At 36.0% G+C, this 72,089-nt stretch overlaps 3 protein-coding genes across 3 annotated transcripts; all 3 read left to right on the forward strand.

Moving 5' to 3' along the window:
• Nucleotides 1–602: 602 nt before the first annotated feature.
• LOC143557306 (uncharacterized) lies at nucleotides 603–1,061 on the forward strand. Its single transcript, XM_077046414.1, has one exon. The coding sequence runs from the start codon at nucleotides 603–605 to the stop codon at nucleotides 1,059–1,061; it is 459 nt and encodes a 152-aa protein (XP_076902529.1).
• Nucleotides 1,062–28,631: 27,570 nt separating this feature from the next.
• On the forward strand, nucleotides 28,632–40,561 carry LOC143557307 (uncharacterized). The gene is made up of 4 exons (XM_077046415.1): nucleotides 28,632–28,737; nucleotides 39,498–39,586; nucleotides 39,664–39,746; nucleotides 40,240–40,561. Exons 1-4 carry the CDS (start codon nucleotides 28,632–28,634, stop codon nucleotides 40,559–40,561), a joined length of 600 nt encoding a protein of 199 aa, XP_076902530.1.
• Nucleotides 40,562–41,594: 1,033 nt separating this feature from the next.
• Nucleotides 41,595–46,448, forward strand: LOC143557308 (flavonoid 3'-monooxygenase-like). Its single transcript, XM_077046416.1, has 3 exons — nucleotides 41,595–42,052; nucleotides 44,072–44,509; nucleotides 45,676–46,448. Exons 1-3 carry the CDS (start codon nucleotides 41,609–41,611, stop codon nucleotides 46,186–46,188), a joined length of 1,395 nt encoding a protein of 464 aa, XP_076902531.1. The 5' UTR covers nucleotides 41,595–41,608; the 3' UTR covers nucleotides 46,189–46,448.
• The last annotated feature ends 25,641 nt before the right edge of the window (nucleotides 46,449–72,089 follow it).

The raw sequence follows: 72,089 nt of genomic DNA on the forward strand, positions 1-72,089 counted from the left end.
GTACACTTCTATCGAGAAACTGGTGTTGTCCTTGGTCCACACAGCCAAAAAATTGAGGCGGTATTTCCAAGCCCATGAAATTCAGGTTTTTACTGACAAGCCCCTCCAACGGATACTGATGAAGCCGGAGACATTAGGACAGCTAGCTAAGTGTGACATAGAGCTGGGGGAATATTCCATCGAGTACAAGCCCCCGAACCGCCTTCAAGGGGCAAGTGATAGCGGATTTCCTCACAGAATCCCCCGCAGATGAAAAAGCCGAGCCTCTAGGGGAGCTCCCAGATAACCGAAAAGCTTCACCTCCGGGGAACGCCGGAGTTCAAGACACAGGGGAAGAGCCTGTTTGGAACCTATATACGGATGGGGCCTCCAATGAAGAGGGAAGCGGGGCAGGTCTCATCCTCATTAGTCCCGAGGGAATTGAACTAACCTACGCGGTACGATTGACCTTTCCCAGCACTAACAATGAAGCCTAGTACGAGGCCCTTTTATCTAGGTTACGAGTCGCCAAGAAAATTGCAGTAAAGCGTATCCAAGCCCACGTGGACTCTTTGTTAGTGGCAAATCAGGTCAGTGGGGACTATGAAGCCAAAGACTCCAAGATGATAGAATATTTGAAAACGACGAGAGAGTTACTGCAAAGCTTCCAAGAAGCGAAGGTAGTGCACGTCTCTCGTGGGCAGAACAAGAAAGCGGATGCCTTGAGTAAACTGGCCTCAGTTGCGTTCGATCACCTCGCAAAGGAGGTTAAGGTGGAAACGCTCAGGCATCCCTCAATTTCAACTAAAGTAGTGGTAGGCGTGGAGGTGCCTGAGTTTAATTGGATGACCCCCATCCTGCGGTATCTGCAAGAAGGAGTAGTGCCAGCGGATAGACAGGAGGCTCGTAGGCTCAAGATCAAAGCACTGCAGTACGAGATCATTAATGGAGCCCTGTATCGAAGGTCCTATCTGGGCCCCTCGCTGAAGTGCATTGACTACGAAGAGGCGGAGTATGTCATCCGGGAGATTCATGAAGGCAGATGCGGAATGCATATGGGAGCTAAGATGGTTGCAGCCTGAGCCATGAGAGCTGGGTACTATTGGCCAGCCATGTTCCTTAGCACCCTTCGAGAAATACGTAAATGTCACAGTTGTCAGATTTATGCCCCGGTGACCAGGAAACCCAAACTCAACCTAATCCCAGTCAGCTCTTCTTGGTCGTTCCAAAAGTGAGGCATCGATCTCGTAGGTCCTTTTCCCGAAGGATCAGGCAAGACCAAATTCTTAGTAGTGGCAATCGACTACTTCAACAAATGGGTGGAGGCTAAACCCCTCACCACGATCACCGGGCTACAAGTCAAGAAGTTTGTATGGGAAAACATAGTTTGCCGTTTCGGGATACCCCATACCATTATAAGTGATAATGGGAAGCAGTTTAAAGGGGGGGAGGGGGGTCTTCAGAGAATGGTGTGAGCAGTTGCATATAAAGCAGGTGTTCACATCAGTTGCACACCCCCAGGCCAATGGACAAGTGGAGAGGGTCAACCAAGGCATTGTCGAGGGCATTGCTAGCCGGTTAGGGAGAAGAAGAGATGCTTGGGTAGAAGAACTGCCCCACGTTCTATGGGCTCACCAGACGATGCCCAAAGCTAGTCACGGGGAAACACCCTTCAGTTTAACCTACGGCGCCGAGGCGATGATCCCGGTGGAAATCAGCATCCCCTCGGATAGGATGCAGTGGACTGAAAAGGAAAATGAGGGAGACCTTAGATTAAATCTGAATCTGGTCGAAGAAAGAAGGGAGGTGGCGGCAAGACGAGAGGTTGAGTACAAGAAGGCGATGGAGAAGTATTACAACGCAAGGGTGAGGGAAGTCAAATTCAGAATAGGAGATTTGGTGCTCCGGAAAACGAGGCTAGTAGACAGGAAAGTCAAGGAAAATTGGGACCTTGGTGGGAGGGACCCTATCAAGTCATTTGGGCTGGAGATAAGGGAGCCTACCCTACAAGTTAGCATACCATACGGGAGAGGAGGTACCCCGCACTTGGAATGCCATGCAACTAAGGAAGTACTATGCCTAAGGGCCCCGCGAGGGAAGGAGAGGGAAGGGAAACTGCGAAGAGCCCCCCGATGGCATTTTGTGATAACTGGCTGCACCCCCCCCCCCCCCCCTTTCATTTTTGTGACTATGTGCACACACCAATAACCCCCTCTCCAAGAGAAAATTCATGTAGTAGGTCCATTGATGGTTTACATTTTTGTAGCCAATTTGTGCAATGTGACTTAATGCCAAGGATATGAAATGAGAAATGCTAGGTGTTCGCCATAATTTCTCCGAAAAACTAAATCTTTTAATTAAAGGCATCTGTAACACCCCATAACCGCAGCGGAAACGTACACGGGATGCAACAGACACATCTGATATCAACAGCATTGCTTATAAAGAAAATATCACTACATTAATTTATAACATATTACATTGTTGCGAGTTTCATTACTGTCTAGGTGTTACACACATATTTTACCGATAAGACATTAATAAATTCATTACAAAACAAAGAGCAGCAAGCTTCCAACAGGTAGCACAGATAGTTAAGCAAACATCAATCAATCCAACTTGGGCATACCTAGAAAACATGTAAAGAAAACGGGTCAACTACGAATAGTTGGTGAGTTTCACTAATTTAAATAAACACTGACAAATCATTTTAATAATCATTTATTAACAATATAATCATGCTGGGAACTTTGTTACCCCAGAACATTTCCAATAACTTTCTGGGAACTATGTTACCCCAGAACAATAAATACCCCTGGGAACTATGTTACCCCAGAACAATAACAACCCCTGGGAACTACGTTACCCCAGAACAACAATAACCCCTGGGAACTATGTTACCCCAGAATAATAATAACCCCTGGGAACTATGTTACCCCAGAACAACAATAACCCCTGGGAACTATGTTACCCCAGAACAATAATAACCCCTGGGAACTATGTTACCCCAGAATAATAATAACCCCTGGGAACTATGTTACCCCAGAACAACAATAACCCCTGGGAACTATGTTACCCCAGAACAATAATAACCCCTGGGAACTATGTTACCCCAGAATAATAATAACCCCTGGGAACTATGTTACCCCAGAACAACAATAACCCCTGGGAACTATGTTACCCCAGAACAATATCACATTATAAACATTTTATATATTCTATGCATCAGCCCATATATATATAAATGTACAAGTATTTCCATACGATCGGTATGTACTTAAATAATTTAAATAAGACATGTTTTCCGCCCCGGGAAAATATAATTAAAACAATTCATTAAAAGGGGCTCGTGAAAACTCACCTTGTTGTGAGTTGGTGAGTAATATAAGGAACAGCTACGTGCCTGGATCTGTAATATAATATCTAGTCGTTACTATATAATTCCCATAACTTAAATACATATCAATCGGTACATCTGGGAACATTGTTAACCCAGTACTGTACTCGATTCGGGGACAATGTTAACCCCGTGACACTTCTAAGGACTCAGATTGACATTGCTTAGAGTTTGACAGTCAATTTAGTTAAGGTGATGAAATTATAGCTCGGTTTGACACCCCGTTTGGCCGTGGGGCCCATTTCCGGTATTTCGGTGCCGAAAACGGTAAAATCGGGTAAAATTACCCAAATCATCCGAATTATTTTCGGATGATTTATTTTTACTTAATTTACTTAGATTTATGAAATAGTCTATTTTTAGAGTTTTTATGTACCAGTCAGCTCGCTTATGCGAACTTTGCCGGTTTACACGTTTTAAGCTTTAAAAACTTGTTTTTATGTTCTTTTTAGCACAAATAATTACCCGATTAGTCTCGGGTCTTGAAATTTTGCACAAAACTTAATTTGACAGAAAGGAATTTTGTAAAAATTTTCCAGATTTATTTTCTTATATTTATATTTATTTATCTATTTTTAAATCTTATTAAAATACTAAATATATCAAAAATACCAAAACACTTTAGAAAAATCCCAAGTTTTTCTGGGATGATCTTTATCATCCTCATAACTTTCTGGAATTTTCCCAGATTTATTTTCCTACATTTACATTTATTTATCTATTTTTAAATCTTGTTAAAACACTAAATATATCAAAAATACCAAAACACTTTAGAAAAATCCCAAATTTTTCTGGGATGATCTTTATCATCCTCATAACTTTCTGGAATTTTCCCAGATTTATTTTCCTACATTTACATTTATTTATCTATTTTTAAATCTTGTTAAAACACTAAATATATCAAAAATACCAAAACACTTTAGAAAAATCCCAAATTTTTCTGGGATGATCTTTATCATCCTCATAACTTTCTGGAATTTTCCCAGATTTATTTTCCTACATTTACATTTATTTATCTATTTTTAAATCTTGTTAAAACACTAAATATATCAAAAATACCAAAACACTTTAGAAAAATCCCAAATTTTTCTGGGATGATCTTTATCATCCTAATAACTTTCTGGAATTTTCCCAGAATTTAAAACTTATTTTTCAAGCCATTTTCACCCAAAACCGAGCTAGAAAGCCCTAGAACTCGTTTCACCGAAAAGCCTACTTAGACTTTTCCAACTGAGCTCAAATTTTGTGGGTGACTTTTATATGTTATAAAAAGCTTATCTTAAATTTTCCGGAATTTTTCATCATGTTTTGCTATTTGTCACTATTTTTGGCCAAAACCGAGCATTAAATTCACCAAATATTCATCTTTTATCCAAAAATTACCAAAAATTCACAGATCTCATATTTTCATGTGTAGATCATCTCTGTGAAATTTCGTGACCCGACTCTAAGCACACGTAAATCTGTCCATTTTTTCATAACACACGAAAACCGAACTATCTTGTGTTTTCTAGCTTTAGATCGCAAAGATCTCGGTTTCTAGCCTTTGCTAGCCGCTAGATACAACACTTACAAGCACGTCAACACCACACCAAGCAAGTTATACCCACAATCAAGCCATTTCTTTCCTAGTGTCGGTTTTTAAGTAAAAACAAAGGTTTTAACCGTAGAAATCCATTCCCGACTCTTTTTACTCATTTCTTGGACCAAGATCCCTTGTATAACATGTATACATCTCTTGATCATGCAAGAGTCGGTTCCATCTCGGTTTTTCACCCATCTTTCACTTGGAAACTCATTTTAACAAGATTTTAACCGTAAAATTTTATTCTAAACACTTTTAACTCATTACTTGGATCAAGATCCTTTGTATAACTTGTATACATCCCTTGATCATACGAGAATCGGTTTTATCTCGGGTTTTCACCCGTCTTTCACATGGAAACCTCCTTTTCTCAATATTGTAGAATTAGAAACAAGATTTAAGCATAAAACCATGTTTATACCTTGAAGATCTTGGTGAAAAATGGATGATCTTGGTTGTGTTCTTGAAAGATATGAAGGGATTTTGGGAGAGTTTTTGATGGAAAAAGAAAAAATGAAAAGTATGTGTGCATAAACAAGGCCGATCGGCCTACATTATGTGTGGGGTGGGGCCCACACATCCATTCTAGGCCACACATTCAGATTTTTGTAATCCGGATGATGTTTTGGATAATCTGGTTCAGTTCGTTTCTCGTTTAAACTCGTAATTCGGCTTGAAACGAAATTAAAATGGTCGTTTTTCGGGTCAAAATAAAATTTACATAAAACCGACTTAAAAACTTTAAAAACTTAAACCATGACATTAAAACATCATATTATTAATAATTACGCATCTTTTTCGGCTTGATTGATCGTCTCTTGCTTGATTTGGTGTTAAAGGTTTCGTTTAGCGTACCGACGTACCATTAAATCGAAATCCTTTTTCTGTGCTATAATTCACCTATCCCGAAGCATTCATACCTCGTAAACATCACTAAACATTATATACTTCGTCTATAATGTAATTCCCGATTCATTCGGGTTTCAATAATCGTTCATTGGTTAATTGTAATTCCAATACGATTCACTATATAATTGAGTATGATTCATACTGTGAACCATATATATTCGTATCAATGTGCTATAACTCATATAATCAATATTAAATAACACGTAAATAGTATATTCCGGCTACGGTATACCTGGATTTGTCGGAATCGTTACATTCTCCCCCCGTTATAAAAATTTCGTCCTCGAAATTTTATGCGTCAACTACTTCCTTTTGAGGAAATAGGTGGGGGTATTTCTTCCGAAATTCATCCTTTCGTTCCCAAGTAAATTCTGGGCCTCGTTGCGAATTCCATCTAACTTTGACCAACGAGATCTTATTGTGTCTAAGTTGCTTGATCTTACCGTCCACTATTTCAATGGGCTCCTCTACGAAGTTGAGCCTATCACTTATTTGAACACCCTCTAAGGGTAACACCGATGTCTCATCCGCCAGACATCTTTTCAAATTCGACACATGAAACACATTATGAACTGCACTTAGTTCCTCAGGCAGTTCTAGTCGGTAAGCTACCGGACCGATCTTTGCAGTAATAATGAATGGTCCAATATATCTAGGGGCCAACTTCCCCGCCTTTCCAAACCTGACCACTCCTTTCCAGGGTGATACTTTCAAGTATACCTTTTCACCCTTCTCAAATGACAACGGTTTTCGACGGGTATCAGCATAACTTCTTCTGCCGATCCCGCGCGGCTTTCAGGTTGTTCTTAATCTCAAGAATCTTGCTGGTCGTCTCCTGGACCAGATCCGATCTAATGACCTGCGGGTCACCCACTTCAGACCAGCAAAGTGGTGATCGGCACTTCCGCCCATACAATGCTTCATAAGGTGCTGCCTTTATACTGCTGTGATAACTGTTATTATAGGAAAATTCAACGAGCGGGAGATGTTGATCCCAATTTCCCTTAAAGTCCAGTACGCAGGCACGAAGCAAATCCTCCAAAGTTTGAATAGTCCTCTCAGACTGACCATCGGTCTGAGGGTGGTAAGCTGTGCTTAGGTCAATACGTGTTCCCAATGCTTCTTGGACAGCTTGCCAAAGTTTGGAGGTGAAATGGCTATCCCTATCGGAGATGATCGAGATGGGGATGCCATGACGAGACACTATTTCATTTATATAAATTTGCGCAAGTCTCTCAGTGTTATAATTATTCCTAATTGGAATAAAATGTGCCGATTTGGTTAATCGATCCACGATTACCCAAATCGCATCATGACCTCGGGGTGTCTTGGGGAGATGTGTCACAAAATCCATTGTGATCTGCTCCCACTTCCATTCGGGAATTTCCGGCTGTTGCAACATTCCCGAAGGTTTCTGGTGCTCCGCCTTAACTCTCGCACACATCGTACACTTGCCGACGTATGTGGCTATATCATTTTTCATCCCTGGCCACCAGTAAAATTCTTTCACATCCTTGTACATTTTATCTGATCCCGGATGTATGGAATATTTCGATTTATGAGCTTCGTCCATGATTAAATCACGAAGGTCATGGAGGGTCGGGATCCAAATCCGATTTTTGAAATAAAGAATTTCGTCCACACGCTGTTCGAAATTCTTCTCATTCCCGTAAAGTCCTTCTTTAACCAATTGGCCCTCTTTCAACGCCTCGCGTTGAGCGACTCGAATTAAATCTGAAAGGTTCGACTGGACTATCATCCCCAACGCTCGCACACGTAGTGGCTTGACTCGATCCTTTCTACTCAAGGCATCGGCTACAACGTTAGCCTTGCTGGGGTGATATCGTATGTCACAGTCATAGTCACTCAGCAACTCGACCCATCTTCGTTGCCTCATATTCAGTTCTTTCTGATCGAATATGTGTTGCAAACTTTTATGATCAGTGAATATGGTGCACTTTGTACCGTAGATATAGTGTCTCCAGATTTTAAGTGCAAAGATGACTGCTCCCAGTTCCAAGTCATGAGTAGTGTAGTTTTTCTCATGAACTTTTAACTGTCGAGACGCATAGGCTATGACCTTTTTATTTTGCATTAACACGCACCCTAACCCTTTACGGGATGCGTCACAATATACAACAAATCCATCGTCTCCGTCGGGGAGACTTAAGATTGGCGCTTGGCACAATCTTTGTTTTAGCGTTTGAAACGCCGTTTCCTGCTCTTCACCCCATTCATATTTCCGATCCTTTTGAGTCAGGAGGGTTAAAGGTTGGGCGATGCTGGAAAAGTTCTCTATAAATCGACGATAGTATCCAGCTAAGCCTAAGAATTGGCGGATTTCTTTCGGAGATTTAGGCGCTTGCCAATTCTTAATAGCTTCAACCTTACTCGGATCAACGTGTATTCCTTTGTGGTTTATAACATGACCGAGGAATTGCACCTCTTGTAACCAGAAGTTACACTTGGAGAATTTTGCATATAACTTCTCCTGATCCAGGAGCTCTAAAACTAACTTTAAGTGTTGCTCGTGCTCCTCTTTACTCTTCGAGTATATCAAAATATCGTCAATAAATACAATGACGAACTTGTCAAGATAGGGTTTACAGACTCGGTTCATGAGATCCATGAACACTGCTGGCGCATTTGTTAGCCCAAAAGGCATAACTAAAAATTCGTAGTGGCCGTAGCGAGTCCGAAACGCGGTTTTTGGGATATCCTCCTCTTGAATTCTAACTTGGTGGTATCCCGATCTAAGATCAATTTTTGAGAAATAGCTCGCACCTTGCAGTTGGTCGAACAAATCATCGATTCGGGGAAGAGGATATCTATTTTTGATGGTTAATTTGTTCAATTCCCTGTAGTCAATGCACATTCGAAGGCTTCCGTCCTTCTTTTTCACAAATAGTACAGGTGCACCCCACGGGGAATAACTGGGACGTATAAATCCCTTATCCAACAATTCCTGCAACTGGTTGGATAGTTCTTGCATCTCGGACGGTGCAAGTCTGTAAGGGGCCTTAGCAACAGGGCCGGCTTGAGGTAATAAGTCGATTCTGAATTCGACTTGTCGGGTTGGCGGTAATCCAGGAAGTTCCTCTGGAAAAACTTGTGGAAATTCGCGTACCACGGGAATATCGTCCACCCGTTTTTCCTCAGAATCAGCGGCCGTCAGGCTCGCTAGATACGCCACACATCCCTGACGTATATATTTCAACACCTTGAGGTGGGATATAAATGGTATCATGGTGCCGGATTTTTCTCCCTGCACTAATACCTCCTCGTCATCCGACACCCGGATCTTGACGGTTTTCTTTTCACAGTTTATTTCTACCCTATTACGAGCCAACCAATCCATTCCCACTATCACGTCAAAACTACCCAATTCTACCGGTAGTAAGTCAATCAGGAAGGATTGTTCGCTTAGAATAAAAGGGCAATTCCGAACAATCCGATTAACTATCATGGTTTTACCGTTAGCGACCTCTACGGTGTAGGGTTCTATGGTTTCACCAGTAGGAAGGTTTGCTATCGAAAGGAATCTAACGGAGACAAAACTTCTATCGGCGCCTGTATCAAATAATACAGAAGCGTAATGATCAGAGACGAGGAAGGTACCTGTCACTACGCTGGGGTCCTGGCGCGCCTCGTTCGCTCCCATCACAAATGCCCGGCCTCGCGCCGGATTGGACGACGATGGCTGACCCGCGAGTTGTCTCCCGTTTCCTCCCTGATTCAGTTTCGGGCAGTTCCTTTTGAAGTGATCCGTGCTGCCGCATTCGTAGCAAGCACGGCTAGTGGTCACCATCTGGTTTCCTTGTGGGTTCTGCTGTCGGGCTGGTTGAGTTCTAAATGGTTGCGCCCGAATAGGTTGTGGTTGACGGTTCAGGTTGTTCAGATTTGTCTTACAATTTGGTGCGTAGTGTCCAACCCTGCCACACCGGTGGCACACCACCTCCTTGCACACACCACTATGGTGGTAACCACATTTCCCGCATTTAGGAAACGTTCCCCTCTGCGGTTCTTGCCTTCCGCCCGAACTAGTTATGGCATAGCTCTGGGCAGCGGGCCTAGCTCGTTTGTTTTGCTGCTTCTCTCGGATCCTATTGTCATACGTACCTCGCTTTCCCCCAGCCGACTCTCCCGTCGCCTTTATCGATCCGCTCCTCAAGAAATCATACGTGACAATACCAGCCTGTGTCACTGCACCCTCATACGTCTGGTGCCCTCCCGCGTTAACTATGCTCCTCACTACTGGAGTAAGTCCCCAAATATAACGTTCCACCCTTTTTGACTCTGGGGTGACCAACCACGGCACTAATCGTGACAGTTCATTAAACCGGTTGGTATATCCCAAGTGGTCCGCCCCATGCATCTCTAGGTTCCACAACTCATGTTCCAGTTTCTGCAATTCATTCTTTGGGCAGAAATGTTTCAAAACAAGATCCTTAAGCTCTGCCCAGGTCATGCGGTTTGTCGCCGCCTGACCTCGAGTCTGTACTATGGTGTTCCACCATGTCAAGGCATGGTCTGTGAACGTACAGGTGGCGTACTTAACGACACAATCCTCGGGACAGTTGCTGATATTTACCACTGATTCTATTTTCTCTAACCATTTCACTAACCCATTCGGTCCTTCCGACCCGTTAAATTCTAAAGGCTTGCATAACATGAAATCCTTGATTGAACAACCCCTGGATGGTCCAGTGCGGTTGGTCTCTACAGTAGGGATAGGGCCATTACTGTCGGTAGCGACCACCGTAGGCGGTGCGTCAGTACTCGGCATAGTGTTATCGGTAGGTGGAGGATTAGCATTATGTTCCCCGCCATTATTTATGGGCGTTTGATTGCTCGGAGGGGTTGGATTAGACGAATTATTAATGCTGGCGGCGATGCGCGATACTATATCCGGTATCGCCGCCTCCAACTGTTGAGCAATCAAACGGCTCACATCTACTTCCGATACTTTCGTTGATCGTTTCGGTGCCATTCTACACAATCATCAAAGAAATATATATAAACAATACCATCTCAAAATATAAAACACAATACATACTTCATTCATTAGTAAACATTGATTCATATTACACAAACATCAATTTACATACTTCCAGTCAACATTACATAACTACGTTTTAATACAAAGGGCCTATGTTGGTATCATCCTCGACATAACCCGCAATGGGTCAGTGCTTGAATGATACCCAAAAGTATCGATAATGATATGCCCTACAAGAGACCCCCTATGGGCCAGTGGTTGTACTATAACTAAACAAGATTCACTCCGTGTTAGTATCACCACTAACTACTTACACGGAGTATCAAAAAGCGGTTCAAGATTCTACCATCCAACACGTCTACACATGGTGGTAAACCAACCCCACCAACACCGCCACCAGCACCACCAGCACCGCCATCATAACCCGCATTCGGGTTTCCATCTGGTCGATCAACCAGTGGGAGTAGGAGCACTCCCTTTTTAACTGGTTAATAGCATACTGGTGGTCCAGTATGCTGTCCCCGAGGTACGCCCGCCTCTGTACCCCCACGACCAGGGCGGCAGAGTGCTCGTTCACCTGCTCGGTGAGAACACGTAGCCAAGCCGCCAAGTCCCGCTCCTGCCTTGGCAGACCCCACACAGGTAGGGTTGCAGGCTCGGGTTGGGGGCGGGAAGACTCGCCCCGGTGGTATGTGGATCTGGGTGGGGTAACAGTGGGCGGAACATACGGGGCACTGATCCGCGCCGTGAGGCGGGGACCGTGTCTGGGGGGAATCGGGGTGGTCTGTGGTGCGGGCGGGGTAGGAGACCTGGTAACCCTAGCAGGGGAGGGTACACTAGCACTCCTAGCTGGGGTGGTCTGTCTAGAAGTACTATGACTAGCCTCCGAAGGCTCGGAGCTGGGTGCTACACTTGGGCTTCCAGAGGCCCCGGAACTAGCCTCTTCCGGGTCCTCTTCCGTCGACACACTAGGTGTTCTTGCCATTATACCTGCACACAAGTTAACAAACATATAGTCCTTTTCGTAGTGTAATTCATAATTAAATTAACACATACTTATTTATACAACTTTACCACATAATAATATTATCATATATTTACACATATGTTGCCAATTTTACCTATTTAAGTCCCCCATGACTTCCCCTGAATTTCCTCGTGCAGACAAGTCTGTTATTATGTTCCGGACCATAATAACCCACTTGTCCATCCAAGTTCATCCCGATCTCGTCACAATATATTATTAGTTGATATTCAGATCCTATAATACTTGAGCTACTGGTTATATTTTAGGTATCTTTTTCAGACATCCTAATTCTTTATAACCAATGGCTCTGATACCAAGTTCTGTAACACCCCGTAACCGCAGCGGAAACGTACACGGGATGCAACAGACACATCTGATATCAACAGCATTGCTTATAAAGAAAATATCACTACATTAATTTATAACATATTACATTGTTGCGAGTTTCATTACTGTCTAGGTGTTACACACATATTTTACCGATAAGACATTAATAAATTCATTACAAAACAAAGAGCAGCAAGCTTCCAACAGGTAGCACAGATAGTTAAGCAAACATCAATCAATCCAACTTGGGCATACCTAGAAAACATGTAAAGAAAACGGGTCAACTACGAATAGTTGGTGAGTTTCACTAATTTAAATAAACACTGACAAATCATTTTAATAATCATTTATTAACAATATAATCATGCTGGGAACTTTGTTACCCCAGAACATTTCCAATAACTTTCTGGGAACTATGTTACCCCAGAACAATAAATACCCCTGGGAACTATGTTACCCCAGAACAATAACAACCCCTGGGAACTACGTTACCCCAGAACAACAATAACCCCTGGGAACTATGTTACCCCAGAATAATAATAACCCCTGGGAACTATGTTACCCCAGAACAACAATAACCCCTGGGAACTATGTTACCCCAGAACAATAATAACCCCTGGGAACTATGTTACCCCAGAATAATAATAACCCCTGGGAACTATGTTACCCCAGAACAACAATAACCCCTGGGAACTATGTTACCCCAGAACAATAATAACCCCTGGGAACTATGTTACCCCAGAATAATAATAACCCCTGGGAACTATGTTACCCCAGAACAACAATAACCCCTGGGAACTATGTTACCCCAGAACAATATCACATTATAAACATTTTATATATTCTATGCATCAGCCCATATATATATAAATGTACAAGTATTTCCATACGATCGGTATGTACTTAAATAATTTAAATAAGACATGTTTTCCGCCCCGGGAAAATATAATTAAAACAATTCATTAAAAGGGGCTCGTGAAAACTCACCTTGTTGTGAGTTGGTGAGTAATATAAGGAACAGCTACGTGCCTGGATCTGTAATATAATATCTAGTCGTTACTATATAATTCCCATAACTTAAATACATATCAATCGGTACATCTGGGAACATTGTTAACCCAGTACTGTACTCGATTCGGGGACAATGTTAACCCCGTGACACTTCTAAGGACTCAGATTGACATTGCTTAGAGTTTGACAGTCAATTTAGTTAAGGTGATGAAATTATAGCTCGGTTTGACACCCCGTTTGGCCGTGGGGCCCATTTCCGGTATTTCGGTGCCGAAAACGGTAAAATCGGGTAAAATTACCCAAATCATCCGAATTATTTTCGGATGATTTATTTTTACTTAATTTACTTAGATTTATGAAATAGTCTATTTTTAGAGTTTTTATGTACCAGTCAGCTCGCTTATGCGAACTTTGCCGGTTTACACGTTTTAAGCTTTAAAAACTTGTTTTTATGTTCTTTTTAGCACAAATAATTACCCGATTAGTCTCGGGTCTTGAAATTTTGCACCAAACTTAATTTGACAGAAAGGAATTTTGTAAAAATTTTCCAGATTTATTTTCTTATATTTATATTTATTTATCTATTTTTAAATCTTATTAAAATACTAAATATATCAAAAATACCAAAACACTTTAGAAAAATCCCAAGTTTTTCTGGGATGATCTTTATCATCCTCATAACTTTCTGGAATTTTCCCAGATTTATTTTCCTACATTTACATTTATTTATCTATTTTTAAATCTTGTTAAAACACTAAATATATCAAAAATACCAAAACACTTTAGAAAAATCCCAAATTTTTCTGGGATGATCTTTATCATCCTCATAACTTTCTGGAATTTTCCCAGATTTATTTTCCTACATTTACATTTATTTATCTATTTTTAAATCTTGTTAAAACACTAAATATATCAAAAATACCAAAACACTTTAGAAAAATCCCAAATTTTTCTGGGATGATCTTTATCATCCTCATAACTTTCTGGAATTTTCCCAGATTTATTTTCCTACATTTACATTTATTTATCTATTTTTAAATCTTGTTAAAACACTAAATATATCAAAAATACCAAAACACTTTAGAAAAATCCCAAATTTTTCTGGGATGATCTTTATCATCCTCATAACTTTCTGGAATTTTCCCAGAATTTAAAACTTATTTTTCAAGCCATTTTCACCCAAAACCGAGCTAGAAAGCCCTAGAACTCGTTTCACCGAAAAGCCTACTTAGACTTTTCCAACTGAGCTCAAATTTTGTGGGTGACTTTTATATGTTATAAAAAGCTTATCTTAAATTTTCCGGAATTTTTCATCATGTTTTGCTATTTTTCACTATTTTTGGCCAAAACCGAGCATTAAATTCACCAAATATTCATCTTTTATCCAAAAATTACCAAAAATTCACAGATCTCATATTTTCATGTGTAGATCATCTCTGTGAAATTTCGTGACCCGACTCTAAGCACACGTAAATCTGTCCATTTTTTCATAACACACGAAAACCGAACTATCTTGTGTTTTCTAGCTTTAGATCGCAAAGATCTCGGTTTCTAGCCTTTGCTAGCCGCTAGATACAACACTTACAAGCACATCAACACCACACCAAGCAAGTTATACCCACAATCAAGCCATTTCTTTCCTAGTGTCGGTTTTTAAGTAAAAACAAAGGTTTTAACCGTAGAAATCCATTCCCGACTCTTTTTACTCATTTCTTGGACCAAGATCCCTTGTATAACATGTATACATCTCTTGATCATGCAAGAGTCGGTTCCATCTCGGTTTTTCACCCATCTTTCACTTGGAAACTCATTTTAACAAGATTTTAACCGTAAAATTTTATTCTAAACACTTTTAACTCATTACTTGGATCAAGATCCTTTGTATAACTTGTATACATCCCTTGATCATACGAGAATCGGTTTTATCTCGGGTTTTCACCCGTCTTTCACATGGAAACCTCCTTTTCTCAATATTGTAGAATTAGAAACAAGATTTAAGCATAAAACCATGTTTATACCTTGAAGATCTTGGTGAAAAATGGATGATCTTGGTTGTGTTCTTGAAAGATATGAAGGGATTTTGGGAGAGTTTTTGATGGAAAAAGAAAAAATGAAAAGTGTGTGTGCATAAACAAGGCCGATCGGCCTACATTATGTGTGGGGTGGGGCCCACACATCCATTCTAGGCCACACATTCAGATTTTTGTAATCCGGATGATGTTTTGGATAATCTGGTTCAGTTCGTTTCTCGTTTAAACTCGTAATTCGGCTTGAAACGAAATTAAAATGGTCGTTTTTCGGGTCAAAATAAAATTTACATAAAACCGACTTAAAAACTTTAAAAACTTAAACCATGACATTAAAACATCATATTATTAATAATTACGCATCTTTTTCGGCTTGATTGATCGTCTCTTGCTTGATTTAGTGTTAAAGGTTTCGTTTAGCGTACCGACGTACCATTAAATCGAAATCCTTTTTCTGTGCTATAATTCACCTATCCCGAAGCATTCATACCTCGTAAACATCACTAAACATTATATACTTCGTCTATAATGTAATTCCCGATTCATTCGGGTTTCAATAATCGTTCATTGGTTAATTGTAATTCCAATACGATTCACTATATAATTGAGTATGATTCATACTGTGAACCATATATATTCGTATCAATGTGCTATAACTCATATAATCAATATTAAATAACACGTAAATAGTATATTCCGGCTACGGTATACCTGGATTTGTCGGAATCGTTACAGCATCCGTCCCCGAGACGATGGCCAAGTAAAAATTTAACAAAACGACTCTCATAATTAAAGGCATCCGTCCCCGAGACGATGACCAAGTTAAAGTTTAACAAAATGACTCTTATAATTAAAGGCATCCGTCCCCGAGACGATGACCAAGTTAAAGTTTAACAAATGACTCTTCTAATCAAAGGCATCCGTCCACGAGACGATGACCGCATTAAAATTAACAGATACCCCCCCCCCCCTGGTCACAAAAGGAGAATGGGAGGCCTCGCCGATAGGCTACTTGGTTAACCAAAAAACTTGTCAAATAAAATAGAATGAGCGAACGATATCAAGAAATTAAACATGATTACAAACGTCGACAGACACAACCCAGTTCAAGTAGTAAAGATACCATACTAATACCGTAGCAAACAAAAGTCCAACCCCTAAAGGGGGGAAATGGTGATTACATCAAAAGTCTAAACCCATCAAGAGCTAATAAGTGCAGATATGTTTACAAATAGTAGGCAAACAAAAGGCATCAAAGACAACTGGGACAGAAGCAAACAACGATCATCCTTGTGGAGTGGGAGTAGAAGGGTCGACTACAGAAGACAGAGCCCGAATCTCGTTCACTGAAATGTCCAGTACCGCGGAAAGTTGTTCCAAGAACGGGGGCTAATAGCTGGTATACTTAATAAAGGCTGCTTCAGCTATAGATTCGGTGGTTTCAGAGTAAGTGGGCACTTCAGTAAGGGGAATCTCCTTAGCATAGAATTCTTAACCTTCCCTCAAGCCGTGTTGATACCCTGAAGAGAAGACAGCTCGAACCATGGCGTCCCGGACCAAACAAGAGTCTCGACAAGATCTAGCCCGTCCAAAAACCAATTTGAACCCTTCAGTTACCATCCATGAGCGATCAGCCTTGAAGCCATTGCACTCCCCCTCCAACTTCTCACACTTCTCATCAAAATCCCCAAGCAACATGTCCTTGTGGACCCGGTTCGCTTCAAGCTCACTTTTCAACCGCTCGTTCTCTTCGCACATCAGTATGAAATTTGTTTCCAGCTGTTAACAAAGCATGCCAGATGATAAAAAACCTACCAAAGACAAAAATATGACATAAGAGAAATGAAACGTACCTCCAGAGTTTTCTCTCAATAGACTCGAGCCTCGTGCGGCTCAACTTTCAGTCGGGCCGTCTCATCTAGGGTTTTCTGCAAGTTTTCTTTCAAGCTAGGCACACCAAGGGTTTCCTCTTGAGCCAGGAGGACCTGCTGCCTCAGACGTTGAATCTTTCCTTTGTTTTTCTCATTCAGTTGCTCAAGGTTCCGTACCTCATCTCGTAATTGTTGCAACACCTGATCGTCATCGATGACCGTTTGGCGAGCAGCTGCTTCCAAAGCTAAAGCTCGGTAAAGATGAGTCCCGAGGTCACCAACCAACCGATTTCGGCTCAAAGCACGGATATGAGCCGAGTCCACAGGAGGAATAACACCAGAAAGAAAGTCATGGGCTTGCTCAGGGGTTATGATAGAGGCCCCCGCTTTTAAATTCCATTGAGGGACAAACACAGGGTCATCAATCAGCATGTTCACATTGGGGAGGGGTGGATCCTCAGGGATGCGAACAGATCCTTCAGGAAGCTTATCTGGAGAGCCAAACTGAACCGGGACAAAATCAGCATTTACATGCATATCAGAAGGAGTGAGGACCGGGAATTCAAAGTCGCCATCCAAATCGACAAGCTCAACCGAAAACGTCACTGGATGAGTGGAAGACGATTGGCCCAGATAGGGTCGCTTGGAACTCCTTAAGTGGTTCTTCATCGAAGAATCAAACACCTGGGTCAGGGCATTCTTGCGTTTAGGAGTCTCAAATGCATTGACATGGGAGGCTGGAGCCAGGTGACCTGAAGAAGCAGATTCCGTTTTCGAGCCAGCCGAGGATGTCACGGGAATCGACACAAACGAAGCAGCTTTCAAGGAGCACTTCAGCAAGGTTTCTTTCAGACTCATCTCTGCACAAGTAAAAGCGATGGGATTAGAAGTACTAAAACTGAAAATAAGTAACAGTAAAGAAAACAAGAGGCTGGAAACCTCTATTGCCCTCGAATATGGTCGGGCGGGTAGAACGATCGGACCATATCCGGCTCATTCCAGCCATATATAGTAAGGGCTCGGGATAGGTCATGGCTTCAGTGGGGTTGTTAATTAGTAGCCCATACAGGTCATCTTGAGGTGTAGGAGGGCGAGGAATCACATCATGAATGATTGAATCAGTGCGCCGTCGACTGGGAAAACCCGGAGCAAACTTGAGAGACACAAAGAAAAAGCAATTTTTCCACTCCTTGGGGCTAAACCCAGTGGGCATCTTGGAGCAGCACGAGGGATGTTTATTCACAGGGCGACGTTCGAAGGTGAACCAGTCACCATCCATCTTTAAACGATAGAATCGACGGAACAGAGGCATGGTAGCAAAACCCTTCATAGCTCGGCATGCCACCTCGAAATGGGTCACACGAAGGTAGCCCAAAGGATGGACTTGATCGAACCTCAGCTTGTAAAACTTTAACAGGGCTAGCTGAAACTCGGTCAAAGGATAACGAATGTTGGCACATTCTAGGGTTTTGGTGTACATTGTGAGTAACTGGGGATGACTGAGAGCCGTTTCGTGAGGTTGGGGTAGCACAGGGGACAGAGATAAGGGTATTCGATAATGTAAGGCCCCGTTTCCGGTGCCTCACTTTAACGTCGGATTTACTCATAAACGCAGTTCTTACAAATCGGAGTTAATTAAAACTTTTCGCGGAATATAAAACATCATCCATTCTTTACAAAACATTAAATCTTTTCTTTGATACCATAACGCAAAACATATAATTACAACATCTTTTCTTCTGTCTTCGAATGCCAGCCGTTCAAACAATGCCATGTGTCGTCCTCATGCTAACTCTATAATCCGCTCACCTGCGTGCATACTAAAAGTCAGTTACGCTGAGTGAGTTCTAGTTAATCAAGCATCTTGTCATACAACCACTACATACAATATATACGTATCCGAAGACACATAGTCCATTGTCTAACATGCTACTGCTTAACCACTTAATTACCCCTACAACTTAGCCTCGTAATTACCCCTACAACTTAGCCACTTATGCCACTTTATGCCACTTGATGCCACTTTAATAACGAATATCGTTATGCCACTTTAATAACGAATAACATTATGCCACTTTAATAACGAAGTCACGTATAGGCTTACCCTACCACGTACTATCGTCATGCCACTAACACTCTTACTAGACTCTTGCCACTTCTATCACACTCTACCTCTACTTGTCTACAGCACACTTTATATCAATACAATATTTACATAATAAGCAAGTCACGTCATAGAGTACATACACAATAACAACCACTTGACAATCACTATCCTTGGCGATACGTGCAATATCCGAAGATCGTTCACGTACCGACAAGCATTATATAATAGCTACTTATATAACATCTATAGCATACACTTACCACTTAAAGTAAGTGTATTCACACTTCACATCGAGTATGCACACAGCCCCGAAAACATAAAAAGGAAATGGGGCTAGAAACTCACCTGATCTCAGCTACTTCTTCTGCTAACGGCTACTCCTTCTCGAGTTGTGCGTGTCTAACTGTTTAATATTTACTTGTATCAATTAACTATTTCTATCCATATCTTATTTTCTAGTTCAACTACAACCCACAATGAACGGGGGTCCGGGGGCAGCGCCCCTGGCAGCGGGATTCTAGGGGCGGCAGCCCCTAGCAGGGTCCAAGGGGCAGAGCCCCTGGCTGGGGTCGAGCTGTCTTATCACATTTTCCACTACGATTTTAAATTATTATTTAATTCGCCCACTTGCTTGCCATAATGAATTAAGCCTAATTCGTTATCACAACACTGCCTAGTTCGTTATCTTTCATAACGAATTGGACCTTATAGCGAACAGGTCTTTAACGAACTGAACCCTTAACGAACTGAACCCTTAACGAACTGGGGGTTCATTCGTCAGTTCTTCCTTAATGAACTACTTAACGAATTGGAGTTAGTTCGTCATCTTTCTCCTTAACGAACTGGATACAAACTAAGGCTAGTTCGTTAAGCTTTCGTTAGCGAATCGCCTTGTCGAATTACTTCTAATTCGTTAACTCTCCGTTAACGAATTAACTCTAGTTCGTTAACTCCCGTTAACGAATTAGGGTTAGGTCAGAATGTCAGACTATTCTGACATCCTCGTACAAACATTCTCCGGCGCCGCCTTTCCGGCGCCGCCGTTGCCGGAATAACGGGATCTCGCCGGAAAAGCGAGATCTCGCTTATTTCACCACCATTTTCACCGTTTTTCGTCCCGTTCGATCCAGATCTGAGCTAGGGTGATCCCTAAGCTCATCTTTGGTTCGGTTTATACCCGAACCCACCCGGATCTCATGACTTCAACGGTTTAACGGTGTCGGCTCGTCGTTTCATGACTAAATCTAATGGATTTGGGTTCATACCACAACATACTAATCTTACCTCGGGTTGAAAACCGATTTTCCTTCTTCTTCCTCTTGGTTCGGCTAGAGAGATAGAGAGTAGGATGAGAGAGAGCTAAGTGTGTGTTTTAGTGGTGTATGGAATATGTGTAAATGAAGTGATTTTGGCATAATGGAGGTATTTATATGATGGGTCATGGGCTTGAGCCCATGGTCTATCTTCCTTTCATTTTAACCCAAGTCCATTACCCATATTACCTAACCCAACACAAGCCCGACTCGTATTAACTCCTACTTCATTTAATTATTTCTCCGCTAATCCGAGTAAACTTCCTCACCAAAAATAAATAATATAAATAATATTATTTTAGAAATTTTGGGATGTTACAGATAATGGGTACATAATCGAAGCATCTGTTCTTGGGTAAGAATAGAGGTTGTGGAAGATAAACCCTCACGACTCATGATAGGGAGGAAGAGACAAAACAAGGGTGAAGAAATGCTAACCTAATCAGAGAAGATGAATCGGATGAAAGGGGAAAGGTCGCCGGAAATATAAGGGATGAGAGAAGAGAGAGTATGGTGGGTGAGAAAATTTATGAGGAAGAGATGTTTGAAGTGAAAATTAATAATGACTGCATAGGAAGGCGTGCAGTTTAACGTGAGCCACATGTTTTACCGCCTCTCTCTCACAAGGTTGGATCCGGCCCACAAACGAAAGATACCAGGAAGCAGGCCCATCTAGTATGGACCAGCCTAAGAAGGATGAGGCCAGCTAACAAGCGATAAAAAGACCAAGGAAGTGGGAGGCCGAATGATTAAGTCTATCACTTATATCATAAATAATATAAGTAATAGACTGGGGGACTTGAAGATATAACCTAAGATTCGGCCCAAGTAAAACACAAAGGGACGAGGCCCAGTCCAAAAGGCTCAAAGCTACTCAGACAAAAGGACATGTCAACGGCTGAAGGGTCCCTTTTGACTGAGAACCTCGCAGGAGATCAGGGTGACGCACCACTGAGGGAAAGGGAAATACTTGCTGGATAAAAGAGTGTATCTTGTACAAGTCAAGGGACAAGGAAGGCCCTAGCGGATAATAGGAGGTATCTCAAGAGTAACGGTCTAGGGGGAAGATTCCCTCCGGACTTTATATGTATAGTGATAGGGATCTTGTATTTTTCATCATCTTGAACATCAGTCATTTCTCTTAAGCAAAACTCTCACTAGAAACCTTTGAATAATCAATCAATCATTCCTCACATTACCAATCTACAAGACCGATTCAAACAAGGTTTCTACAGTTACCATATATTCAATCGATTATTTATCGGTCTTCACCAATTTTGTGGATCGCTCTTCAATTTTCAATTGTGTAACTTAATAAACGAGTTACAAAATGTTAACTATTCTTCATCGCTTTTTTAGTATAACTTCGTCGATGCCAAATAAATATGAAGAATTGGTGATCGATTCTTCAATCGGCCTTCATGAAACATTTTTTTTCCAATTCTAACTATTGATTGATCGGCATGCTAGGTTTGGAAAAGGAAAATGAGAAAATAATGGTAAGTACCTAAAAGAGTGGGATGTGCCATTTACTTATATGCCTTTTTATATAAAATTAATATAAAATGTCTTATAAATTACATGATTGGTTAAAATAAGTTTTATAGTTTTTACAAAAGTTGTAGGTTTTCATTTGAACCATCCTATATATATACTAGTTAGGTACCCGAACGATGCAGCAGGAAACAACACTTAAAGGTTGTTAGCGAGCCAAGTCTAGTTTAGCCAAGGCTAGGTTGAGCTCGACTCGAACTTCATACTGAGGTGACTCAACTCAGCTCGAAAGTAAAGCTGAAATCTTAAACTCAAGTCTGTCTTGATTATTTTGACATGTATTTAATTTCAGGATATTTATTTAATTTGAGTACCTTTAATCATATTTTATAAAAATAATATAAAAAATTAAAGTTTGAGTAATATTTGGATAAATTGAGGTGTCAAAATTGTAATTATTCCTTAAATTTTGAAATGTGACAACTAATATGAGGTTTGTTTATGTTTTTTTATCAAAAAGATAATAGGTGAAATATGTAATTATATGAAAACATCACATATTTATACTTTAAGAAACTTGTACATTCATACATATATCTATGCAGTAATGATTTGTACGTGTTAAACCATTCATCAGTTTTGAACAAAATTTATATTGAAACATCGAAAAAAATAAGCCCGTTTAAATAGGTATGTTTAGATTTATTTAACATATTCTTGTAAAACATATATGGAGAAAACCAAGAAGAATATAGTTGAGTAAAAAGTGGGTAAACATAGGAGGGGGAAATTGTAAATATTTCTTATATTTATAAATGTTTTGCAAAGTTGAAGGACCACGGTTATAATTATTTTAAATGAATGAAAATTATGTAGGTGAATTCTGTTTAAAAGACCAATTTTATCCTTCCTTGCACATGTACATTATGCATTAAGACTTGTAAAACTCTTAAAACAAGTGTCTTAATTTATCCTTTAATTATGTATTATATATATAAAACACTATTGTATATATGTAATAGGCATTAGTGCACATATGCACTACACCGACAATATATATATATATATATATATATATATATATATATATAGGTGGGATCTAGAGAGAACTCATTTTAAAAAGAGAACTAGAAAACTAGTAAAAAATTATTTTTAACTATTTTTAAAAAAATATTTTGTGATTTTTTTTTTCTTTTCTCCTTATAATAAGATGATAATGATACCATAAAAAAATAAAAAAAATTTCGGTGTAGTGCATATGTGCACTAATGCCTATTGCATATATACAATAGTGTTTTATTGCATATAATACAACACAATTGCATTATACAATACACACTATTGAATATATGCAAATACAACATTAATAATTGTATGCAATACACACCATCGCATATATGTAATACAACACTAATGCACATATGTACTATATCGATTTTTTTTATTTTTGTATACAACACTATTGCATATATACGATACAAACAATTGCATATATGTTAATCAACACTATTTCACATATAAAAATACACACTGGTGCACATATGCATTAAGAAAAAGTCGACGTATTGCATAGATGCATTACAACGAGTTTTTTATTTATTTTTATATTTTTTTGTGGTGAAGAATAACAACATATAAGAAGGATGAAAGTAAAAAAATTTAAAAATATTTTTTTAATTGAATTAAAAATACTTTATTATTAGTTCTCTAGTTCTCTCTTGATCATTTCCCTATATATATATATGTATTGGATCATTTCAGAAGTTTTTTTACAGCGAGAAGTGCGAGAAGTGAAGGTGTAACTCCATTAATCCATAATTTCACTCTCTTTCTTATGTGTAGGTGCGTTGTGTAGGTGCATATGTATGTTTGTAGGTACGTATGTTTGTATATGTGTACGTATGTTTGTATATGTGTATGTATGTTCGTATGTGTGTAGGTACATAGATTTGAATGTGGCTCGGTACATTTATATGTTTGTAGGTAGGTTTGAATTTGTAATTAAGACATAAATACAACCAACCTACATATATGTATGTAACATCCTATGAAAGTGAGTGAAATTAGGGATTAATGGAGTTATACATTCACTTCTCGCACTTCTCGTTGTAATATCACTTCTGACAAGATTCATCCCCTATATATATGTGTGTGTGTGTTTGTGTGTGTGTGTATGTATGATTTCTTTTTATAATCTCCTTTTATTATTCAAATTCTATCTTTAACAATAAAAAAAAATTGAACTACTTTAAAGATCTAAAACGCATGAATCTAATTGTCGGAAGTGGTTCTACTCAGATTTTGCTTTTATTCTTTTGGTTAATTTTTACTAGAATCTTGTAAATCATAAGTGTTGTAAATTATTTGAAAGAAGATGGATGACACATTTGTCAAACCTTTGGCTACATGAACACTCCAAATCTATTCAATAGTTGAATTTGCCCCTTATAGATTTACTTTTTGTGTAGTATAAATACTACTACGATGAAAATAAAAAATTGTCCCTTCGACAGTGAACTTGAATAAGTTCTTATCTTTATCCTTCTTAAAATCTCTACAAAATTCCAGTTTATAGATATTGTGGTAATAATAGTTAAATTTTAACACGTTATCAGCACGAAACTCTAAATCAAGAAGGTATATCCACCACAAAAGATATTCATCTTAAAGCAAGATAAATACTTTATTAATCAATAGAATTTAATAATATACGTTGAGAAGATAAGTACTCTATAAAACATAAATGACACCTTATTATGGACATTTGACGATTATGGGACTACTAACAATCTAACTTTTATTTATCCAACTAACTTTTCCTGTTATGTTATCTAACTTCTGACTAACATTTATATTTCTGTATACTAACATCTATATTTCTGTCAAGTAACTTTTATATTTATGTTAACTAACATTTAATTATGCTTACTAACATTTATTTATGCATACTAACATTCTCATTAATATTATTAATTCTATGTATTATCTAATTATTTTTTTATCTCATTTTATTCTTCTACATTAATACACACACACACATACAAACGGGAATATTACCGTTATAAAACGGTAATATAGCCGTTGTAAAACGATTATAAATTTTCACTATAAATAACCAATTATCAACTCCATTTCATTTACAACAAACATTCTTCTTCTTAAGTTTATCCAAGATAAAGCTTTCAAAATGATTCACCCAGTTTTGGTGTTGGTCACTATAATGCTTATACTACTTCTCATTCCACTTTTTAATCTCCCACCTAAAGATTTCAGCATTTTCTTTTTCTTTTATATGTTCATAGGTCTACCAATGTATTGTATCTCATTGTTTATTGATATATATGGATTCTAATATTTATCTTATTATTTTCTCTATTATGTTTAGCAACAAAATGTCAAATATCTCAAAACTTGAATTCCATGCACTCCACATTTCTGGAGAAGACTACATGTCTTGGACAGCAAATGTCAAAAGACATTTAAAATCAACGGATGTGTTAGAAACAATCCAAGAAGACAATGAGTGCTCTGAACAGGATAATGCAAAAGCTGATGTTTTCATCCATAAACATATTGATGAATTACTATTGCATGAGTATTTTAATTGTGATAACCCATATATGATATGGGAAGATTTGAAAAGCAGATTTGGTCATCTAAGGGAAGTTTTACTTCCTACTTCTAAAGAGGAATGGAACAGTCTTAGGTTCCAAGACTTTAAGAGGGTAAATGATTACACCTCTGCTTTATACCGAATTTGCTTAAAGCTAGAATTTTGTGGGTATCCTAAATCAGAGGAAGAAAAGTTAGAGAAACTTACTCCACGTTTCATGCATCAAATATAAACTTGCAAACACATTATTGATTGCAGAATTTTAGAAGATACTCTGATCTAAATGCATTACTCCTTGTAGCAGAGAAAAATAATGAACTATTAATGAAAAATCATCAATCTCGTCCCACAGCTTCATTAGCAATACCAGAAACAAATGTTGCTCACAACAATTCTCATAAAAATTCTAGTCATAAATGGGAACAAGGTCGTGGACGAGGCCATGGACGTGACCGTGGTCATTTTGACAAAAAGCATTTTAATGGTCGTAACCATTCATTTAAATGGAACACTAATTCTTACGGTCGTGGCCGTGGCCGTGGTCATAGCCAGAGAGCCAATAACTACCATGTTCCACATAATAACAACTCCAACCAACTAACTAAGTTTAAGAACGAAGCTAGTACATCTCAGAATCATGGCTCTCCATGTTTCAGATGTGGGAATTCAAACCACTAGTCAAAAGCTTGTCGCACACCCCCACATCCATGCAAATTATACCAAGCATCTCTTAAAGAAAAAAAGAAAGAAGTGGATACATTTGATAAGGTCAACACTGAGTTGAATAACTCAGACTTTTATGGTGACTTGGAAGTTTGAAAAATGGGTGTTGTTGGATCTTAATAATTATAAATATCATGTCATCATGAACTATGTTTAATTATGTTTAATAATGTTTAACTATGTATAATTAGCATTTCCCTTTTTTCATGTAATATATTCTATATTTTCCCTAATTGTGTTTAGCTATGCTTAATCAGTTTATTTCCATTTTTATATAATATATATTTACTATTATAACTAGACTCAATATTTAAAGTTTTATAATATCTATTATATACACATATCATTTTCTTTTATACTTGAAGATTAAAAAATGAATTTCACCGGAGAACAAGATCATAAAAAGAATGGAGATATGTGTATAGCAAATAGTGGTGCTACACACACAATTCTAAAATCTAAGAAATATTTTTTTGAACTAAAACCAACAAACGATTGGTACAATATCAGGTCCTTCAAACTTGATATAAGGAGTGGGAAAAGCAAATTTAGAATTACCAAATGGTACAAAGATTTTAATAGAGAATGCCTTATTTTCCCCAAAAGCAACGAGAAACTTGTTAAGTTTCAAAAACATATATCATAATGGGTATGATACTCGGTCGAGATCTATTGAAGATGAAAAATATTTACATATTGTGAAGAAAAATCACATATTGGAAAAAATGTCAATGCTCCATTCTAGTTTGCATTATACATACATAAATGTGCCTCAAGCACATATGGCAGTCAAAGAAAAATCTTATGATCTTAGTATATTAAACTTATGGCATGACATATTAGGTCATCCCGGATCTACAATGATGAAAAGGATCATTGAAAATACACATGGGCATTTATTGAAAGGTCAAAAGATCCCACAAGTTGATAAAATGTCTCTATGTACATCATGTTCACTTGGAAAATTAATTACAAGACATTCACAATTAAAGGTTGAAAAGGAATTGCCTATGTTTATTGAATGAATTCAAGGTGATATATGTGAACCAATTCATCCACCAAGTGAACCATTCAGATATATCATGGTCCTAATAGATGCATCTTGCAGATGGTCTCATATCTCTTTATTATCAACTCGTAATATGGCCTTTGCATAATTTTTGGCTCAAATCATTAAATTACGTGCACATTTTTCATATTATACTATTAAAAGAGTGAGGCTTAATAATGAGGGTGAATTCACTTCACATGCTTTCAATGATTATTGTGTGTCTGTTGGAATTGTTGTGAACACCCAGTTGCACATGTACATACACAAAATGGTTTAGCTGAATCGTTGATTAAACGTCTCCAACTAATAGCTAGACCATTAATAATGGGAACAAAGATCCCTTTATATATTTGGGGCCATGCAATTTTACATGCTGGATCATTAATTCGTATGAGACCAACTGCAAATCACAAGTACTGGCCTATACAACTTGTATCTGGACAAGAGCCAAATATTTCCCATCTTAGAATTTTTGGATGTGAAGTATATGTTCCTATTGCACCACCACAACACACAATGATGGGGCCTCAAAGAAGGTTAGGAATAAATGTTGGATATGAAACGGATTCAATTATAAGATATCTTGAACCTTTAACCGGTGATGTCTTTACAGCACGTTTTGCTGATTGCCAATTTGATGAGTCAGTCTCCCCTTCATTAGAGGGAGAAAATAAAAATAAAGAAAAGGATATCTCATGGTGTGAACCTTCTTTGTCATATCTTGATCCTAGAACAAAACAATGTGAGACAGAAGTTCAGAGGATAATGCATCTGCAAGAAATTGCAAATCAATTGCCTGATGCATTTACTGATACGAAAAGAGTAACTAAATCTTATATACTAGCTGCTAATGCTCTAGCTCGAGTTGAGATTCCAAAGAAACAAATTGATGAGAAAATGCCTCATGAATCCCAGAAACGGTTGAAACGTGGGAGGCCAACTAGATCAAAAGATAAAAATCCTCGAAAGAGAAAAATTCATGAAACGGAAACATACCATAAGGAAAATGTTTCCAATGAATTACTAGAAATCAAAACTATCCCTCTGGAAAGAATGAATGATATAACATTTCCTCAGGAAAAAGTAAATGATTTTAGCAAAGATGTCAATCAACTATGGCCATAACAATATATTATGGAACCAAAGTGAAACTGAAAATATTGATGATATATTTTCTTATTCAGTGGCAACCGAAATCATGAGTGGTGATGATGCTCCTGAACCAAAATCTGTCAAAGAATGTCAAGATAGACATGACTGGGATAAATGGAAAGATGTTATGCAAGCTGAGTTACAAGATATTTGTGAGAAAACTAGACTTGTAACCTGTAGAGATTACAAGCTGAGTTACAAGATATTTGTGATAAATGGAAAGATGCTATGCAACCTGTAGGGTATAAATGGATATTTGTGAGAAAACTAAATGAGAAAAATGAAGTTACAAGATATAAAGCTAGACTTGTGGCTCAAGGATTTTCTCAAAGACCAGGAATTGACTACGAGGAAACATATTTTCCTGTCATGGCTGTAATTACCTTCAGGTATTTAATCGGCTTAGTTGTGTCTGACAATTTAGAAATGCGACTCATGGATGTTGTTACAGCTTACTTATATGGATCACTTGATAGCGACATCTATATGAAAACCCCAAAAGGATTTAGATTTCCAGAAGCATTAAGTTCAAAACCCAAAGAAATGTATTCTATCAACTTACAAAGATCTTTATATGGGTTGAAACAATCTGGAAGGATGTGGTACAATCGTTTACGTGATTATTTGATAAGTAAAGGATATACAAATAATATTATATGTCCTTGCGTCTTTATCAAGAAGACAACATCTGGATATGTGATCATAGTTGTATATGTTGATGACCTAAATATAATGGGGACGGGAAAAGAAATTCATGAAGCAATTGCTCTTTTGAAAAATGAATTTGAAATGAAAGATCTTGGAAAAACCAAATATTGTCTTGGTTTACAGATTGAACAAATGCCTAATGGAATACTTGTCCATCAATCAACTTACACTGAAAAGCTTCTAAAATGTTTTAATATGGACAAGCAAATTCTTTAAGTTCCCCAATGGTTGTTAGATCACTCAATATCGATAAAGATCCATTTCTCCCTTGCGAAGACGACGAAGACATCCTTGGTCCCGAGGTACCATATCTTAGTGCGATTGGAGCTCTTATGTATCTTACTAACGGTACAAGACCTGACATATCTTTTGCAGTTAATTTGTTAGCAAGGTTTAGTTCATCTCCTACCAAAAGACATTGGAAAGGGATTAAACACAATTTTTGATACCTTCGAGGAACAGTTGATTTAGGCTTATTTTATCCTAACAATTCAAAAGAATATTTAGTTGGTTATGCAGATGCATGTTATATATCTGATCCCCATAAGGCAAGATCTCAAACCGGATATGTATTCATGAGTGGAGGAACCGCAATTTCATGGCGCTCTCAAAAACAAACACTCATTGCAGCAATCAAATCATGCTGAAGTTATTGCCTTACATTAAGCTTCTAGAGAATATGTATGGCTAAGATCTATTATGCAACACATATCAACTTCTTGTGGGTTAGATAAAGACATAAATCCAATTCCAATCTATGAAGACAACGAAGCTTGTATCTTACAAAAGAAAGAAGGATATATTAAAAGTGACAGACAAAAGATATACCACCGAGATTTATTTCATACACTCAGGAGCTTATTAAAGATAATCAAGTTGAAATGAGATGTGTCAAATCGAGCAATAATTCAGCAGATCTTTTTACGAAGGCACTCCCTACAAAAGTTTTTAGAAAACACGTTCATGATATTGGGATGCGACATCTACATAAAATATAATGATGCCAACTTGAGGGGGAGATTTACACTACACTCTTTTTCCCTTAGCTAAGGTTTTCTCCCACTAGGTTTTTCTTTAGCAAGGTTTTTATTGAGGCAGTACTCCAAGACACCAAAGTTTGCAAAAAGTGTCATCCAAGGGGGAGTGTAGTAAATTATTTCAAAGAAGATGAGTGACACATTTGTTAAACCTTTGGCTACATGAACACTCCAAATCTATTCAATAGTTGAGTTTGTCCCCTATAGATTTAATTTTTGTGTAGTATAAATACTACAACGATGAAAATGAAAAATTATCCCTTCGACAGTGAACTTGAATAAGTTCTTATTTTTATCCTTCTTAAAATCTCTACAAAATTCCAGTTTATAGATATTGTGGTAATAATAGTTAAATTATAACAATAAGCATTTTCTTTGTCTTTTTTTTTTTTTTTTTGATTTATTGTATGTTGGCCTATTCATTTTTCATATTTCATATTAGTATTATTAAAATGAAATATACAAAATCAACTCTGATTGTAACCAAAAATCAAATATTTAGGTGGTTCAATGTAACATCCCAAATTTCATTTAATATTTTAAAAGAATTGGGTTTAATTAAATTCTAGAAGATAAATGTAATTATATAAAGTATGAGGGGAATAAGTGTCTTTATATGGAAAGTTAAACATGAAACCCTAACCCTATCTTATAAGAGTAGCCACCATCTCATTTCATTTCCATCCTTGCCTCCACACCTCAAGAAACACACACTTCTTCATTCTTAACCCAATTCCCGTTTTTGAGAAAATAATCCACAAAGACACGACGATTCCTGGAGATCTAACCGTCGGATCGGTCTCAAATTTTAATTGAGTGATCATGGACATAAATAAGATTTCCACCGATCAGAGATTGTGAAGCCCGGTTGTTATAAGCAAAACCGTAACAGCAAAAATAGAGTTTTTTCCGGAAATTGTTTTAGTTTTCCAGCAACTGCAGAGGTGGCCTCCAGCGGCGGCAGTGGACGGAGCTAGTAGGTCTCGGAGATACGGTTATGTGGCCGCTTGAATAACTCGATTCCGAGTTCGTTTGATATGGTTTCGATCTATTCAAGTGATTTCAAACATAAACCTCAACGGTACGTTTTTGTTAAAAAGGTTTGCTTTTGTTGTACGGATTTTCATGAAAATTGGTTGGATGATAGAACGGAACGTGATTATTGATAAATTAATGAACTTGCTAGTAAACGGGTTAGTTGGTTCATTTCGGGTAAAACGAATAGTGTTCGGTTCATGAAAAGGGCTGGTAAACAAAGTCGGTTTTGCATGAAATTTTGTAGGCTAGTAAATTGGACCTTATTTTGTGAGAAAAATGTAAACTTGAACGTAAACGAGATGTTCGGAATGAAACGGAACAAACGGGTAACGTTTGAACCAAGTTAGAGCAAATAAAACAACATGGTTAAAGTCCAAGGCTCATTTATTATGCAAGACGAGCAAAACGAGTCAAAAAGAAGAATGGAAAATAATGGGAATAAAAAAATATTTAAATAAAAAGTAATTGAATCGAATGAACAAAGTAATCAAATTGAGTGGGTAAAGTAATCGAATTGAATGGGCAAAGTAATCGAATTGAATAGGCAAAGTAATCGAATCGAATGGGCAAAATAATTGAATCGAATGGACAAAGTAATCGAATCGAATTATATTCGATTAGAATCTGCCATTCGATTAGAATGGTTATTCGATTAGAACTTTCATGTGATTAGAATCTGCGATTCGATTAGAATTGCGATTCGATTAGATGATAAAGTTAGAGGTAGTTAATTGATACTTATAATTATTACACAGTTATCCGTGCTCAACTGAATAAATGTGTTACAATCAATTCCGAAAGAAGCAGGTGTCAGGTGAGTTTCTAACCCCTTTTCTCTATTATGTTTTTCGGGGTTGTGTGCATACTCCTATGTGTTTAGTTAATACACTTATCTTAAATGTTAAGTGTATGCTACATGAATGTTATGAATGATATTTGAATGGTATAGAAAGGGTTAAGGTATGTATGTAGATGTATATGAATATATATATATATATATATATAACTAAAAGTATGTATGGTATGTATGATTTTATGGAAAGATATGTATGGTGGTATGCTTAAAGGGTTGCAGACCCTAATAAATTATATGAAGGTTAAAGGGTTGCAGACCCTAATAATATATGCGAAGGTTAAAGGGTTGCAGACTCTTCTAAATTCTGAGAAGGTTAAAGGGTTGCAGACCCTAATAATGTCTGCGAAGGTTATAGGGCGGAAGGCTCTTTAAAACGTAGAGATAATTACGTATGTATAAGTAAGCTAAAACAAGAAAGTATGAAAGTATGAAAGAATGAAAGTATGAAAGAATGTAAGTATGAAAGTATGAAAGAATGTAAGTACGAAGGTATGAAGGAATGCAAGTATTAAAGTATATAACTATGTATATATGAAGGAAAGACGTAGGTTAAGTATGTAATATGTATCTACGGATACATATACATATATATATATATATATATATGAATGTAATGTATGTTACCTGATTAACTAAAACTCACTCAGCGTAGCTGACTTTTAGTATGCACGCAGGCAAACAGGATGAAGGAGTTGGCTTGAGGGGAACACATGACATGGACTGAGCTGACTGGCATCTAGTAAAGAAAAGTTCATGTTTTATGTTAAGATAAACTGAAAGTTTAAAGACAAGATTTTAATATGAATATTTGATGTTTTTATATTTCGCGAAAAGTTTTAATTCACTCTGATATTTAGAACTGTGTTTATGAATAGATCCAACAGCAAAGTAGGGCATCGAGACCAGGGCCTTACATTCAATCAATTACTTGGGGTAGATTGGCTATGTACGTGGGATGGTTAAATCAATTATTTGAAAATTTTGATTGTTTGGTTATCTTTAATTTTGGATAATTATTTGGTTTCCAAAATCAAAGCTGGAGCAATATTATTTCAATGGCTTGTAGGAAAAAAGTTTAATAAAAAACTGAATGTTAGAAACTAAAAAACCAAATAGAGTGTGTGAAACGTAACAACCATGTTTTAAGGCTTGTGTGTAGGTTTTTCTTCAGTTGATACGTAACTTGTATAATTTTTGTAATACGAGTGATTTGAGTAATTTGGGTATTTTGTGTAATATGTGTATTTTGTGTTGTGTAATTTATGTATATTGTGTAGTATATGTAGTTAATTTATGTAATTTTGTCTATTTCGTGGTTGAGTAATTAATGTAACTTGGATAATTTATGTAATTTTTGTAGATGTCATTTGAGTAATTTATGTCATTTATATATTGTGTAGTAATTTGTGTACTTGAGGTAATATTTGTAATTTTGTGTAATTTGTATAGTTTAGGTAAGTTGCGTGTTTCTGTATGTAATCACTGAAAAGGAATGTATTTTCTTCTTTTTTTAAAAAAAATATATGTGTTTTTTAATATGTATTATAAAAAATATGTTATTTTATCATTTCAAAGTAGTAATTCAGTTTTTTATTTAAAAACATGAAATTGAGAGAAATAATTAGTTTTTATTGGAAATGTGAAACGAATTAATTAATTCTTTTACCTAAATACTCTTTCATAATTAAATATTAGTTATTTTTCTCTCATCTCTTAACTTAAAATTATTGTTTAATTTCAACCACACAAACTCAAACATTTAATTGAATGTGTGGCTATATATATATATATATATATATATATATATATATATATATATATTGGATGGATCATGCGAGAAGTAAAAATTATAGCGAGAAGTGAATCTAGATCATTGATCATGTGTAATCAATGGTATAGATTAAAAGTGGCATATTTGTAATTACCAACACAATATTTATAACCTATTTTTAATTAAAAGGGGTGGATTAGTATTTTGTTTGTAGGCTTAATAAATTAAAAACGCAAGATTAACTCCCCCTTTCATTCCCTAATTAACTTTCTATATATACCCACCTAATGATTTAAATATTAGTTCCACAATCATCATCATCATCAACAAAATTTAAATTCCACAATCTTCAATTACCAATCTAATTGATTTTTAGAAAAAAAAATATTGATTATTTATACTAAGGTTAGTATCACGTTATTTATTTTTTTATTTTTAAGTAAAACTAAGGGGTTTTTTTAATAAAGGGGAATTAGGGAAAATTAAATACATTTTATTTTATATATTTCATAATAAAATAACTGATTTATTCAAAGTAAATTTGTCTATACTACATTTGTTATGATTACACAACATTTAAAAGTGTGTTTACACTACATTAGACATGCCTACACTATATTAGTTATGACTACACAAAATTTTGTTTACCTCCACTACATTAGTTATGACTACACAACATTTGAAAGTGTGCCTACACTACATTTGTTATGGCTAAACAACATTTAAAATTATGTCTACACTAAACTACATTAGTTACGACTACACAACATTTGAATGTATGTCTACACTACATTAGTTATGACTACACAACATTTGAAAGTGTGCATACACTACACTACATTAATTATAACTACACAACGTTTTAAAGTGTGCTTACACCACATACGTAGCTATATCTACATTACATAAAATGAGCTTACATTACATTAATTGAGTAAAATCAACAAAAAAAAAACCCTTCACATTTGAGATTAAATAATAATAATAATAATAAGCCATGTTAAAAAAATAAAATGATTTTATGTCAAATAGATTCTATCGGTTCAAATTTTAGATAAAATGAAAAATAACAATAATAGTTTTTAACTTACAACTTGATAGTAACTAATCATTAATTATTAAACCATTAATAAGCATAAGTTACAAAACTAAACATTATATATTTCACTAATATACCCTTATATATAAATAATAAGAAAATAAAAAAGAAATCATGTGATTGGTTAGAACCTCTTTTCGCACTTCTCGCAATAAAAAGCATTTCTGAAAAGAACCTAATCCTATATATATATATATATATATATATATATATATATATATATATAGGGTAGGGTTATCCTAAAAATAAGTAGTTTCCTAGGAAGACTAAGAATAAATCATAGCCATTGGATCATACCAATCAATGGTTGAGATTTAAAATTACCAAAAACCGTCATAGTTTCCTAGAATTACTCTTTCACCATTATAACCGACATAGTTTCCTAGAATTATTCTTTCACCATTGGTTTTAATGCCAAATGTTAAAATTCTATTGGTTCTTACCATTCTTAGAAAACAATTTCTTTTTATTTGAACCTTTATATATATATATATATATATATATATATATATATATATATATATTATCTTATAATAATTAAATGACCTATTAAGTCTACGGCGCCTGAATTTACATAACCGTTCAGTTATGATTTGAGTGAATTGAATGCTTTGAATATCATCAGTTTTGAATTCGATCATCAATTTAAGATAGTGATTAAATCGGTTTCCAATCGTTTCATCAATCAGCTGTTTCGTTCTCACCTTGTTTAAACCAATTAGGAATTTATATAAGAATTCGGCCACTCTTCTCACTCTCGATCATTCACAATCAAGCAGTCATCAACCCTAGCTACCTATTATATTGAATCCAGGTATGATCTCTTGCAATTGAGAATTCATTCGATGAATTGTGTTATCTACTTTGAAATTATGTATGGTTCATGCTTTATTATCTTATTCTTTTTTAGAGGCTCAATGGATTCAAGCTTGTGAATTGGCTCTGTTTTTTAATCAGTTGGATGACCGACTTACCTTCGATGGCAAGTTTATACAGGATACGCTTTTTTTTGTTTAGAATATCTAAATTGTTATCAACTTTTGTAAATCCTACTAGAAGATGTGTTATATTTAGTTTATTACTAATTTATTATTTTGTTAGAAAAATAATTTGGTTCCATACAATGTGTATAAACTCATGGAAGTACCATACAATATATCACGAGATAGATTGATAAACTAACACAAATAAGCATCGCGTTGCGAATTATCGTTGTCTCATTATCACGCGGGTTTATTATTGGGTTCCTAATGGGCACCCAATAGAATAACTATAATGATAGTCTGATGCGAATTGTGAATCATCTAATGGGTTCCTAAGTCACATCGGTTGACTTAAATTTTGATCAATAATTTATTTAATCGTTACCAAACTAAACTGTCAAGTCAAACCGAACAAATAAATATCACTAACATTAATCTGTGATGAGCAGATAGTGCAATTACAGATAAGAAAATCTGATTATTAGAAAATAAAAACCAAACTCAAAGCTTCAATAAGTCAACATTCATTAAATCAATAAGAGCAAAAATTGAGTACACGACCCATTTTGTCTTCTATATGTACCTGATTTGGAAATTTATATATTACATTCTTATTAATAACTTGATTTAGGTATTGGTACCGATTGTTAAGGTACCGAACCGGTACCGATTTGGTACCGTTAGGTACCGAATCGGGACCAATTTTTTGAGTTTCAGTAAGGTACTAGTATTTTCTGAATTTTACCTTCAATACCAAATCGAATATTTTGGTACCGGTACTAAAAAAATGCGTTTTTTGGATCGGGATTTTCGGTAACGGTACCAATCTCAATCGTAACTTGATTAGTTGTAGTTTATTATTCTTTCCAGTTAAAATTCTTTATTTTTTCTAACATAGTGATTCAAGAATATTTTTAATCATACAAAGTTAGATTTGTAAATTATTGTATGTTTTAATTACTAGCTTTATTATGTGTTTTATTTTAATCATGCAAACTTAGACTTTGTAATTTATCATCTATTTTGGAATTTGTAGCTTATCATTCTCTTTAGTTTAACTATCACCCAATTTATCAATAGTTTGGGTTAAACACCTTGTCAGTGGGCAAACGCTCTCCAATACTATTCCTTTTTATCGGAACAATATAATGGGACTTTATAAGTTTATCGTCTATTTTATTAATTTGTTCATACGAGATTGGAATTGGTGGTTGTGGATGGAATTAACGTATTACACACACACACACACACACACACACACACACACACACATACGCGCCATACAATTAAACTACTATCTCTATTTTTAGATGGACATAATAAAACGTTTAAAACCAACATTTGTTTGCCTGATAGTATAGAACCATGTTTTAACTAACATCTGTTGTGACACCAAATCTAACTAACCCGTTTTATAAAATCATATAGTTATGCCTTGTTCATAGTTAACTCCTTAAATCCAGCTTTAATCACAACAGCTCCATTTCTTATTCATTTATATATATCATTTGTTCACTTACACCGATATCGCCCTAAACAAATACTGACTGAATTCTCTTTGCACAGCAAACCGACGTCATACCGAAAACATCCCCATTACGTCCCCGCTGCAACGCGCGGGCACACATACTAGTATATATATAAACCTATAGATACGCTAACACATTTTTCTCCACCGTCAACGATATACTATCATTGTTATGGTGTTCACCATAACCCATAGCATCATAAAAAATCTTTCAAACAAGTTGTCAAAATATTGTGATCGTTTGATTATTCGCTATAAAATAGACAGAGGAGGAGGAAGGGAGATGGTGAGTAGGTGGTCAGTTGGAGAAGATGGTGGTTGCATGGGGAAGTGATTGAAGCGAGTAGGCAGCACCGGCTCTTGGGTGGTGCAACTCGGACAACCGGCTGGGCACCTAATTTTAGGGGGCATAAAAATTTATATTATATATATATATATATTCCTTTATAGTATATGAATAAATCTTAATCCCCTTGTTATATATTGGGCCCAATTTTTATGTTACCATAATCCATTTGTGGTATTAGGCCCAAACTAATAAAAACAAATAAAAAAACTGATCATAACTAAAAAACCGTTTGAATTCCATTATTCCATCTTCCACAGAATTGCAGTCGGCAACCCAAAATCTAAAATCTAATTGACTTGTTGTGACCTACCTGGTTGTGAAGAACAGAAGCTCGAACTCGAAGGGGAGGGAGAGACCAATGAGCCGACAGAAGCTTGAAGAGGGAAGGTATGTATATGTTATTTGTTTATTCGGTTTCAACTGTCGTCTGCTCAACTAGTTATATATTGATTATTTGATTACTCAATTGGTTGTGTAATGTGTACGTATCCTACTATCCTTATCCATTACAATATAGAATATAAAGTATTGTGAGGACCTGATCAATGATTGCCACCGTCAATGGCCACCAACTCCCAATACAATAATTCAATTATGAATTATACTTTTATATATAATATAAAGTATTGTGTAATTGAGTATAAATAATAATTTTGCGTTAAAATAATAGGAATATGCCTCCTAAACAATTATTCGATGCTCAAAAACGTAAAAAAAAAAAGAGATGATGCAAGAAAAAAGTCTCAAGCCGGTGCTATGCATAAATTTATATAAAAACTGGCAATTGAAAAGCCTATTGAAGAGAAAGAGGTTGAAGAGAAAGAACATGCTAATGAACAAAATCATGTGGAAGTAGTACATGAAGAGCCGGAAGAGGAAGACCATGTTGAGGCTAATATAAAGAAAGAGCATGTCAAGCATAATCATGTTGATATATTTGATCCAAGAAGGTGGGAATGACTTAATTCTGACGAGATTAAACTTTTGGTTGAGAAAGGTCCTAAAAGAGATAATAATATAATAAATGGTCCGTATGATAAGCATAAAAGACGTTTTTCATTAGCTTTATATACAAGAACTTTATCAAATTTGGAGAAATGTGATCGCCCATGGCTAGTATATTCGATAGAGGTAGACAAGATATTTTATTTCTGTTGTAAAGTGTTTAGAAAAGGGCTCCCGAATGGTAATCTGGATGGGGAGGGTTATAATAATCGGCACCATGCTTCCACTAGTGTCAAAAACCATGAAGTTTCCTTGGATCATCTCAAAAATATGAATAGTTGGCTTGATATGCGTAAAAGATTAAAGTTAAACGAAACAATTGATAAAACTCAGTAAGAGCAATTCAAGAAAGAAAGAGACTGTTGGATGCGGGTCCTTTTAAGAATCGTTGCATTAGTCAGGTTTCTTGCTAAAAAATAATTTAGCATTTCGTGGAACAAAAGAAAAGTTGTATAAAAAAGGTAATGGTAAATTGTTTTTTTTTACTCCAACCAAATTGTAACTAATTGTACTTCTTATTTGAATTTGTATCTAACAGGTAATGGAAATTTCTTGGGTCTTGTTGAAATGTTGGAAGAGTTTGATCCAGTTATCAAAGAGCATGTCCGGCGGATCATAAATGATGAGGTTCATGTTCATTATCTGGGACACAACATCCAAAACGAGTTAATTTTTATGATAGCTAAAAAGAAATCATAAAACAGATAAAAGAAGCAAAGTATTATTCAATCATACTAGATTGTACTCCAGATTCAAGTCACCAGGAACAAATGACTATAATTGTGAGGTATTTAAAGTTCTCTTCTAATTCGGTTACTGTCGAGGAGTCATTTTTAGGGTTTTTGCTGTTAATGATACCACAGGGAAAGGATTATTTGATGTTACGGTTGAGGAGTTAAAGTCTCTTGGTTTAGAACTGGATGATATGTGTGGTCAAGGTTATGACAATGGAGCAAACATGAAAGGAAAACACTAAGGAGTGCAAACGAGATTTTTAAATGAGAATTCTAGAGCATTTTACACTCCTCGTGGTTGCCATTCTCCTAATCTTACATTATATGATATGGCTACCATTTCTACTAAAGGAACGAGTTTTTTTGGAAAGATCCAACGCATGTATACTATCTTTGCAAATTCTAATAATCGGTGGCAAATTTTGAAAGATAATATTAAATCTTGGAGTCTGAAGTCTTTGTCTCAAACGCGTTGGGAAAGTCGTGTCGAAAGTGTTAAAGCTATTAAATTGCAACTTGCTGATGTACGAGAGGCTTTACTTGAAGTTGGAGAAAAGACGGTGATCTTGCAATTGCAGATGAAGCAACTACAATACCAGAAAATATTGGTTTTAACTTTTTGGTATCAATTGTCATCTGGTATGAAGTGTTAAACAAAGTGAATATAGTGAGTAAAAGGTTACAATCGAAAGATATGCACCTAGAGATTGCTATTAAAGAAATAAAGAGATTGATTGACTTCTTCAAGGATTTTAGAGAAAATGGTTTTTCAAAAGCGATTGATGAAGCTGAGAAGATTGCTTTTGAAATGGGTATTGACCCGATATTTGCACAAAAACATGTAATTAAAAGGAAAAAAACAAAGTGATGAATGTTCAAGTAGCTAAGAAGCTTCATTTATTCCTCAAGAGAGTTTTAGAGTAAATTATTTTTTATATATTATTGATCAAGTTATTACTTCTCTTGAGACAAGATTTGATCAATTCAAAAATTATGAGAAATTATTTGGATTTTTGTTTCCACAAAACTTGAGGGGAATTGAAGATGAAGATCTTATGTTATCTTGTAATTTTCTTGAAAGTGCACTTAAGTTTGAAGGAAGATCGGAAATTGATGGTGAGGAGCTTTATATGGAGTTAGGCTCATTAGACACATTATATTCCATGGACTTTAGTAGCCCTATTGAAGTGTTGAACCATTTGAACGAGCCCTAAGAAAATTTCCCAAGTGCAAGAATTGCATATAGAATATTGTTAACTATTCCGATCACTGTGGCATCCGCAGAAAGAAGTTTTTCAAAGTTGAAGTTATTAAAATCTTATTTACGATCCACAATATCCCAAGAAAAACTTAATGGGTTGGCAATGATAGTCATCGAGAGTGAAATCTTAGATAGTATAAATTGCGAAGAGGTGATTAAACAATTTGCTGTCAAGAATGCTAGGTGAACTTTACGAATCATTTTATAGACGTTAGCTATTATTGTATTTGAGTTTATTACTATATTTTTGCGTAGTAATTAACGAATCATTGGTTAGACGTTTTGCTATTTTTATTGTTATAACGATAATGTTGTTTAAAAAAAATATCTTATATATTTCTTTACTCTTAAGGCCTTTGGGCCTTTTTTTTAATGCTCGGCCTAGGTATTTGAATTCTCGAAAACAGCCATGCGAGTAGGTTTTAATATACGGAAAAACATACGGATATTTAGTTTATCATTAAGTTTTAGGTATTAAATCTGTAAAATATTTCCTTTTATTTATTAAAATATCATTTTAAAGGACGGTATACTCTCCGCCATGCAAACCACCATTCTTCCACTAGTTCTACCTACCCTTCCAAAGTATAAATAAAGCTACCATACAAGTATACAACACACTTTTCATTCACAATCCCAAATCCCGTATCTAAAATGACGATTCTAGCCCTACTGCTTTACCCCTCCCTCACTGCCATACTATTGTATCTACTCCTTAACCTACGCACACGTCACCCTAACCGTCTGCCACCGGGTCCCACCCCATGGCCGATCGTCGGAAACCTACCGCACCTCGGCACAGTTCCGCACCACTCGCTGGCTGCGTTGGCGGCAAAGTACGGCCCGTTGATGCACCTCCGACTAGGCTTCGTTGACGTGGTGGTGGCCGCCTCTGCGTCCGTCGCGTCACAGTTTTTAAAAACTCATGACGCGAATTTCGCCAGTCGGCCACCGAACTCCGGCGCGGAGCATATCGCGTATAACTATCAGGATTTGGTGTTTGCACCGTACGGTCCGCGGTGGCGAATGCTTAGGAAGATATGCTCCGTGCACCTCTTTTCCGCCAAAGCGCTCGTTGATTACCGTCATGTTCGCCAGGTTTTGTAACTTATTTCCAAAAACAAGTACTAAAAATGGGATCCAAGATGATATCATGATAGTAATATTTTATTAAATTATTTAATACTAATAGACTTGTTCAAGACTTTTAGCGGTTTTTGTTTGTTTTTTAATTCCATTTTCAGCATAATTCAATCAATGAATTGAAGTTAATTGTTTTTTATTTATTTGACTTTTTATAAGGCTGAGGGGTGTGGGGCTTCAACGGGGGCGCGAGCGCGCTAACACCACACCACCAGGGTGTTAGCGGGGGCGCTAACGGGGCGCTAACGCGAAAAACAATGCAGGCGTGAGCCGGTTAACGGGAGAAGAGAGAAGGCTGCACAACTTTTGATGGTTTTTTGACCGTTGGGAGCCGAACAAGCAAAAAAAAAATATTTTTCCTATATAATTATATCCCATTTCACCCACTTTTATACCAAAACTTCAAACCTTCACCCAAAATCAATTCATCTTCTCAACTTTTTTTTTAAAAAAATGGCTGGAAATTGGTTCCCAAACCTTGATTCAGATTATCTTGACGATGATTTATGGTCGTCACCGCACCAACCGATGTTTTATTTGGAGCCGAAAGAATCATCCGGCTTTCAACCATCCAACACACAACCGTCTCTTAACTTTGTTGTTCCGGAGACACAAGAATCACACGGTGAAGCTACGGGACCAAAAAGACGCGTCCACCGGAAAAAACAAGTTGCAACGGACGGGTCGGGACCGGCTTCGACTCCGAGGACGAAACGGAAAGCCACTCCGTGGTCATCGGATGAGAAGGAAGCCTTGTGTCGGGCTTAAATAGTCATTTCTGAGGATCGGCGTTGCGGTAATTGTTTTAACGTTTTTAAAAATGATTTTTAATAAAAAAGTTAAATAAAAAAGTTAAATGGAAATCTAATTTATTTAGTCATTTTTTAGCCGACTACCAAAAGAGCAAGATTTTTTGGACAAAGGTTAGGGAGACGTTCTACATGCTCGTTGGGAGTACAGAGCGGAACGCCGATATGATTTCGGGTCGGTGGTCCGAAATCAGAAAATTTGTCGGCTTGTTTACTAATCTTTTCAACAGGAACAGCGGTCGTATGAGACCAAGTGGCAGTGATGATTTGGCGGTTTACAATTTCACGGTCGAAGAGTGGAAGCAGGAGTGTTTGCGGAGGTATGGGATGGTGAAGACGTGGGACGATTTAAAGTTGTGGGAGAGGTTGAAAAGGTGTTCCAAGTGGGTTGAGCTGGTGGCGCCGGACTTTGATGAGGAAGTAAGGCCGAAACGGACTAAAACTAGTTCGTCTGGAGCGTATAGCACTTCAACCGGGTCGGATTGCCGTGTTGGATTCGACCTAAACATTGCGGAGGAGGAAACGTCTTCACCGCCGAGGAGGTGGCTATTGGGAAGGGACGCCAAGGGGAAAAAACCGGCTGAGGGGGAAGCCGTAAACATCGCCAATCTTGTTGAATCCCTCAATAAATTCAACAAAACCATGGAGGTGGTCTCTTATGACAAAAAAGAAAAAAGTCGAATGAGAGATTTGGACTTTCTTACTAGAGACTTCAGTAACCTAAATCCGGTCGATCAAATGCTAATGGAAAAGCAAAAGGAACGTATCCGAAAGAGGTTGATCGAAGAAGACCAAGCCGAAGAATAAGAAGAATGTTTTTTTTTAGTACTTTAATTTTTATTTTATTTTTAGATATTAATGTGTTTTTTTATTAATGTGTGTTTTTTTTAATAATTTATGAGTTTTTTTAATAATACGTTGTTTGAATATATTTATAAAAAAATAAAAAAAAAATTCGCTGGAGCCCCTGCTGGAGCCCCTCCACACCAGGGCCAGAGACTCCAACGGCGGCTCCAACACCCCCCTTATCCAGTTTCTCTCTCTGCCACACGTCATAATATTATTGGTTGGAGCCCCCATTAAAGCCCCCCACACCCCTCAGCCTAACAAGTATGGGGTCTACGACGGAACATTCAAACTGTGTGTGATTTGTTCTCCGGTGCAGGAGGAAGTCGCAATACTCACGCGCGCTTTAGTCAGCGCCGGAGAATCACCGGTGAAGTTAGGTCAACTGCTTAACGTGTGCACCACAAACGCATTAGCAAGAGCGATGCTAGGCCGGAGAGTGTTCGGCGACGGTGATCCAAAGGCGGATGAGTTTAAAGATATGGTGGTTGAGATGATGGTGTTGGCCGGAGAATTCAACATCGGTGACTTCATCCCGGCGCTTGACTGGCTGGACCTGCAAGGCATTGCGCGAAAGATGAAGAAGCTACACGCTCGATTCGATTCGTTTCTTAACACGATTCTGGAAGAGCATAAATCCGGGGAGGGTGGCGCGTCTAGTCACAGGGATTTGTTGAGCAAGCTGATCTCGTTAAAGGATGATGCCGATGGAGAGGGAGGGAAGCTTTCGGATGTCGAAATCAAAGCTTTGCTTCTGGTATGTATGTTCTCACTGCCAATCGATGTTTTTATAAATTTATTGGTTCGAGACCACCTTCAACTACATGTTGTAATATTTACGGCAATCTAGTACTGAATTAGTTACATGTCTAACTGATTAATTAGGGATAATCTATGAATCTGAAACTTAATTATTAAAAATAATTAACAAGTTTAACCAAACACTGTAGTCTCTTAATAAATAAATAACTATATAGTAAACATTTCAAATACTACTATTAACACACGGTCATTGTATTATAGTCTTACAGTTTTAAAAATAAATAATACGTTTTTATTTTCAAAAGTGTTTTCAGTTTTTTACCACAATTTAATAAACCGAAAATTTCAAATATTGCTTAAATAGAATATTAAACTAAAAATTTTGAGCAAAAATTATTATTATTATTATTATTATTAAGGATAAGGTTTAATGAGGGGCGGTAGTTGATTTTTTTAAGAAGGTATATTCAAATAGATATGTGATATCAAGTTTAAGGTAATAAAATAAGATGATCAAATGCAAAAATAAAATATGATGTTTGAACTTGAAGTAGTATATATACAATCAAACAAATGCTATATATCAAAGAAAAAAGTCAAAAAAGAAAACTTGGCCGTTAAAGAAAACTCGTACTTGGATTTTTGTGACCGGCGAAGTGTAACTTTCGTAGTCAGGACTTTATGTGAAAAATATATAATTAATAACTAGTTATAATATTCAACATCAATATATATTAATTGAAACCATTCAATAACGTATGACAAAAAGATTTTTGTCATTCTTACTTTGGTGTAATGTAAAGGTGATTAGGATGTAAATATGTAGTCAATGGTTAAATCTCTAAACTTGTAATGCTTAGTCGTTTAAAAAAATCAAGGTATGATAATGTGATGATGAGAAACATTTTCATTGATGCCTGACTCTAGAGAAAGCCTTTGAACATAGTTAACATTTTAAAAGATATAAAATTAGTTAAATTATTACAAGATATAAAAACCCGTTTTTAAGTTATATACACACACTCACAATTCGATAAAATTAACATTTGTTGACCGTTTAAAATGATACAAAATTATATTCAAATAATTAAAACTTCTGATATTTGTTCATAATTAGCTAAATCTCGTTTGATGTCTAACTAAAGCTTATCAATGTTCCAGAACTTATTCGCTGCAGGAACAGATACATCATCTAGCACAGTGGAATTGGCAATGGCTGAACTAATTCGCAATCCACAAATACTAAGACAAGCTCAAGAAGAAATGGACAATGTTGTTGGTCGAGGCCGGCTTGTAACCGAATCGGACCTTGGACAACTAACATTCCTCCAAGCCATTGTAAAGGAGACATTTAGACTCCACCCATCAACACCACTCTCATTGCCAAGAATTGCATCAGAGGGTTGTGAAGTTGATGGGTATTACATTCCCAAGGGGTCCACACTCCTTGTTAACGTGTGGGCTATTGCCCGTGACCCAAAATTTTGGACGGAACCACTTGAATTTCGTCCCACACGGTTCTTACCTGGAGGTGAAAAGCCCAATGTTGATGTTAAAGGAAATGACTTTGAGGTTATACCATTTGGGGCCGGGCGAAGGATTTGTGTGGGAATTAGCCTAGGGTTGAGAATGGTCCAGTTGCTTCTTGCAACGTTGGTACAAACCTTTGACTAGGAACTGGCTAACGGGGTACAACCTGAGAAGCTCAACATGAGCGAAGCCTATGGGCTAACCCTTCAAAGAGCTGAGCCCTTGATAGTGCGCCCGAAGCCGAGGCTAGCTCCTCACGTATATGAAAGTGGTTAAGCACTAACTTTTCGTTTGAAAAATTAATAATTTGTATTTCTTTTTTGGTTTATTGTTGTAAGTTGAGAACACCCAATAGGGATGGGTATTTATGCTCATAAGTTAATAATAATATACGAATTGATAAATATAAACATACTTTTTAGTACACCTAGTTACAACGCAAGATAACATCCACACACGATGTAATAAAATTAACATTTCGAACGTTACAAGTGATTACACCCAATAAAAAATACATAACATGTAATAAATTTTGCACCAAAGACCGTATTACTATATCATGAGTCATGACAAACTATACGCTAAAATATGATGACTCATGTTAATACGCTACTCATTTAAGTCAAACGCTACAATAAACTGAGCCTATTTCAAACGCTACAATAAACTGGGCCTATTTCAAAGACACTTGTCGTCGCTAAAGCGTTGGCTATCTCGATGACACCATGTCGTTGATATAGCTCATGTCAAGATACTTATCTTTTCTTATTGAGAAGAGATTACTCCATAGAATAGTAACCAACTTTGAAAGTTCTTCCAATCAAGTCACTGATAAAAATTTTTGTTCTAATCAGGTCATTAAACTTTCATTTTTGTTCCAATCCTAAATATTTTACCTAGATAGTAGGTAATCTAGGTATTTTTTAATTTTTCAATGTTTTTACTTTGCATAATAACTTTTAAAGGTTGCGAAAATTAGTAAAAATGCAAAATTTAATTTTAAAATTCCGAAAATTTGAAAAAAAAGTTCAGAAAATTGAGGTTTGGGTCAAAACGGGTTTCGGGTCAGTTTTTTTTTAACCAACGAATCAGCGCGTTTCAACACGTTACAGCTCGTTCTAACAGCAAAAGCTCGTTTAAGCGATTTTTCAGTTCGTTTCAGCATATAACAGCTCCTTTAAGCGATTTTTCAGTTCGTTTCAACACCTAACAGCTCGTTTAAGTGATTTTTCAGTTCGTTTCAGCACCTAACAGCTCTTTTAAGCGGTTTTTTTCAGTTTGTTTCAGCATCTAACAGCTCGTTTAAGTGGTTTTTCAGTTCGTTTCAGCACCTAACAGCTCGTTTAAGCGGTTTTTCAGTTTGTTTCAGCACCTAACACCTCGTTTAAGCGATTTTTCAGTTCGTTTCAACACCTAACAGCTCGTTTAAGCAATTTTTCAGTTCGTTTCAGCACCTAACACCTCGTTTAAGCGATTTTTCAGTTCGTTTCAGCACCTAACACCTCGTATAAGCGATTTTTCAGTTCGTTTCAACACCTAACAACTTGTTTTAGCACCTAATCGCTTAAACGAGCTGTTAGGTGCTGAAACGAACTGAAAATCGCTTAAACGAGCTGTTAGGTGCTGAAACGAACTGAAAAACCGCTTAAACGAGCTGTCAAGTGCTGAAACGAACTGAAAAAACCGCTTAAACGAGCTGTCAAGTGCTGAAACGAACTGAAAAACCGCTTAAACGAGCTGTTAGGTGCTGAAACGAACTGAAAAACCGCTTAAACGAGCTGTTAGGTGCTGAAACGAACTGAAAAACCGCTTAAACGAGCTGTCAGGTGCTGAAACGAACTGAAAAACCGCTTAAACGAGTTGTCAGGTGCTGAAACGAACTGAAAAAACCGCTTAAAAGAGTTGTTAGGTGCTGAAACGAACTGAAAAACCGCTTAAACGAGTTTTTGCTGTTAAAACGAGCTGTAACGTGTTGAAAACGCTCTGATTCGTCGGTTCAAAAAAAAACTGACCCGAAACCCGTTTTAACCTGAACCTCAATTTTCCGAACTTTTTTTGCAAATTTTCAGAATTTTAAAATTATATTTCACATTTTTACTAATTTTCGCAATATTTAAAAATTATTATGCAAAGTAAAAACATTGAAAAATTATAAAAATCCTAGATTACCTGCTATCCAGGTAAAATATATAGGATTGAAACAAAAATGAAAGTTCAATGACCTGATTAGAACAAAAGTTTTTGTCAATGACCTGATTGGAACAACTTTCAAAGTTGGTTACTATTTTATGGAGTAATCCTTATAGAGAAATAGCATAAATAGTTTTTGTCTTCATTCCAATGTTTTATTGAGGTAAAAGTGGCTAACAAAAAATTTTATTTTTCATGTCCATTTTTTTATCTGGATTTGCATTTGTTGAACTGTTTTTAATAGTTAACGAATATTTAAAAACATGTAAGTGATTATCTTAGTAATTTGTTTACATCATTCACCTCTTGTTGCAATACATTTACGAAGTATTTTTCATGAAAGCTGTAAATTTTGGTGTTCGGATATCCATCTCTCGATAATACATGTCTTAATTGTTTTTGGTTCGTGGTTCGCGTTAGGTTAGACAACCTAATAGAAATATAATATCAAATGCGTTCTTAATGAGAAAATACGTCATTAAAAATTCATATTAAGAATATGATATCGTACACCGTTCTCAACAAATTTTCATTTTTAAAAATGGTTTTATAACTTTTTAGAAACATATATTTATTGGCAACTATTTTTCAATATAAGAAAGAGCATTAAAGGTTTACTTTCAAAATTGTATAAGAACACGTTATTATAGTTTTTAATAAGGACATATGATATATGAGAGCATTTCATTGGAATCCTTATACCATAAGGTTTTGATCAATTTTACACTACGTGCGATTCTTTAAAATATGGAACAAATGTATGGATATATAGTTGGTGGGAAATGATCAAAACACGTTATTAGAGAGTGAAATAGAGAACTAATAAAAAAATATTTTTAATAAAAAAATATTTTTTAAATTTTTTATTTCATCATTCTTATATGTTGTTATTCTTCACCACAAAAGAATATAAAAATAAAAAAAAAGTTAAAAAAATTTTAAAAAGATTTTTATAAACAAAACGCGTTGTAATGCATATATGCAACACGTCGACCTTTTTATAATGCATGTGTGCAAAAGTGTGTATTTTGATATATGAAATAGTGTAGAATAACATATATGCAGCTGTTTGTATTGTATATTTGCAATAGTGTCATATTATATACAAAAATTTAAAAAAATCGATATAGTGCATATGTGCATTCGTGTTGTATTACGTATATGCATTAGTGTGCATTGCATACAATATATAGTGTTATATTTGCGTATATTCAATAATGTGAATTGTATAATGCAATTGTGTTGTATTATATGCAATAAAACACTATTGTATATATAAAATACACATTATTGCATATATGCACTACATCGACAATTTTTTTAAGGAAAATATTGTAGCATCCTACTTTTGATAATAATAAATTAAAAGAAATTCCGTTTACTTAAGGGTGTGGGCTAGGACAATAAGGGATGGTGATGGGCCTTAGGTCCATGGGCTTAAGGGCATATAAACTCCCTTAAACCCTAAAACCCTAATTTCCATCTTTAAGCCTCCATACACACTAAAAAACACACACAAACATTCCTCTATCCTCACGGCTTAGATTCGAATCCAAATAAAAAAAGGGATTGTGCTAGATCTTTGATTATTCAAGCAAGAACCAAGTCTAGAGTCACGTATTGAAGCTAACCCGTAGCTCGATGTGAACATAAAACGTACGTTTTAGCTTAAAGATTACATTTTTAAGGTCAGTTTGCCCTAAGGGTTGATACGAAGGCAAATCAGGCATTCTTATGCAATAAAAATGTGAGCTTGACGTTAAAAATGAACTTATTCAACTCGTTAATTAAGATCTAGCTAAAACGGGTTTGAAATAAAACGGGTTTGAAATCGATAAAGGTTCAAACTTTATGCAAGACGGGTTAGATCTTGATGTTATTATAACGATAAAAGTAATATAAGTATTGTATAACGTAATAATAACAATGATTGTTGCCATGGAGCCAAAGTGGTAGCAAATAAATATAGAAATAATAATAAAGCCGCTACAGTGGAAAGAATGGAAAGTAAGGAATTTATTCGAATGAAAAGTATTCGAATAGAAAGTGGAAAGAATGGAAACACTGAATCAAGTCCTTAAAGGAACCTCTTATTCAGCAAGGTAATCTATTTGAATAAGAAAGTATTCGAATAAGAAAAGTGGAAAATGTAAACGAATAGAAGTGTAATCGATTCGAATGGATATTGTAATCGAATCCAATTGTAAAGTAATCGAATCGAATCAGGGTGGAAAAGTATTCGAATCAAATGTAGAAAGTGATCGAATCGAATGGCCATTCGATTAGAACAACCATTCAATTAGAAAGGAACCATTCGATTAAAATGTTCATTCGATTAGAAAGGGTCCATTCGACTAGAAGGGTTCATTCGATTGGATCAAGCAATTCGATTAGAATCTGCCAGTTCGATTCTGCCCCCGGACCCCCGTAGCTAGGGGTTTCACTAACATAGAAGTATGATAAAGTAGTTAGTTTACTAACACTTAAACTTATTACACAGTTAGTCGTGCACAACTAAGAAAGTGTGTTACCATTAACTCAGAGAAGAACATGACCCATGTGAGTTTCAAACCCCATTTCCTTGTTATGTTTTCGGGGTTGTGTGCATACTCGATGTAATTAGTTAATACACTTACCTTAAGTGGTAAGTGTATGGTATGTGATTGTTTTATGAATGATGTATGAATGATATATGAAAGTTATAGAAAAGATTAAGTGTATGTGTGGAGGTACATAAATATAAATATAAATATAAATATAAAAGATAATGTATGGTTGTATGGTGGTATGCCTAAAGGGTTGCAGACCCTAATAATATATGCGAAGGTTACAAGGTTGCGGACCCTAATATTATCTACGAAGGTTAAAGGGTTGCAGACCCTAATAATATATGCGAAGGTTAAAATGTTGCATGCCCTAATAATATATGCGAAGGTTATAGGGCGAAACGCTCTTTAAAACGAATAATAGTTATGTATGTAATGTACAGGCTAAAAGAATAAAAGTATGAAAGAAAGATGGAAAGTATGTACGCATGTATGAGAGAAAGGTAGACATGTTATGTATGTAATATTTATCTTCGGATACGTATAATGAAGTATGTGAATGTATTGTATGTTGCCTGTTTTAACTAGAACTCACTCAGCATAACTGACTTTTAGTATGCACGCAAGTGAATAGGCTAAGACAGCTCGCTTGAATGAAGACACATGGCATTGGACTGAAGAGGCTGACATCTTTAGAAGAATGTTATGATGTTTAAATATGACTTTTTATATTATGTAAAAGACAAGATTTTGGTTGTTATGAAAAGATTTCAATGATTATGTAATATATGGGTAAAGTTTTATATTCCGTGAAAAGTTTTAATTAACTCTGATATTTAGAACTATGTTTATGAGTAAATCCAACGCCAACGTAGGGCACCAGGACCGGGGGCCTACAAATATTAACTTATTATAAGGAAGAAACAAAAACAAATAAAAAAATATGTTTTAAAAAAAAGTTAAAAATAATTCTTTATTATTTATCTAGTTCTCTCTTTAAGAAGAGTTATGTCTAGATCCCACCCCTATAGTTGGTAATCAATATATATATATATATATAGGGTTAGTATCATTTAAGAACTTTTAAAAAGTTAAGAACTCTTAGGAACTCTAAACAACCAAACATTTTTTTAATTTTTTTTTACATATTAACATTATTTAATATTAGTTTTATCATATTTTATATAAAAAAATTTGATTACATATATTAATCACAAGTTTACATATGTGTAAAATTTATGTACTAACAATTTACATAGGTGTAAAACAAAACATAGATATGTATAAAAATTAATTTTTAAAATTGTAATCATACATATAGATATAAAAAATGATAAAGTTACACTCAAATAAATTAACATACAATTTTTTGTTTATAAAAAACGTTAATTTTCAAGGGTTCATTCAAGTTCTTAAATAATTTAACAGTTCTGTAATGATACCCATCCTATATACATATACATATATATATACTAAATGTGTGCCCGCGCGATGCAATGGAAAATACACACCTTGGTAATCACGTAGATTTATGGGTGTATGTTGTTTAGTTTGTAACCATGAAACCGTTTATTGTTCTAAGTAGATTCATAGTTCTTATTCTAAACTAAATTTAATATAGAAGTACAAACGAAAACAGAACATAACCATTGTTAATGGGTTGGTTTTGTTGGGTTTCAATTTTCAACGGTCTAGTTTCAGTTTTCGGTGACTAAAAACCGTTAATAATAGCTTGATTCATGGTTTAATTAAAACCATCAAAACCGGACGACACATGCCTATACATAATTTTTTTAACTGAAAATAAACTATGACAATATCTTACTCAAATTAAAGAGAATTAATTGATCGTTTTTATGGTGCTTTTTTTTAAAAAAAATATTAACGTACGAAAAATTTATCATTGTTTAAAAATCGTGGGGGGGGGGGGGTATTTGGGTTAAAAGTGAAATTATAAAGCATAATAGATGATTAAAAGATGAAGAACCAAATTTATAACTATTCTTTAAATTTATAAAAGGAGACTAAAGTTAAGGGGACAAGTTTGTAACTATTTTGGAGAAAAATGGAAAACATGTGAGATTTAATGCTAGAATGACCACTTTGCCCTCATTTTAGGTTGTACCACGTTTTTAAACAATTGTAAATCTCTTATAATAGCGTCTTAATTTTACACATGACTCCTATATATTATATAGTATATATATACATGGGCGAGTTAACGTACATGAATTATTTAATGTACATTAGGTATGCGAATATGTTCAAGTTTAAAAAGACAAATATGTTCAAGTCAAATTTGAAAACCTAAAACGTTCAAGGATAAACCCTAAAACATTCAAGATTAAAACCTAAAATGTTCAAGTTTAAAACCTAATACTTTCAAGGTTAAACCCCATCACTCAAAGTCGAAATTGATCAATTAAATATCCAAATGTGTTGATTTGGATGAATTGATGATTAACTGGACATAGATTGATGATGTTGAGATCACGTGATGTGATTTCATGGATCAATAACAAAAGATTAACATGTTCTTACCATTATGATGATTGTGACATGAATTGAACATCACAGGTGAAGAAAGTGATATGAAAAACATATTGATTACGTCGAAAATTAGTTCAAAGCTTGAACGATGATGATAAATTTCAACCCTAGGTAAGGAGACGACGACGATGATGAAATTTAGGGTTTGTGTGATTTTTGGCATCGAAGGGTGTTAATTGGTAGTCGCGTACAATAAAGAATTATTGTATTAGATCTTTTATATCTAATATATATTTTTTGTGATTAGGAGAAAGAGAAAATATAATAAAATAAATAAAAAAGTATTATTTGATTGGATGAGATAGATACGAGGAATCAGATGTATGAGGTTTTTAAAAAATGAACAAATTTTAAAGATGAATGTATATTTTAGTTTAATTAAAATATTATATTGATATAGATGAGTATTAAAATGTGAATGCTTTAACGTCTTGTTCTTGAGTTTTTTAACCAAGGAAAGAAAAGGAAAGGAGAGGGAAGGATAAGAAAGGGAAGGGAAGGAAAGGAAATTTTTTTTAATTAGGTATGTTCTTGAGTTGGAAGGATATTAGAGGAAATGAAAGGATAACTATGTTAAAAAATAGTTATCCTTAGTAATCATCTCACTTTTGAGAGGATAACTTATTGGGAAAATACATTAATTTAATTCTTCCTAACTCCTCCTACTCATTTCCTTTCCATCCTAACAAAAAACTCATGAACACTTATTTTTTAACTATCCTTAGTTTTCTTTTCTTTTCCCTCATTTAAAAAAACTCAAGAACAGGACGTAAGTGTAGTTTTCTTCTATAATGACTTTATGTAATACTTTTTTAGAACGACGTTAGACAAATGGACCAAATATCATTATGGAAGTTTGAAAAAAATTGTGTAGTCTAGTTAGACTTACAATAAACGAATCAAACAAATACGAATATGACATGCTTATAATCGGTCGTTTAACTTTAACCGAATAAACAATCAATCACGAACAATTAAACAGACGGGGTTTTCTTGTTTGTATTTGCCCGTTAACAACATAAACAAACGAACATAACAAAACATAAATGAACTAAAATGAGCTAAGGTATCATGATTAACAGTGTTGTAGGCCTAAAAAAGTATTAAAAAAAAGATAAGGTTGTAATGGCTCAAAATATTTTAAATGAATATATTAGCCAACGTAAACTACCAAACTTAAACAAACGTAAACTAGAAGAACATAAATAAAAGCAAACGAATGAATATATATGAGCATTAATGAACGTTCACGATCATAAATAAATGAAGAAGATGTATTCATGTTCGTGGTATATAAGCAACTTTTTATTCATATATAAAAAATTATATAAGGCTCATATTATTTAGTTACCAATTAATTTGCTTAGTTAATTTAGTTGATTGTGATGAACTTGAAAGATAAAATAAATTAAAATGTTTAAAATAAATAGTAATAGTGAGATAAATACAGAGAATGTCAAGATAAGATACGGTGTTTCTTTGAAATGGAACTCATCTCGAATAATATAGCATTAAATTATTAGTTTAGTGATGTGGAAAATATGTTACGTTTTTTATGTAACTATGTTAATGGATCATGTTTTTGAGGTTTTTTAGGTTATTGTGGATATGTTTTTCATGTAACTATGTTTTGGGAAGCTTATTGATTAAACCACCAAAAGGTTAGTATGAACATCATTGTACTCTTGTTTCATTTATGGTAAACTTGCTAAGAGCATATGACAAATAATAAGCCACTACTGATATGACTATGGTTGGTGTCACCTACTAGGTCACTAAGCCTTTGTTTGAAATAATTATTTTATAAGATGGGGATTAATCTTTATTAAATATGTTTTATACTTGTCTTGAGTATTATAAATCACAGAGACGACCTTGTTTACAATCCATACCGCATGCATAACATTTCTTTATCGGATGTAGGAGTGGGTTGCTAGGTGGAACCAGGTGTACTCATCACTTTTGTCTTCATTTCAAGTGATGGTAATGAACCAATGAACTTAAAGAACCTAGTTGTGGTAACTATTAAATCTTTCTTCAATATTTTTATTATAGTTATTGTTACTCCTCTTTTTTAATATGAACTAGGAGGTTTACCCGTGCTTCGTGACACTGTCGTGAAATTGATGGTACGTATTATCACGTAATTATCCTACATGTCCCGATATGAGTCTTTCGTATTCGAATTTCACAACTTAACATGACACCCCAATCCATAGTGTATTTTTTATAACACCACCACTTCACCATGTCTAACACCTTCTTCTTCTTCTTCTTCTTCTTCTTCTTCTAAATGATGCTAGCCCTTTTTTCTTCGATGAGCTGATCTTTCATTGCAAAAGTGATAGCTTATATAACTGCATTTTGATACTTTTTTGAAGACGAAAAAGAGTTAGCAAAAGCACTTTTCATCTTCGTCACTTCGGGATGGGGGGGGGGGGGTGCTACCCTATCTCTCGAGTAGTAAGAGTATGTGAAGCCTCCTACTACTAAACAAAATAAGTATACTACTTCGTAAGGTGCCAGCCAGTTAGTTATACCCTTTCAATAAAAAAGTTCAGTAAGTCAATTTTATCTTTCGCTTTCAATAAAGAAGTAAGAAAGTTCTTCTTCTTCTTCTTCTTCTTCTTCTTCTTCTACCAAATTTCCGGTTTCAACCAAAATAACCATATTGAAATAACAATTATCACAAATACAACTATATACATGCACCAACCTATTAAAATATACACCGCATATCAATCAAACTAATTTAAACGAAAAACACCAACAAAAAAGCAAGTCATCGTATAGCTGAATCTAGACGAAGGAACGAAAAAAATTAAGGCGATGAAAATTACATCAAAAACTCAAATAGAAAAATATCAAAGAAACAAATAGCTCTAAGATGAAACAAAGCTCATCATCACTGAGTTATCATGGTTAAGGAGGCTCAGATAATGTGAGAGGTAACATCACAACCTTCAACCTACAAAGGCACCACCAAATTCGTCACTCATCTAACCGTCGCCATATGCGGCCGGAGCTGCCGGCAACAACAAGGCAATGGTCGGTCATCTTTTTACGATTATCCACTCAAACCAAGAGGTTCTTAGCATGATCACCAACACAATTAAAGATGTTGTACAGAAACCATCATACACAAAGTCATTGCCGCCATAAACGGCTAGCGCCGCTGGAAACGACGCACCAACGGTCAGGTTGTTACCATCACTGCTAAGACGATGCATCAGAACCTGACAACAATCGTACCGGTGCAAAACAGCAGAGGAAATCAACTGCATCGAAGCCTCAGCAGCCATAGCCACTGTCAACGACTGTCCAACGACCATCTGTTGAATTACAATCGTTCTCTCTTTCCCTCTCTACAAACCCACGGTAACCGCGGAAAAGGAGGCAATACAGAGAGCTTTTAGAGCGGAAGAGAGGTGAGATACAGGTGAGATCTCAAGATTAATATTTAAGAGAGAGAGAGAGAGAGAAATACATGTGAGAAAAAGGTGACACAGAATTAAGAGACAGATAAGTGAAGAAAGTAAATAACAATTATCACTGAAGTTAAATACCTATTAGAAAACGTGTCACAATTCTAGTGCATAATATTTGTAACATATGTATAAGAGGCAATTAGAAGAACAATAACAAACTGTGAGAGGACCCTTACTTCTCAATTAAATTTTATATAATTATGTGATGTACCCTTCCATTGGATTCAAAATAACATTTAAAAAGGTCAATGCTACAAATTATAATTGTTTTGCTTTTAAAAAATGTAAACGGGCATGGCCTAGACGAGTGATATAAATACAGGGGCGTACCTGGTTTACAACTAGGGATAGTAGAGTTTTTTTTATCAGCAGCACAAATTTTATTTATTTATGTTTGTCAGTTTTCGTATTTCGCCACATCTAAAAAAAAAATATTACGTTACACTTATTTGTATAAAGCCAAACTAATTTAAAAGTTTAAATCAGTTAAACCTCAAACTAAGTTTAACACCCAAAGCAAATAAAACACATTAACCTTTCTTTTTCTTTTGCTCGTGAACAAAAAACATCAAATGGAAACAGGCTCCACAGTCGCTTCCAGCCTTCCGATCCACGCAGCTGCCGAGTACCCGATGCCTAACGGGCTTCTCTTCCAAGGTTTGACTTGTACTTGTCCAATTTAGGTATTCTTTTAGACTTCTACTTTTATCTAAAATTGTAAGTGTGTGTATATATATACACACACACTAGTTGGAAACCCGTACGATGCTGCGATGGCGACGATTTACAACACAATATTCGTTTATGTTAGTTTTATGTCTATCGGGTGCAACCAACGGTGAGTTGGTGACAACCATAGCAGAGTGCAACTATAGGTGCACAAAAAATCCGAAAAAAAAACAACTCAAAATCGGGTTATTTTATACCAGGATTTTTATTACTCGAACCCATTCACATACCTACCCGTAGGATATAGCTAGGATATGCATTTCAGTACCAAAACCCGTACCCAGCACTACCCGAAAACCGGAACCGGTGCATAGGATAAGGTTTTTAGAGACTACCAAGACCCAAAAATATTAAAAATATCCAAAAAAATACCCAAAAAAGATGCAAACCCTTAAAAAACCTAATAAATACCTAAACAATACCCCTAAAAAAAACCCAAAAATAAGGCTTTTTTAATACCCGAAAATAGGGTATTAAAATATCCGGTTTTATGCCTGACCTGTATCCAATGCATACGGTAAGGTTTTTAGAGACTACCATGCAACATTTTTCTAAAATAGGCCGAACGCATTGATATGAAATAAACACATAATCTTCTTTAAAGAAAATGTCAAATACGTTGTACCAAAATAAACGCGCAATCTTCATAACATTGTTCCAACTTCCAATCTATCTGGTGTTACACAATAACCTTCAAATGAATGAGTATGATTATGAAAATGCAGCTTTCGTTTATGTGGGCGAACATTTTACATGATGATATGAAAGTGTCTGCAAATATTCAAACAAAACCACAGTAGTTTGTGTAAACTAGTGAATTAAATAATAATTAAATACTTATTCAGGTTTGTCATACCTGAAAATATCCAACAAAAAAGTGTATCCACTTATCAAAAGATGTCAACTAGACAACAAAAATGTAAAATTGTTGTTTGCTGGTCAAACAGTGGCTCGTACTAAAAATTATTCGTTTTGACACAAAACGATTTTAGCTTGTAAAAATTACTCGTTTTGACAGAAAAACCTCATGTTGTGACAAACCCAATTTCACTAAACTAAAGATTACTTGTATTTACACAAATCCATTTTGACTCGCACCAACTACTAAAAATTACGCGTTTTGACACAAACCCATTTGACCTGTTATCTAACCGAGCCAGCCCTTCATTTTGTGTCAAAAATAACACTAATAAAACGATAGAGGTTATGGACCAACAATAGAATATAAGGTAGCGTTTGTTTGCAGTAATGACAGGCGGAATGGAATAATTCATTACGTGGGAATGAAATAAGAGGTGTTCGGTTGCACAATGGAATGGAATCATCCATTACACATGGAATCTCATTCCATCAAAACCATTCCTTCTCACCCCCTTCTTTTTTTTATTCCATTCCTCATTCAACCTACTTTCTCAACAACACCATCATCTAACAACCACCACCACCACCACCATCATCTGACCACCACCGCCACCGTCACCACCACCACCTCCGTCGCCACCACCGTCGCCGCCACCACCACATGACCGCCACCGTCGCCATCACCACCTCCACCACCACCACCTTACCACCAAAGCTACCACCGCCACCATCGTCGCCATAACCACGACAACCATTGTCACCGTCGCCACCCGACCATAACCGCCACCACCACTATCACTGCCTGGCCACCACCACTGTCATCACCACCCTACCACCGCCATCACTACTAATGCTACCATCGCTTGACCACCACCACCACAACCACCACCCCCGTGGCCTGACCGCCACCACCACCGTCGCCGCCACCACCACATGACCGCCACCGTCGCCATCACCACCTCCACCACCACCACCTTACCACCAAAGCTACCACCGCCACCATCGTCGCCATAACCACGACAACCATTGTCACCGTCGCCACCCGACCATAACCGCCACCACCACTATCACTGCCTGGCCACCACCACTGTCATCACCACCCTACCACCGCCATCACTACTAATGCTACCATCGCTTGACCACCACCACCACAACCACCACCCCCGTGGCCTGACCGCCACCACCACCACCGTCGCCACCTCCTATTTCATCTCCAGAGCTACCATCACCGTCACCATTTCAGTTTTTTTTGTATAAATATATATATTGGGATAAGAATATTTTTATTATTTCTATTTCATTCCTAAAAATTTTTTTGAATACCAAACAACATAAATTAATTATTCATTTCATTCCTATATGTTAATTAAACAAGACAAAGGAATGGTAATGATCAATTCCATTCCTTCTCCCATTCCATTCCCCATTCATTCCATTCCGTTCAACCAAACATACCCTAAATCTGTACAACTTTTTTTTATGTCCAATCATTTTCCCGAAAGAAGAATGCAATATATACACAAACTTTTTTTAATATTTTCAAAGTTTGTATTTGATTGAAATTAACCAACTACAATAAAAATACACAATAAAGCCCCTTTTGCGTTTATATAAATAAAACTACTAAACGAACAGACACAAAACAAACAAACATAAACGACCGAACATAAACAAGCGTTAATAAAGAAAACATATAAAAGGGGTTATTATTTTTTTAAAAAAAGACAGTTATTTCACCAAGTCAGTCAATTACTGGTCAGTTTGATCTACTGTGTTTAAAGAACATGAAAAACATTAAATGGAGAATCGAGAAAGCTCAAATGTTTGCAAAAAATAAACAAAAATCTCAAAATTTTAGCAACAATCATTTTACAAAAGGTTGGTTAATTGACAAATTTATATAATTAAATTGTCTAAATCATAGTAGGGTCCAAATCAAGCAACTAAAGAACTTAAATGTTGCTCAAATTTCAACAGCTCAAATTTCAACAGTTCAAAACACACTTACACCCCACAAACTTCATCCGTAAATGATCAAAACCCAAACTAATATAAAAATGGTGTCACCCAAACCAGAAAAATCCATATTAGTATAACCGCCGTTCACAACTTGATAAAGATTTATAAACTAACTAAAATAAACTTATAAGTCCTCATAATATGTGTAACAAAAATATTACCTATTGTTTCTTATAGTGAGCATAAAGGTCAACAATATACACCACCATAACACGCGGATCATCCTTACCAGCAATATAAATGTCCAAAATTTGGTTCCTCGTATATGTCGTCATCCTAATAAAAAGATGAGATATTGGTTTTTAATACTCCCAAGTTCTACCCGTTGGTTGAAAACACTCCCAACTTTCACTTTCACTCCCAACTTTGACCATATTTGTTTTTGTCACTCCCTCACTAACGTAATACTAATGGCGTTAGTTTTTTTTTGCTGACGTGGCGTTTTTATGACGTGGCATGCTTATGTGGCAGTTTTTAAAAAACTTGTGGGTCCCACCTACCACCTTATCTTTCATTTTCACACAATCACCATCACCCACAAGCCATCTCCACCACCGTCCACCGACCATCTCCACCAACAACTAAAACTAAATGACTAATCAATTTCAGATCAAATAATTATAACATAGAGTATATCACTCATCTGGATCTGAATTAGTTCTTCACCCATCACCATTAACATCAAACCTCATATCATCGTCTTCATCATCTTCCCAAAATCACCCAACCCGGCCTACTACTCCATCTTCGTCTGCATCTGGCGACCTCACACCATCTCCACCTCCTCGTCAGACAACTGCAGCATGTTCCACATTTCCAAAACTGATATCTTTCCATCTTCGTTCTCGTCAAAGTAATTGAAAACTTGAACAATCAAAACCACCAGAATCTCTAGTAACTAACTGCCGCCACTTCCATAACAACCTTAAAACCATCTCATCACCATGACCACCGCAAAAAACCTACTTCCAACTACCGCCACCATATTCCCAGATTGGGGGTTTTTTCCGGAGGAGAAGTCGGATCGATTAGAAGACCGTTAGAGCTTAGGGCGTCGTAAATTGATGATGATAGTTATATGGTAAAGAAGTATTAGAGGATTCATTGCTTGATTTGGAGGATTTGGGGAGGGATTTAAGGTATTGTGTGATTTAGGGTTTACACCCCACAGATGTTGCTCAAGGTGTTCGATTAGGGTAAATATATAACCTTTTTAAAGAAAGAGTAATTTCCAAGTAGGCATGCCAGGTCAATTAAAAAAAAGCCACGTCAGCATCATCACTAACATCGTTAGTCTTCAGTTAGTGAGGGAGTGACAAAAACAAATATGGTCAAAGTTGAGAGTGATGACTAACAAAACGAAAGTTGGGAGTGGTATCCACCAACAGGTGAAAGTTGAGAGTATTAAAAACCAATACTCCTAAAAAGATCTATAACATTAGTAACGTTAACTCAAACAACCTAATAATAATAATAATAAAGAAGAAAAAAATAAAAAGATGAGTTAAGTAATTACCATCTTATATGATTTCTACAACATGGATTCTGTATGTTGCTCAATCACTGGTGCATTAAAATCATCTTCAACATCAATAATATACTGCAGTCTTCATATTCAATCTCATCAGGAATTATTTTAATTTTTGGCTTCTTTCCTTCTTAAAAAGGTATGATGTTGGTGCAGTGATGATGCTCTAACCTCCTGTTTTGTGTACGGCCTTGGTCCCGGTGTCTTACTTTTACATTAGATTTACTCATAAATGTTCTAAATATCATAGTGAATTAAAACTTTTTGCAGAATTTAAAAACATCAAACATTCATTACAAAATATTAGAATCATAACTTTAAACTTTCAAATTGTCTTAACATAAAACTTCATAAATTTTATTCACTAGATGCCAGTCAGCTCAGTCCATGCCATGTGTCCCCTTCAAGCCAGCTCATTCATCATTAATCAGACAACATACTTTACATTTTCACACACACACACACACACACACACACACACACATATATATGTATATGTATCCGTAGATACATATTACATACTTAAGCTGCTTCTTTCATTCATACATACATACTCCTATACCTTCATACTTGCATTCTTTCTTACTCTCATACTTACATTCTTTCATACTTTCATACGTTCATATTTTATCTTACTTTAGATACATACACATACATTCATACTTTATACTTCCATACTTTCATTCTTTCATAATACATGCGTAGCTACCATTACATTTTAAAGAGCCTTCCGCCTTATAACCTCACATATATTGTAAGGGTCTGATCTCTAACATCACAGATATTATAAGGGTCTGGTCCCCAACATCACATATTTTGTTAGGGTCTGGTCCCTATCCTCACAGATATTATTAGGGTCTGGTCCATATCCTCACAGATATTATTAGGGTCTGGTCCCTATCCTCACGGATATTATTAGGGTTTGGTCCCTTTATTCTGTGCAACCATACCATACCTTTCTTTATATATATATGTATAAACTTTCACACATACTCTCAATATTTTCTATAGCATTCGTATATCATTCATACAGCATACATAAGACTATAACATATCATACACTTACCACTTAAGATAAGTGTATTAACTAAACACATAGAAGTATACACACAACCCCAAAAAACATAACAGAGAGAAGGGGGCTAGAAACTCACCTTGATCTTGCTTCTTTCGGAATTTATTGTAACACATTTCACCAGTTGGGCACGGCTAACTGTATAATAATTATAAGTATCAATTAACTATCTCTAACTATATCATCTAATCGAATCATCATTCTAATCGAATCACAATTCTAATGACATGACAGTTCTAATCGAATGACCGTTATAATCGAATGACAATTCTAATCGAATGATAGGTTCTAATTGTATGGCAATTCTAATCGAATGATAGGTTCTAATCGAATGGCAATTCTAATCGAATGACAAATTCTAATCGAATGACCATTCGATTCGATTACTTTGTCCATTCGATTAGATTACTTTACCCATTCGATTCGATTACTTTTCCCATTCGATTCAATTATTTTTCCCATTCGATTCGGTTACTTTACCCATTCGATTCGATTTCTTTATATATATATATATGTATAAACTTTCACACATACTCTCAATCTTTTCTATAGCATTCATATATCATTCATGCATCATACATAAGACAATCACATATCATACACTTACCACTTAAGATAAGTGTATTAACTAAACACATAGGAGTATGCACATAGCCCCGAAAAACATAATAGAGAGAAGGGGGCTAGAAACTCACCTGGGTCCTGCTTCATTCAGAATTGATTGTAACACATTTCACCCGTTGGGCACGGAAAACTGTGTAATAATTATAAGTTTCAATTAACTATCTCTAACTATATCATCTAATCGAATCACAATTCTAATCACATGATAGTTCTAATCGAATGACCGTTTTAATCGAATGACAATTCTAATCGAATGATAGGTTCTAATTGTATGGCAATTCTAATCGAATGATAGTTTCTAATCGAATGGCAATTCTAATCGAATGACAGATTCTAATCGAATGGCAAATTCTAATCGAATGACCATTCGATTCGATTACTTTGTCCATTCGATTCGATTACTTTACCCATTTGATTCGATTACTTTTCCCATTTGATTCAGTTATACCCATTCGATTCGATTACTTTTCCCATTCGATTCGATTACTTACTCATTCGATTCGATTAATTTTTCTTTTCGATTACCTTTCTATTTGATTACTTTCTAACCTTTCCTTTAGACTTGGTTTGCCCGTTTAAAAGATAAAACGGGTTAGGAGCCATAACAAGTTCTTTTTCGTCCTTTCACTTGGCCCACACGTCATCCGTATTACCCATTTCATTCCAACGTCTCGTTTACGTTCAAGTTTATATTTTTCTTGTAAATTAAGGCCCGATTTACTATCCTACCAAGTTTCTTGCAAAACCGACTTCGTTTACCCGTCCTTTTCGCAAACTGAACACTACTCGTTTTACCCGGAACGAACCGGCTAACCCGTTTATTATCAAGTTTATTACTTTATCAATAATCATGGACCGTTCTATAATCCTACCAATTTTCATGTAAATTCGTACACGAAAAGTAAACCTTTTTTAACAAAAACGTACCGTTGATGTTTATGATCAAAATCACTCGAATAGACCAAAACCATATCAAACGAACTCGGAATTGAGTGATTCAAGTGGCCACTGAACCGTCTCGTCCTGATCTACAAATCAATAAGCTCTCATTCGCCAGAAACCACCGCTAAAGTCGCCGGAACAGTTGAACAGTCGCCAGAATCTTCATTTTTGAGCTGCTACGGTTTTGCTGATAAAAACAAGACTTCCCCACCTCTGATCGAAGATCTAATCGGTGGAAATATTCATTATATGACATGAACACTCAGTTACAGTTTGAGATCGATACGACGATTAGATCTCCGGGAATCGTCTTGTCTTTGCGGGCTATTTTCTCAAAAAGGGGAATTGGATAAGTGTGTGTTTTTTGAAGGTGTAGGCTATGGTGTAGAGATGGATAGAAATGTAAAGTATTAGGGTTTAAGGGGTATTTATACTCCATTAAGCCCATGAACCTTAGTCCCATCTTTCCTTTTTATTCTATATTTAATTCCATCTTTAAAACCTACTTAACCTTCCATCATTATTATTTTATTATTTCGTCTACTAACTCAAGTAAAATTTTTCATCGTAATTAAATAATATATTAAATATCATTTTTAGAAATTTCGAAATGTTACATTTTGACCAATCGGGCCTCCTAATTTCACATATTGAACTCCATGACTTTGGATATAATTGTCAAGAAACCACAAATAATTTTCAAAATTCGGATTTAGTTTAAAACTAGCAAGAAAACCCGCCGCAACAGGCGGCGGGACGTTAGTTTGGTCAGTATTGGCTAAGTTCGTTACAACATTATGCTAAATCAAATATAACTTTGTAAACAACCCAAACAACTAATATCGGCACACATACAGCTTATAATCAAAGCGATATGAATTCGATCGGTGATATTATGTTTATACTGATACCAACACTAAACCCAAAAAATAAATTAGTAAACGACCAAAATAGTAGCGACTCGTAGAGCTTATGATGCAAAAACACCGGTTAAGTTTGTAACGGTACCAACACTAAACCAAAAATAAATTAGTAAACGCCCACTATAGTAGTGACCCGTATAACTTATGATGCAAAAATGTAACATATTTAAAGCGATATTTATTCAGTCGGTAGAACACGGGAGTTGCTGCTGCAAGTCGATGTGACTTCGGTCAGTATTGGGTACATTTGTTATGGTGCCATAGCTAGACCCAAAATAAAAAAACTATCGGATTAACATGTTTATAACAAACAAAAACATGGCCGTTACGAAAACAAACCAACACGAATTTGATCGGTATCGGTTAGGTTCATTACGATGTCGGGAGAAAAAGCGAAACAACAAAATGAAATTGTAACGTGTGTAAAATAACTTTAACGCGTGTTTGGTTTGTTGATTTCTTTATTATTTAATTATTTAACTAAAATATAACTATTATTTAATATTTTATTACTTCAAATACTAACTTAAAAATTAAAACTAATGAAAATATGGAGGAGTTGTGTGATTGAGACAGGCCACGTGATCATCAACATGATATGTATAATGATGATGCAATAACTTGTATTGTTTGCATATTTTCTTGGACAATTCATGAATAGTGGCAAATTGTGAGTGTAACCTACTTTGGTTTTTAGTATATATAGAATAATATATCAAAAACTTAAACGACCTAAGAAAAGCAATATCAAGAAAACTCTTGTTTTCAACCAGATTATCATACCGATCATCAAATTCAAAACTAGCACTACACACTATTATTTTCATTGACATGCCAAAGATCTAATATGTAAAGTGGTTACTTGTATGAATACATGAACTTAAGGTTTATCCTCACACCTAATACTAAAATATATTTATTTTTCTTATTGACCTAAAATGTATTTTAACCATAATAAGAAAATTAGGCACGAAGTACCCAACACAGTTTTCCTTTTCATTGCTAACATACAATCTGAATAAACCAAATTTACATACAAATCATGTTCAAAATGATTACTTGATTAATTTACCTCTAAATCACACTCCATTAAAATGGCTTTCTCCCTCGATAGATGAACCCTCTAAAAACCAGCTGCCCAAACATTGCAACCTAAACGGCCAAATGAACACAAAACTATATAAATATTATTAACCGAGCAAACCACATTAACTTGGAGATGATAATAGTTTAGCTTCATATTCTGGATCTAGAATATGATAAGTGTTTATCCACCCAGCCCAAACTCCATATCTCTATTAAAAGAAAGTAAAAAATTACAAATGTTTAGAGCAACAAAGAAAACAAAAATTAATTACTAATTTGTTCTGAACATAAAGTATACATTTCAAAATCCAGACTATGAGTAACTCAAACTTCACATCCAGAACATTCTAACAAATCAAATTAGTTTAAATTAATGTAATCAATTAAACTTATTTCAAAAAACTTGTTAGTTGAAACTACTGACCACTATGATAACATAGGAAATGAGGCTTGCTTCCATTACGTGATTCCAAGTGGCCAACAACACTATGCATCCAACCTGAGATACATTAAGATAACGTAATCAATTAAGCTTAAGATGCAATCAAATAATTACACAAAAAAACAACATATTTTAACAAATTAAATATCTAAACAATTAAAGGAAACCCACAATAGAGATTCTTTTCAGTTGTAACCAAAATACCCCTCCCAAACGTACACTTTGACACGCGTAAAAATATCCAATTTATGCATAACATTAACAATCTCATCTTCTGCAGTAGCTAACATCTGCTGAGATGTTGATTCGGCTTCAATTAGTGTCTTGACTTTTGTTTCCAAAAAAAAGTGTGATGAAGTTTGAAAATTTATCCAGAAAAACTGATTTTTTTATAAAGTAATTGTCTTGATTTTTTACAAAATGTTTCAATCCTGTGTGAAATCGATTTACCACCCTCCATAAAATATGATATGTCCATTTATAGAGGATTGCTAAACTCTAACAATAAACACCATCGTAAACACAAATAAACTAATGTCATTCCACCAACATAACAAAATTTCCCAAAATCCAAACATATAACTGATCAATTTCGCAAATTCAAGAAATTAGACACATAGATACGCAAAAATCAAAGAATATAAACAAAAGCAAATGCATAAATGAATTAGAAAAGATCGAACATGAGTATAGGGTTTTACCAGATTCGTCTAACATGAATGATTGTCATCATATCTAGGTTGCCAAAAAGTCCGAGAACCATGCTAGATCTACAATAAGAGAGAAGGCGAAACTATCTCAATCGCTCGCCATTTGAAGACAAGAAACTCTAGATCTAGTGGAGTAAACTCGCCTGGTGAGAGAAGAAATGACATTTGTCGGCGGGATTTGAAAAGAAAAAGAAAAAAGTGAGTGTGAGTATATCAGCCGGTAGGATATGGGATGAATTTCAAAAGGAAACCCTAAATCTTAATCAAATGCATAGCTAGTTGTACCTAAGGCATTAAGAGTTGTAAAACTCTTATGTTTAAGAGTTTTTAGTGGAATTACTTTCTTGTCCCTCCTATATGTATTTTAAGATAGTATATATATATGTATGTATGTATGTATAATGTACATATATATAGGGTTTGGATCAAATACAAATTAAATTAAACGTGCTAATTGTGAGAATCAAGTAGAGTAATTATATATACAAGTAGACTAATTATACAATTACATCATAGAATAATTTTGTAATTACATCATAGAGTAATTATGTAATTACTCTATGATGTAATTGTATAATTATTCGACTTGTATATTTAATTTGTAACAACTCGGATTTTTCTAAATTAATATTTATTAATCAAAACCCCAATCGTTTTTTTATTCGGGAATCTTTACCAAGGAAAATATTACGTTATTCAAATTAGTATTATTTATTTATTATATTAAGTAATATATATATAAAATAACTTTTATTATACTCAAATCTAACCCAAAATTTTACTTTAACCCATTCTCGTTTCCATCTTCATAGTTCAGGGGTCTCTTTGCAAAACCTGAATATTATAACCATCTAACCCAATTACCCATACCCATTAACCCATATCCATGATCCAATAACTCTAACCGTGACCCGTTTACATATCTTGCACCTTAATCTTCGATGAAAACTTGGAATTAAATCGTACTTATGATTATTCATACTATATTCGGCCTCACCGACTCATTTGATTAGAAAACAAGATCGTTTATTATACGAATTAACCTAATTAACAAACCGTCCTAACCCGTTTCTCAATACACTATATATTGATCATCAAAAATTCAATTGAAGCTATAGTTATGATCTATTGATCATCGCCATTAATACCCCCTTATTGAATTAGATTATAATTAATGTTTATATCATGTTCTTGATTACGTTATAGCCGTCGCTGCCGTTATCATTTAAATAATATTCGGAACATCGAATAAGGTAATTAGATATATGTTTATGTTCATCGTTCATCATAGAGTATTAGCCCAAAGGTTAATTACATGAAAGGCTAACGGATCGATCAATTCAAAATCTTAGGGTTTATAGTGTAATCTGGTTTGTTGTTTGCTAGTTATAAATGTTTGGTTTCTGTTCTTAACCAACTAACACACCCAGCTTAGTTGGCTGGATGTGTGCGTGTGTTCTTTAGTGAACCATCCACTGGCGCGGGTTCGAGTCCCGCCCAGTGTAACACCCCGACCAAAGGCGGATTATACATCGGGGCGCCACATATTGTTTCATTACTCGTGACACTATTGGGTGTCAATATTTAATAAATACATTCATTCGCGCATACGCAACGTAAACAAAAGACAACTTAAAACAACATAAATTAATATATTATAAATCATAATATTCGAACAGCAAAAACTTGTCTTGATACATTTTAATCTAGGTCCAAAATAAAGAACTTCCTACGTGTCCTTAAGCTCCCAAAACAGCTACTGCAAACCTGAACATGTGTTAAAATAAACGTCAAACACTTGCGTGTTGGTGAGAAATCAAGTTTAATAGATAATCATAGATAATCACAGTAAATCTGCGCGCAACACGTGTATGTCTAGAGTTTAACAAGGGTGTAATCAGATTGTGATCAAGCCTAAGATAGTTCATAGATCATAGTTCAATCCATGCTCCCAATTGAGCATAAAAACGAGAAAACATCTGTGCAAGTGTAAACTAAGAAAACCGTAAACGATAGGTCTCCCGTGTTCATCTAATGGTACCAACGGAACTGCGGAATAGGCCGAACAAAGCGGTTAATGATACACACATACAAATAAACAGCCAAGTAAACGTCCTCAACACATGGGATACTGCGCGACTAAAGTTCATAAACAGTTTAAGACTCAAGTTTTGTACGAACACATGAACATCCCAAAACATTAAAACTAAAAAGGGATTAGGTACGAGATTACTCACTTGATAAAGATGCGATGATAGATATGCAAGAATCAACTCTTAAACAAGCAAAGTTAACCTATAATTAAAGATTATTGTTTTAACGATTGGTTTTAAGCATAATTAATAAGTAAATTATTATATATATATATTACCGGAAAAGCAGGGCAGAACAGGGAGGAAGACGGAGGCAAGAGAGGAGGCGGCAGGAGGACAAAGGAGCAAGAGAGAAATAAGAGAGATTAAGTGTTTGTGTGTGATGTGTTATGAAAATAATATTATTATTTATAGGGAAAACCCTAGGAGACATAAATCCAGAAAAAGGGGAAAAGATCATCAACAGGATCACGCAAAAGATAACAAAGCAAAAGATATCAAAAGATATGGTAGCAGGGAAAAAGAGAAAAAGGCTGACAGGGAACAGTAAAAAGCATGGGCGGTTCAGATAAAGGTACTGGTCAAGCATGGCAAAAGCAGATCTCAAAAGATAATGTCAGTCACTTTATCTGCCAACCAATGGGGTTGGTGCGCATGCTGCGCCGAAAGTAACTTTTCAGACATAAAGCAGATTAGGTCAACAGCTCAAAAGATAAGACAACACAAAAGCAAACGGCTAGATTTAAACAGAAGATACAAGGGTTAAGCGCGGGAAGGCTGAGTGCGCGAGCGCGAAGGCTGGCACAACAATCCTTAGCGCACTGCGGGAAGAATCACAAATCCTTAGCGTGCTGCGTGAAGAACTAGAATTCTAAGCGCATCGCGGGAAGAACATACATTCTTAGCGCATTGCGGGAAGAACATGCATTCTTAGCGCGCTGCGAGAAGAGTTCTCTTCACGCATCGCAGGAACAAGATGTCTTCACGCAGGCTTCCATGTAAGGAGTCTGGCGCGTGGAGCTGCAGACATCCTTAGGCGGGAAGAACCAAAGGACAAGCAAAGAGTTAGAAGAGGGAAACAAGGCGTAAGGGCGGGACGGCGACAAGAGGGAAAAGAAGGCAGAAAGAGAGGAGAGGGACGGGACGGCGGAAAGAAAGAGAGAGAAAGAGGCGGGAAGGAAAATATATATATTATTTTTAAAAGTAAAATATAAGTATAAATAAATACTAAATCATAAAAGAAAGAGATCGGGTCAGAGAAACGGGTACCTGGGTCGGGTCGGATCGGGTCAGATGTCACAGTCTCCCCTACTTTAAGAAATTTCGTCCCGAAATTTATCTCGAAGTAGGTTGCGCAGAGAACAGGTGCGGGTACTTGATCTTCATTTGATCTTCCCTTTCCCATGTAAACTCGGCTCCGCGCTTGGACTCCCAGCGAACTTTCACGATAGGGATACGACTGCGCTTGGTTTGCTTAACCTCGCGATCCATAATCTCAACAGGCTTCTCAACGAAATGCATAGATTCATCAACTTGAACTTCATCAAGTGGAATGTGAAGGTTCTTGTCAGCTAAACACTTCTTGAGATTGGATACATGGAAGGTTGGATGCACATTACTGAGCGCGGGCGGCAGGTCAAGTCTGTAGGCAACTTTTCCCACACGCGCGAGAATCTTGAATGGACCAACATATCGAGGAGCAAGCTTACCTTTCTTCCCAAAGCGGACAACACCTTTCCAGGGCGACACCTTGAGGAGAACAAGATCACCAACTTGAAATTCGAGAGGCTTCCGCCTACGATCTGCGTAACTCTTCTGTCGGCTTCTGGCAGTCAGCAGATGATCACGGATCTTGGCGATTTTATCGGTTGTCTCTTGAACAAGTTCGGGTCCTGTGATTTGAGCTTCACCCACTTCGCTCCAACAAATCGGGGAGCGGCACTTACGACCGTAAAGTGCTTCAAATGGGGCCATACCAATACTGGAATGATAGCTGTTGTTATAAGAGAACTCGATCAAAGGCAGGTGTGAATCCCAATTACCTCCAAAATCAAGAACACAAGATCGGAGCATATCCTCAAGAGTTTGAATAGTTCGTTCAGACTGTCCGTCAGTCTGAGGATGATATGCCGTACTCATGTCCAAGCGAGTTCCTAGCGCAGATTGGAGAGATTTCCAAAAGCGAGATATAAAACGGCCATCGCGATCGGATATGATGCTCAAAGGAGTACCATGGCGG

The sequence above is a fragment of the Bidens hawaiensis genome, unplaced genomic scaffold, assembly GCF_021521415.1.
Source record: "Bidens hawaiensis isolate Kalapana, Puna unplaced genomic scaffold, B.hawaiensis_p1.1 tig00018883_1, whole genome shotgun sequence".
Taxonomy (NCBI): Eukaryota; Viridiplantae; Streptophyta; class Magnoliopsida; order Asterales; family Asteraceae; genus Bidens; species Bidens hawaiensis.

Excerpts from the sequence above, each read along its gene's own strand:
- LOC143557306 (XM_077046414.1), top strand. The coding sequence starts at position 603 with ATGATAGAATATTTGAAAACGACGAGAGAGTTACTGCAAAGCTTCCAA.
- LOC143557307 (XM_077046415.1), top strand. The coding sequence starts at position 28,632 with ATGAGTGGTGATGATGCTCCTGAACCAAAATCTGTCAAAGAATGTCAA. Across the intron at positions 28,738-39,497 it reads AGCTGAGTTACAAGATATTT|GTAATGGAAATTTCTTGGGT; the intron begins GTGAGAAAACTA and ends TGTATCTAACAG. Across the intron at positions 39,747-40,239 it reads CAAATGACTATAATTGTGAG|TTGGAGAAAAGACGGTGATC; the intron begins GTATTTAAAGTT and ends CTTTACTTGAAG.
- LOC143557308 (XM_077046416.1), top strand. The coding sequence starts at position 41,609 with ATGACGATTCTAGCCCTACTGCTTTACCCCTCCCTCACTGCCATACTA. Across the intron at positions 42,053-44,071 it reads ATTACCGTCATGTTCGCCAG|GAGGAAGTCGCAATACTCAC; the intron begins GTTTTGTAACTT and ends TCTCCGGTGCAG. Across the intron at positions 44,510-45,675 it reads AAATCAAAGCTTTGCTTCTG|AACTTATTCGCTGCAGGAAC; the intron begins GTATGTATGTTC and ends TCAATGTTCCAG.